Source organism: Pelobates fuscus, chromosome 6, assembly GCF_036172605.1.
Source record: "Pelobates fuscus isolate aPelFus1 chromosome 6, aPelFus1.pri, whole genome shotgun sequence".
Lineage (NCBI taxonomy): Eukaryota > Metazoa > Chordata > Amphibia > Anura > Pelobatidae > Pelobates > Pelobates fuscus.
In genome coordinates, this window is record NC_086322.1 from 286,913,030 (window position 1) to 286,985,118 (window position 72,089).

At 42.7% G+C, this 72,089-nt stretch overlaps 2 protein-coding genes across 3 annotated transcripts in view; one reads left to right on the plus strand and one right to left on the minus strand.

The window, feature by feature from the left end:
- PSMC5 (proteasome 26S subunit, ATPase 5) overlaps positions 1 to 5,360 on the plus strand; it is a 14,734-nt gene extending 9,374 nt beyond the window's left edge. Inside the window, exons 6-12 of the mRNA XM_063459377.1 lie at positions 1 to 194; positions 985 to 1,111; positions 1,820 to 2,010; positions 2,116 to 2,214; positions 3,328 to 3,438; positions 4,090 to 4,176; positions 4,784 to 5,360. The exon at positions 1 to 194 is cut by the window's left edge and continues 37 nt beyond it. Of these exons, the coding sequence (XP_063315447.1) occupies positions 1 to 194; positions 985 to 1,111; positions 1,820 to 2,010; positions 2,116 to 2,214; positions 3,328 to 3,438; positions 4,090 to 4,176; positions 4,784 to 4,837 (863 nt within the window). The 3' untranslated portion in view covers positions 4,838 to 5,360. The remainder of the gene's footprint in view (positions 195 to 984; positions 1,112 to 1,819; positions 2,011 to 2,115; positions 2,215 to 3,327; positions 3,439 to 4,089; positions 4,177 to 4,783) is intronic.
- Positions 5,361 to 8,610: 3,250 nt separating this feature from the next.
- Positions 8,611 to 41,295, minus strand: SMARCD2 (SWI/SNF related, matrix associated, actin dependent regulator of chromatin, subfamily d, member 2). Of its 2 annotated transcripts, none has more exons than XM_063459378.1 (14): positions 41,189 to 41,295; positions 38,360 to 38,506; positions 19,526 to 19,710; positions 18,391 to 18,433; positions 17,236 to 17,358; positions 13,111 to 13,230; positions 12,685 to 12,780; positions 12,370 to 12,471; positions 11,719 to 11,880; positions 11,408 to 11,505; positions 11,124 to 11,259; positions 10,453 to 10,575; positions 9,792 to 9,893; positions 8,611 to 9,087 (listed from the first exon to the last, which is right to left on the minus strand). In XM_063459378.1, exons 2-14 carry the CDS (start codon positions 38,459 to 38,461, stop codon positions 9,034 to 9,036), a joined length of 1,446 nt encoding a protein of 481 aa, XP_063315448.1. In that variant the 5' UTR covers positions 38,462 to 38,506; positions 41,189 to 41,295; the 3' UTR covers positions 8,611 to 9,033. The 2 variants fall into 2 exon arrangements, with proteins under 2 accessions (XP_063315448.1, XP_063315449.1); XM_063459379.1 differs by lacking the exon at positions 41,189 to 41,295 and adding an exon at positions 40,949 to 40,966.
- Positions 41,296 to 72,089: the final 30,794 nt, after the last annotated feature.

The following is a 72,089-nucleotide window of genomic DNA, read 5'->3' on the forward strand; positions in this document are numbered from 1 at the left end:
GTTACACACTGCACAAGATCCTGCCCAACAAGGTGGATCCACTGGTATCACTGATGATGGTAGAAAAAGTTCCAGATTCCACATATGAGATGATTGGAGGATTAGACAAGCAGATAAAAGAGATAAAGGAGGTCATCGAGCTGCCTGTCAAGCACCCCGAATTGTTTGAGGCTTTGGGAATTGCACAGCCCAAGGTACGGCGAGGAAATGAACAAGGCTCTGGTCTCCCTTATGCACTTGCCAATTGGAATGAATGTGCCAGTAATTTGTATTAAAATGAACCTGTTGTCAAAATATATATATATCACAAAGACACATGGCGCATTCATTCTAAAATATAGAGAATTATTCACCTTTCCTCTGTTCCAGTGCAGCTTTGTGAGTGTTACTCTTCATGTAAGATCCACCCTCAGGCTGTCCACCGCTCTGCCTCTGGTCTTCAGTGATTTGCCCTGCTGGGAAACACTTCCCATAAGCAGGGCAAACCTTAGTGACTCTGGCTTCATTGTCAGCGTGCCGGCGCCTTAACGGAGTAACCTCCCATAACCCTGTTCCTAGACGCCGTAGCTGACGCTAGAAGTGGTTGCTATGCTTAGGAGAGCTGTGGGAGGTCTCTTTTGCTCTCCCTTGTCAGTGACTGCCTCGGCACGCCAAGCCATTGACTAACAGCTGAAATGCCTATTTTTAGATAGTATATATTTTTTCCCTAATCTTTACATTTGCTAGTACAATGTGTAGATAGAATTTTATGCTCAATCTAATGAGCATAAGTTGTTTGGGATGTGACAGATCCCCTTTCATATTTAAATTTAATTTAACAGATTTTTTTTTTATGTCTGAATCTCACATTACAGTTAGCGAAATGTGGTCTCCCTGTAATGTTAGAGATTATCTCACTGAAAGGACCAATTTAGGCTCTTTGTTCTAAAAGTATCATGCTGCCATGTCTTCATACAAAGATACAGCTCTCATTAATTTCCTTAGGGAGTGCTGCTGTACGGACCTCCTGGCACTGGGAAGACTCTCTTGGCCCGTGCTGTCGCTCATCATACAGATTGCACGTTTATAAGGGTGTCTGGCTCTGAACTTGTACAGAAATTCATCGGGGAAGGTAGGTGTGAAATATAGTTTTGTGTTATGTCTATGAATACATTATGCACGTGTCACTGGTGATGGTAGAAAATGAGAGATATACATATATACATACAAGCACAGGCCTGAAATCATTATGCTTTGAATTATTAGGAAGATGAAAATTACCAGCCATCCAGTATCATACATCGGGGTTTATTAACTAAATGTCGAAATGACAACAGATGTATTTATGGGGATAGAATGTCGTGATTTCAATATATCTGTCTGGTTGTTATCTGCCATCCTGCATGATAGTGGCGTAGCTGCATAGAACTGTAGTCAAACCAGACATGTCTAAACCAGCGACTATTTCCTCAGATCTATTGATAGCATGGAATGGGCAGGAGCCCAACACCCAACCCTTAGTTTTGCCCTGGCATGAAGATTTTTAATTTAGCGTATAACATTTACAAAGACGAACATCCAATTCGATTTATTTCTAACTGGATCCCATAGTGAAACACCATTATTTTTTAAAATCTTCTTACCCATTATTTATGTCCTACGCCAATGGTGTTTATAATCTATAAAATGAATGTGATTCAAGTTACAGTGACTTTTATATCAGCACTGTGCTACACACACATTTGTAACTCTAGTTTTCTTCGTTATTATTGTGTTTTTAGTTTGGTTTACTATGAATGCTTCTTCTTATGGATATGTAATTCACAATGATCTCCTCTAGGGGCCCGAATGGTGCGGGAACTCTTTGTAATGGCTCGTGAACATGCTCCTTCCATTATCTTCATGGATGAGATTGATTCCATTGGATCCTCCAGGCTGGAGGGAGGTTCAGGAGGGGACAGTGAGGTCCAGCGGACAATGCTTGAGTTGCTGAACCAGCTTGATGGATTCGAAGCCACTAAGAATATCAAGGTATGAGCAAAATCGTAAATCTATATGGATTGTGTATCATTAGACAATATTATTTTAACTACACACTGTTTCTTGGTATTAAAACTGTTGTATCTGATTTTTCAGGTCATTATGGCAACTAACAGAATTGATATTTTGGACTCTGCCCTACTTCGCCCTGGCCGTATCGACAGGAAGATTGAGTTCCCTCCTCCTAATGAAGAGGTAATGTGGGACAGGGACTGAATTCTATTTTCTTAAATGCTGCTAATTAAAGGGACACTTCAAACAACTAAATTACTTTAGCTTTTTAAAGTGTTTTATGTATGAAGAGTGCCCCTCTCCCCCCTCACATTTTATACAAAGTGCTGCTTTTTGCTGATTTTTTTTTTTGTGAATATTTCTTTTATTATGGCACATGCGATATGGGGTACAGAAGAGAGAGAGGAGGCATTGTGAGGTAACACGAGTTGATGATAACAATATAGTGAACAATACACCTCTAAGAAAGACTGCCATATTTTTTGTTTTTAGAAACGTCATGCAAACAGATTGATACAAGCTTGGTTAATAAAATAAAAATTAAGTATGCTAAACAACGCTTACGTTATGGTTACTGAAGTTAATATCAAGGGTAGGTTACATGTTAGGCAGGGAACAACTGTGAATATCCTGGTCAAATCTGATTGGGAACACGCTAAATATCACACAGTAGGCCCCTCAGCTGATTTTTTTTTTAAAATATAAATTACCACTTTTATAATTAAACCCTGATACACATTCTTGGCCATGGGGTATTCTTTGTAGGTTAGCTTGTGTTGCTTAACGCAAGAAACAGGCTCTTGCGCAGAGTGAGACTTTTCGGTGAGCTGCAGTATTACTGACTGAGAAGCTTGTGATTGTACAACCGCAGTCCACAAGGGACATTTCTCAGCCCAGACGAGAACGTCTGTACCGGGGAAGAAGAGGAGGGCTTGCAGTAGCTGCAGATACTAGTTCTGCAGACATTGCAAACTAAGATTTCATATACTTCACTGAAAACATGCAAAAAGAATTACATTCATGTGCTCTTTGGGAGTATATGTAATCGTTTTGTTTAATTTTATAGTGTTCCTTCAATTTCTCTTCTTAAACTTTTTTTCCCCCTTGTATCTTTTCTTACTTTAGAGCTTATTCTATAAACTCACATTAGTATTGCATTTAAATCCTCATGGCAAAATGTAAACTTAGCCTAGCAGTAACTCTAAAGACTTCCATTGCTCATTGTTCTTTTTCACTCACGTGTTTGAGCACGTCAGCCGTATTTCAAGCCTTTTCTCTCTTCCTTTCCCTTCACAGGCACGTCTAGACATTCTGAAGATTCACTCCCGAAAGATGAACTTGACTCGTGGTATCAACCTCCGTAAAATTGCAGAACTGATGCCTGGAGCATCAGGGGCCGAGGTGAAGGTGAGCCTATTTGGAGCTGAGTAATAGTGGTTTCCCCCTTAAGATTCCATTGTTACATCTGGTTGCAGAAACAAAATATGTAATGTCCTGTTCTGAGCCCAGGCCCAGATCTTGCAAATTGTTCCTTAATAGGCAGTAGATGGATGCTTCTGTAGAGTATGATCCTTTGGAAACACATGTGGAAAGTGCTACAATTCAAGTGAGCACACCCGGAATCCAATTTGTTCTCGTATTCAGAATTGTCTCCCATTCCTATGTTTGGACTCCATTCCCCAACATTCCTATGCAGATAATTCTTAGACTTTGTCAATTTAACTCCATGCTTCTGTACCATCTTTTTAGTCTAAACTAGGCCGTTCTTCATGCCACTAATTTTTGTATTTCCCAGTAGAAATTCATTCTTGAAATTAATTTGAAATCTCCTTTGTTTTTTAAATTATATGTTCACCTAATGATATCCCCATGATACAAAGATAAATCTATTTTATTACTGTGACTACGAAGACCATAAACATTGTATTATCTGCCATTCTTAAGACTTTGTTTGACCTCAACCCACTATTAGTACTTGGTCTTGCTGGTTCTTGTACTTATCAACTGCTGACAGATGACTTCTATGCATTCACAGTGTCCCTTTTTTTGTTGTTGTAGGGAGTGTGCACAGAAGCTGGGATGTACGCTTTACGTGAAAGAAGGGTACATGTGACACAGGAAGATTTTGAGATGGCTGTAGCCAAGGTGAGTCTGATGAAAGTTTGCATTTTTAAGGTTTTGGTTATTTTCAGATAACTAACATTGCCTAGTACCACAACCTCACACATAGTTACTGAAACGGTTCCTGCTTATATTGTGCATTTTGTAGTACAGACATTTTAATGAAAACACGCATGTCAAGTAAGATGTCTTTCAAGACCTCCTGAAGATGAAAAAAAAAAAAATGAATCCAAATTTTAACAAGTTTCCATGCGTTATCTCTACTCTGGTTTTAGGATAGTTTATTTTAGACACTGCTGATTTTTATGGACTTGGGAAAATCCCAATACGGGGAACACTACAGTTCCAGGTTTACTGGCGTAAATGAGGCGTTGGGAAACTTATGGGTTCACAATTTTTGTCCTTGAGTTGATGTAGTTTAGTAAATACCCCAGATGCGATCTGTAATGCTCCAGTATATCTTTATATTTTGTGAAAGGTACAGGGACTTTGCTAGTGGATAAATGTCAAACTTTAATTATGTACCAGGAAAGTAAATAAAATAATGCATTCTTTAATTCAAGTGCAATTGTTCTGTTTAACGAAGCTGCTCCTGACCTGTTTCCTTGTATTCTTTCTTCACGTACCCCAGGTGATGCAGAAAGACAGTGAGAAGAACATGTCTATAAAGAAGCTTTGGAAATAAAAGGGCCGGGAAGTACCGGATACTGTCATCTCGCAAAATATATCTTCAGTTTGACGGTGTCTGCTCAGCTGATGCCAACTTGTCCAATCAATGTTAGGAACTCGGTTCTGAGTATCAGGCCCCTTATTTTGACTTTGCTACAAGTGTTGCCAACCCCCTGCGAACTCAGAGAGATCTGTAATCCACAGCAAAGCATTGCAGGTGCTTTTTCTTTTTTAACTGGGGGAGGTAGCACAAAGAGAATTCTACTCTGATCTCACACATCGTTCAGCATGTGTCCTTAAATATATATATCAAATTAATCTAGAAGCCAGAAACCCATATACTTAGTCTCAGGCTGGGTAGAGAATCAATTAAACTCCCCACGAGCCAAAATCAGGTTTTTGTGCAACAGTGAGCAGTTTGGGTATTGCGGATTTTGTTTTACAGTTTCTAGAAAATTATGCCAGGGGTTTGTGTTTGTAATACTGATGAAAACAATTCCATGAGGTCTGTTTAATAAACAAGAGAAACCATTTAAAAATTGAGACTGTTTTATTTATTCAACAAGAAACAATTAGCCAAAAGAATATTATTAAATGAAATAATTCAAGCCCAGCTCCCAAAGCACGTTACTTGTAAACAGCACACCCCTTAAATTGCATTTTAAGTTATACTACGGGCTAAGCGGCTTTGCGCATTTTCCCTCAGTGGACATGTCGCCTTTATTTACTAGAGCTCACTGAAGGATCAGTTGTGTTTAATTTTCATTGAAGTGAATTGCTCAGTAATATTTAATAACAAGGCTGTGAAGAGTTGCAGAGAAAAGATCTTGGTACCTCTTCTGCATTTAATTTTGTGAGATTCCTCCTCCCCCCCCCCCCCCCCGTCAATTGTGGATGTTTACCTAAGTTAGTTAAAAAAGAAACAAAAACCCTCCACAAAGATGTCTGACAAGTGCTTTGTAAGTGAGCTCTGCTGAATAACTACATGTGTACATTACAGACCCACATCATAGATCCAGCTTCTGAGGCTAGATTCCAATTCTAACCAGACTATATTCTGTTCAGAGTCCTAGAATGGAAACCGGAAGCCCTGTTACCAATAGAATTTATAGTAAAAGTGTCACCTATAGATGCATTTAAAAAAAATCTAACTTAAGTGTAACACCAAAGACCTAAGTGGTTTTCTTTTATAAAACCAAATCCTTTGATTAATATTCATGTATTTTTTTATGAGGAATCTCATGTGCACAGAGGTTGTATATAGTTAGTATAACAGCTAAAAAAAATGTGATACAACTCACTTTTCGTAATCGTGGAGAGTGCTGGGATTAGCATTTAATTATGCCCCTTTTACAAACCTGTTTAACTTCCTAGGGGAAACGTGCGTAGCCAAATGCCACAACACAGTGATGGCAAAACATTAGGTGTATGGTAACTGCATGTTCCTCCCTGTGCATCATGGGAAACTGCACCCAGCCAGCCTGTGCAGTGATCATACACACGTTTCCTCAGAATGAATGTAACATGACTTATAAAGATAATCATCAATGGTAAAACATGACTAAAGAGTTCAGGTGACAAATTTACTATAAATGTGCATTGTTCTGCTTGCTAACACACATTTCCTGCATTATTATAAAAACAAACATCTCACACTCAAAACATATAAACCTCTGAAGAAACTTTTGTTAGGAACACAACTGGGGTTATTTATAAAACAACAACAATTTGTATAAAAGCCCCTTTACTTTCTACAACTTTACCCCCGGATTATTTTATTATCAGTATAAATATCACTCGTGTCTTAACTTCTGAATAAAAATACAATCATGCACAAATTCTTAAAACATGAGCATTTGGTCCCAAATATTGTATCTGCATAGATAAAATGTTAACCCCCTGAGAATAATCAACATGGCTCGAAGTTGCAGTGGTGCTTTTTTTTTTTTTGCATGTAGCGAAGAAAGTTCACAGCGTTTTCTCCTATGTTCGGGTATCACTGGAGGAGGTGAGAGAGATTGGTACAGTGGAAAGATGACAAGTAGAACCAGCAAAGAGAGTTTGTTCTCTGTACCCAAATGCTGGAGACTTGCCGGAACACTAGTGCAAAGTCCTTGGTGTGTGATAGATATCTGTTATACAAACATATCATATGATTCACATGCAGGGACGTCCTATTACCCAACGCGAAGAATCCCACCCCAGCAGAAAAACTAAATAATGCATCCCCACACCTCAGAATATTTAGTGCAAATATAATAAATGACTGGAAAAAAATACAAAAAACACTTATGATTAGTACTTGCATCAGAGTTTGATATATGTTATGAGACTGGGCTCATCCACAGACTATTTTATTGCATTACCCAGGACTAGGTGCTGTAAAGCAGCACTCACGTTTTCAGCCTGTCAGATACAAAGGAAGTGCCTCCTCATACAGCGATGAAAGGGTCTATGAGATTAGTATGATAGAAGTTGTATGACAGCTGGAGGTGCAAGTTTGAGGACAGAATTGCTGCAGAGAGTTTCCTGAGCTACAAGCAAATATAATAAAGATGTGGAAAGATTTAGTAATCAGTGCAAACATGTGTTACATAAAACACTCCCTGCCCACACTGACCTTTTAAATGCATTATTGCAGTTGAATGTCTTTGAAGCTATGACAAGCAATTTGATCCAGGAACGGGCTAAAAAAAAAAAACAGCCAATCCCTGGTCCTTTTATGTAATCCTACAGTCATTTAATGGGTGGCTTTGAGCAGACATTAAAGGAACAGTATAGCATTAGGAATACAAACCTGTATTCAGAACCCTATAGTGGCCTGGTGTTTAGTGGTCTCTGTCCCCTTTCAAATTTTTAATTTTTACCTTTTCTCTCGGTGCTGCTCACCTCTGTCTCCCACAACGTCAGAGGAGCATTTGGGACTTGATGCGCATGCACAGCCCCAGAGGAACGCATTGAATTCAACAATTTCCTGTGGGCTTCTGTGCCACCTGACAGTTTTACTGTGTCAGTACTGCAAAAGCACCTCTAGACTCTGTAAGGAAGGCAGTCACAAGCGGTGGATTTAACGCTGCAGGATTAAAAGGACAGCATCAATGCACCCAGATCACTTCATTAAGACTATGCCTATTTGCCCCACTGACAACCCCAATGTGTCACAAATGCCACATCACACCCTAGAACCACATCACAATATACATGCTGGCCCCAAATATTGCAGTCTTCTGCGGAATATCACAGAGGGCCAGACCAGGACTGGAGGGCAGTGAAATTTCAGGCCTCCAACCAAAGCACAAATCACACAGTGCTGGGTTAGTAAAGCCCTGCACTCTTCCTGCTACATACGTTATATTTCAGTTCTGAAATACGTTGCAGACATCCCAATTAACATCCTACTTTTAATGAGTAGAAGAATGGTGCTGAATGTCTGCCCCCACATCCTCCTAATGCTAAGAGACGCAGACAGTCCGTCAGCCATCCCCATATCATTTAATATAAATTTATGAACAAAGAAGAGTTTAAATCATTTGTCAGTAGAAAAGCCTACCGTCTCCTATCAGGTATATTTATTAAATTGAGAACAAAATGAATTTCAAATTTAAGGCCCAAGTAGCCAAAATAAAAAGCTCTCACTCGCAAGAATTTTTCCAGTTCAGCTTTTTTTGGTCTAAAATTTGAAAGTCACATTGAATTTACTGTTCGTTAACGACAATTCTCACTTTGGTGAAAAACCTTGTAGGTAAATGGACTCCAATGTGAATTATTATTTCAGTGCTGATAAATATATTATTAACAAACAGTGAGCTATGGTGCATTAAAACCTCCAATTCTTATTTTATAACTAAACTTTGCGAGTCTTCAGTGAATTCACCTCTAAAGAACTGTTGCCAGAATAAACGTGTTTGAGTTTTGATAGTACTGCATTCTCCATCGCTAGGTATCTGCTTTGTTCTACACCGAGTCTCAAGATCATGTTTTCGGTTTGCAATAGTGAATTGGTGGAAATATTAACTTCTATATAATAGGAGTGAGATATTTACCATCTCAACACATATCTCAAACTAGTGATGCATCAGGGCAGTGGTTAATTAAACGTAAGAAATAGTTTGGACATCGTACCAATCACTGAGACAGCTGTTTCCATAACATCTATAAAAATACAGAGAATAAGAGCTTTGGGGATTAACAGCTGGTGGTTCAGGACTGTAATTAGGTGAGTCGGATCCCTAAAACTTGCTCTAACTCTTGTCTTCGTTGCTGCACCTAAAACACAAGAAACAAGCATTCAATATGTAAAATTATACATTTTCACACTTCTCTATCCATACGAGATAATCAATTCTCATTACGATTTTAGAACCATGTAATGCACATGACCAATCAGGTGAACAGCTGTTGACTTATGTACGACAACAACCAGAAAGCATTGCTGTGCTTCTTTTAGAACTCTTTATGAGACACTGCTGGTTAGAAGGGAAGGACCAAAAAGGATGCGTATACAGGTACAGGAAAGGACCCAGAATAAAGGAAGTGGGTCAGAGGAGGCAGAGCTTACTTTAAATATACTGCAAAAAAATATATTTAATTTTGCAAAAACTATACAAAATCGGTCATACACAATTACAGCTAATTATTTAGGACAAACGCTTTAAAATGTCTAAGTTGTGTTGGATATAAAGTGTTGATTTGATTAGCACTGGCATGCCATACTTTGAACTAGGAACAATCTAAATACATTTCCAGGTTAATGTCAATTTTACACCGGTCTTCTTAGCGTTTAGATCACTTATAACTAATATAAAGCCACTGTATTTAAAAAGAAACAAAAATGCAAAAACCTTGGAAATATAAAGATCATAATTGACTTTGTATATCCAAATTATATATAAACAAACTTTTGTAGTAAAGTGTGATGATTCAAACGGATCACTATAAACCAGAAATGAAATCACTAGGAAAAGCCCTACCTTAAAGAAGATGTGTCTCCCCACTGCCTCCTGAGCCCACGGCTGTTCATAAAATTCAGAGCGTCTTTCTTCCTCTGGGTTTCCCATCATATCGGTCATGATCTGAAAAAACACAGATTATTTATACCATACTGTAATCTACCCGTGTGCCACCAGAATTCACAAGCACCGGCTTCAGAGTGTCCAGGCTAGGCTTAGTAAGCTGTCACTCTACAAACTGTCCACAAGGAGGCAGTAGAAGAAGAAACACAAGCAGTGGACAGGATCTCCTGAATACTGTGCAATGCAGCATTGTAATGCAGTGTAGGCATTTCAAAGGGTCAGCACGTGACAGAGAAGATATCAGAAAACAAGTCGTTTTCATTGCTGTGGAATTACAAATATCAATTAAATAGCTGAAGACATGGGGTGTCCAATAACAGCACTTTGGTCTAAAAAAAAAAAATCCCCAAATTCACTATCAGGCCTGAAAGAGACTATGGGACTTGTAGTTTATCAATAGTTGGAGGCCGAGTTTGGACAGCCTCGTCCCGATGGGTGGCTGAAGCCATTAGCGGATAACAATGATGCAAAAATCTATGTTGAAACACTTGGATCAGATCTTTCCATCCCGTGTCTGTAATATATGACAATCGTGATAACATATCAAAACACAGCTCACCTTTAGGTCCCTACTCTGAGATTTCATCCAGTCTTGGATGAACTCCTGGGGGCCGTTACTAAAGCTCAGCATGAAATCCCTCTGTGTTTTTAGCTGGTTGATCGATTCGATGGTCTCGTGGATCTAAAAAGGCAGTGCAGCGAGTTAAATCACATTTCATTGACGCAGATGATACCAAGACAATAACCTTGGATAATGCAATGCTATAATGTAACAAGAGGTAGACACACAATCCAGTGATTTTACAACTTGCCCCTCGATAATCTTTGTACTTCATTCTACTAGCATAGATTCAGTTGAAGTGAAGGTTATGGAGAATGCAGAGTAATGCAGCGGTAGGACAGTCTGAAAATGTTTTTTTTACAGTGAACTGCATGCTTTTTACTGTTACTGTGCAAGACTGAAACTTCTATATGTCATACTAAAACACTGCCTTTTTTTTTATCATCAAAATGGAGTGTTGTCAAAGCTGCTACACGAAGAACTCTCCGAAAAACCGCTCACTCTTTAAAATAAGGCAAATGTGCTTTGAAAGTATGAAACCAAGCTGAATTGTATGCAAGTCGAATTTCAGTGTCCCTCATTGCTGGTTAATTAAACATAGATGATCAGAAGGTTTAAGGGTCTGATTCCTAAATTTTGGGTTGCTGGGAGCAAAAGCTAGCTCTAACCTTGGAATCCAGGTTGGCGATTTCCTGTTGGTTGGTCGTAGATGCAAGAAAGCTGCTCATCTGTGCTTTCAAGGGGTCGTCAACTTCAACATCAATGTCATAACAAGCTGTCTTCTTCTGGTCATTGGGATCCACGCTAAGAGAAGATAAAAAGGAACCTATAGTGATGGATTCAAGCAGTTTACGTGACTCAGTTATACTGTCCTTAGTATAACAAGCATTAATCTAAGCCTTGAGCACAAGAGTGGGAAAATAAAATAAAATTCTGCCTAGATCAGACTCACCTGATGGTGTGATTGATTATTATGGGATCTGGATGTTGCAAGAGGCTTGCTAGCTTCATAGGAATGTCTGAAAATCTCATGCGGACGCAGTTAAAGATCTGTGAAAGGAAGCATTGAGGAGGTTAATGGGGAGAATATTTATACACAAGTGAAGGAGAAATATACTAGAAAGAGTCACCTCTAAAAGAGATCTGTGTGCGACAGGGCATGTGTTAGTGGACTGTAGGAGTCACTGGAGGTTTAGCATTGTAGAAAGTAGTACAACAGATAATGAGAGGTTGATGGGAAAAAGGGCCTGTCTGAGATCCTACCTGTCTGAAGTAGCGGTTGCAGTTGATGTGTTCCTTCTCATGGCTGTCCTGCAGTTTGTTGGTCTTGATATACAGCCACAGAGCCTGCATTATGTTGGCACGAGTCTGAGTGGTGATACCGAGAAGACGTGCTAGACGGGGGTCCAACTTATACTGGGAAGGCTAAGAAATAATAAAAAAATAATAATAATATAGGTTTGTAAAGAAAGAATAAAAAATAAAAATCCTCCATTACACCTAGTATTTCACACAACAGTGGAGTGTTTGTGCAACCTCTTTACTCAGACATAGATACCCAACAGATGAACCCTAACTACTTGCCTGAGCAGACTATCACAATGGTCTGTCCTTTTCTAGTGAGCTTTGTATAAACCACAACTTAACCTGCATCCAGCTTAGAACTGCAGAATAATTACTACTTAAATAATTTTTGGTTTTCAGAATTCAGCAGCCTAGTTAAATAATGCTTTCCTCCATAAAGCTATCCCCTTTAGAGATAGAGGTACTCAGGACAATATCTGTGTTTTGTCATGCCTACAGAGCCACATTAAGAGTATATGCCTAGCCGCATCCTTCAACCAATTTGTAAACATAACTCTGGCAAAGTACACCAAAGATTCTGGTTTGTCGCCACTACACTTCTCCACTTACCTGGTGATCCAGCATTAGCAGTAGGGTACACTTCACATTCACATCTCCAGGTCGCTTCACTTGAAAACCATCTGTTTCCTGAGTGGTGGCCATTCTATGCCACTAAAAAAAAAAAAAAAAAAAAATACAGGTTAATCCTTACTTGGTCTCATAGACATGAACTGCTTGTCATCATAATATGGTTCTACCAAGTTGGAATTTTTAGATTTTATTAAAGGGACATTCTAGGAACCATGACCACATCTTTGGCGCTTATGGTGCCTAGAGTGTCCTTTTAAGTTTGTTAGATTTCGAATAAAGATTATTTTGTCTCACCTCCACCAGATGGTTGTCCGGTCCATACAACTCTTTGTCCAGTTCGATAACAAGGCTTTTAAAGAAGGATGAGAACTTTCTCTTCAGTTTGCCAGGCTAAGAAATTTAAAAAAAATATTGTATAAGACTCTAGAGCCATTCAGTGCAGCCAAAAGCCAAGAGGATTTCAACCAAACGCGAAAAACCAAACCATCATAAGTAGCTTAGCTGGACAGCAAAGTGTCCATCACAACCAACCCCCCTCACAACAATGACTATATACCGTCAACTTTGTCACATTAGGGCCAATATTTCACCTCCCACCATCCAAATGAAGATCACCCAACAGGTAACCAGTCCTCACAGCAAGACCCTGAAGCTATATTGAGCAGAACCAGCCATGAGTTTCTTATTTGTTGTAACCATTACCGTTGGTTGTTCACTCACATCTTCCAGTAGCTTCCCTTCAACCCGCAGCTCCCACGCGCTCACTCTCTCTCCCTCGTCCCCATCAGGTTTTCCAGGCGTGAACGTGTTTGAGATATAAATTCTCAGTTTGCGTTTTTGCTGTGAAGACACGGTCACATTAGAACACCATTAGCAATTCTGAATCACAGACGGAGTGGGTTCTGTCTGTCTCATTAGTAAAAATGGATTTAATTCAGCAGTAGCCCAGGGAATAAACAAATGAACTCCTCAGGAACACACACACGGTCACGGACAAGAAACGATCAGATGAGAAAGTTGCACATAGCTAAATGAATGAGATGTGGTGTGAAGTGTGCCCTGACAGCTGTAGGTATGACTAAAAGGAAAATACCTAGATTAAAATAAAGTAAAAGGAGGAAAATAGACAGGGTGACGATGGAGAAATTAAAACCTAGAAGATTAGAGGTCATCCCTATTGAGACAAGAGGCAATGGACAGGGGTGATTGTATGTAAAGCCCCCCCATCCCCCCCCCCCCCCCCGAGCCACTTACTCAAACTCAGGCCAACTTCCCTTTCCCTCAGGAGATAAAGCAGTCTCTTTGCAAAGTATGCATACACCAATTTGGACTCTAATCTTTGGTTTCTGTCCATCTAGTTCTAATTCCCCATTAACCACGTTCACTAGGATGCTACCTTCTTATAGGCCCTTAAAGGTCTGTGCAATTCCCTTGTTGCCACTCCGAGACCATTCTCCCTTTGTCAGTCGCAGACAATGTCTCCTTTAGCTTATTCATGTTAACCAGGCTAATGTATTGTCTCTTCACAGCATCTGTCTCCATCTGCCACTGATGGTATTTGTCATTATCCCTTTCAAGTTTATTACTGTGAACTGTATTGCGTGTGTTTGTATTATTTAATATTATTCTTGTCTAGCTAGTTTTAGGGAGAATAATTCAATGTCACGGGTTATAGTTACAAAGTAATAAATGCTGAAAGAAAATAAAAAAATAAAAAAAACACAAAAACAAAAAAAACCCCACAAGTCTATTCTTTAACAAAAAAGTGTTGGCACATTTGCAGAATTCTGGAGCAGAGGTTGTTTTCTAAATCTAGGATACACGTATAATCTATACATTATATATAAAATACTTAAAATAGGGAGGAGTAGTAATATGTTTGGCATCTAATCTGCCTGGTTCCTGTGATAGGTCATTTCGTGGTCTATCATCATCTTTACTCAGAGCTCAGTCTCACTCTGGAAGGACCTCATTATACCCCCCAATAACTTTAGCTCACAGTAGACTTTAGCTTTGCACTAGTACACTGCTAGTATAGTGGTAAAATAAATATAATAAAATACATGCACCAAAAACAGTGCACTCTCCTTACAACACAAATGTCATTGTAAGGTTTCCAAGAATAATATCCACCCACCCCTCCCCCAGAAATCATATTCTAGTACCCGATAGAGGTCTTCTTCTGTCCCTCTCAAACTCAGATGCTACATTTTCTGGTCACTCCCTGTCTATTCCTGTTAGTGTCCAATCAGGGCCGGCGCTACCCTAAGGCGGCCCAGGTGGCCGCCTTAGGGCGCACGGGTCCAGGGGGCGCGCTCTCCGGTGACCAGAAGGAGGAGAGCGCCATTCGCATTGCTCCCCTCCTGTCTGTCACTGCGTGGTGCGTGGCTGAGCGGGCGGAACGCTACTTACCCGGTCTGACAGGAAATGCAACAAACTGCTTCCTGTCAGACCAGAACAGGAAACCGGATCATTCGCCGCGGACCTCCAGCTCAGACACATGGATGGAGGTGCGGAGGGGTCAGTGAAAGGTACGAGGGGATAGGTACAGTTGGGAGGGGAGGGGGGCAATAAAAGATAAAGAAGGGAGAACAATAGTAAAAGGTACAAGAGGGGAGGGGTACAATAAAAGTTACAGGACAGGAGGGAGGAGGCAATAAAAGGTACAGGAGGGGAGAGGAAGGAGGCAATAAAAGGTACAGGAAGGTGGGGGCAATAAGAGACATGAGAGGAGGGGGGACAATAAAAGGTACAGGAAGGGGGGGCTATGAAAGGTTCAAGAGGGGAGACAATAAAAGGTACAGGAGGGGGAACAATAATACAAGGTAGAATAGGGGAGTGGGGGACAATAAAAGATACTGGGGACAACAATAAAAGGTACAAGAGGGGAGGGTGACAATAAAAAATACAGGACAGAAGGGGGGAAAGGGTATAGGAGGGTAGGGGTACAATAAAAGGTACAGGATGAGGGGACAAGAAAAGGGACAGGTAGGGAGGGAGGACTATGAAGGGTTCAGGAGGGGAGACAGTAAAAGGAACATTAGGGGGATTATGAAAGATACAGGAGGGGGGCAATGAAAGGTACAGAAGAGGAAGGGGAGACAATAAATGGGATGGGAGGGGGACTTTAAAAGGTACGGGGGGCATTGAAAGACACAGGAGGGAAAGGTCAACTATGAAAGCTTCAGGAGGAGAGGAGGTGAGGCAATAAAAGGTACAGGGGGACAATAAAAGGTACAGGAGGGGAGGGGGGGCAATAAAAGGTACGGGAGAATATTAAAAGACACAGGGGGGCTGGGGGGCACAAATAAACATACAGGGTGGACAAACACAAAGGGGCTGGGGGGGAGAGAGAGTCGCACAGAAGGGAGAGGGGTGGGGGGAAAGATGCACAGAGGGGCTGTGGGGGAGAACGACGCACAAAGGGGCTAGGGGGAGAAAGAGATGCACAAAGGTACTGGGGTAAAAAGACGCACAAATATGTTGGGGAGAAAGAGCCACATAAAAGGGTAGGGGGATGAAAGACACACAAAAGGGCTGGGGGGGAAGAAAGAGAAAGGCAAAGGGGCTATGGGAAGTAAAAAATACACAAGGAGGGTTGTAAGAGACACAAGAGAGATAAAATACAGAAACGGAGACACACAAAGGATAAAAGGGGGGGCAGGACATAAAAAAGGGATATAAAACACTAAAGGGGGTAAGTTAGTCAAAAGGGGGGTAAAAGACACACAGGTGAAGATACATTTTTTTTCGACGGGGAGGGGGCTGGCAAAATGCATCTTCGCCTGTGTAGTCAAAAATCCTTGCACCGGCCCTGTGTCCAATACATATAAAAGCATCAAGTTCTACACAAATTCTGTCATTTTTATAATGTCATGTCTGAACACATCAAGGAGCAGTCATAGATATCACGGTCATGTAGACATGCATCCAACAGTTTTGGATTCATATTCTGCAGTCTCAGGATTAGTCAAGGCTTGAACATGGTTTTAAATAATCATGGGGTTATGTAGGAGGCCTATTAATTAAATCACCATCTTAAGATATGAAACAGAGTCTTTGGCTAAAGAGACATTCTAATGTTAAGAATAAAATTTTCGGTTTTAGATTCTTCCCCTTAACAGAAAAGCATTGGGGACCTAATGTGCATGCACCACCAATACAATGCTTCTCCTAGGGCGGGTGACCCTGCAGGCTGGGAGCAGAGAGTGCAACAAGGACTTCTATAAAAAGCTTTGGTTTCTTTTGAAATCAGCACTTTCATAAAATAAGAGAAAGGGTACCAGCAGTTATTTTCAGGTAGACTAGCATTTCTTTACATCACATAAACAATGAAACACGTGATTTTTTATTTTTTTTTTCCTCCTAATTTTTTGGCTACTATTTTAACTATGCGGGCAAAGTGGAGCAGTTCTGAACATTGCTTTTGATTATTTATGGCATTCTAGTTTGGGTGTTTAATTAAAGGGACACTCCGGGCACCAATACTACTTTATTGCATTTGATAGGTTTTGGCCTCACGGTTTATGCTGTATTTATTTGCATGCTCAAATCTTTTTAGTGTCTGCATAAAGATAAATAAATGTTTTGCGGAACGCTGCACCACAAGCCTGCCCTTTTTAGCCACGCCTCCTAAACCCAGAAAAAAGACTTCCTCATCAAAGGTAGGTTTATGGTGCAGCATTATGCAAAACATTTGTTTATTTTGTGCAAAGACTATAAAGATTTGAGCATGCAAATACAAATGCAGCATATTAATGAGGCCAAAATCTATCAAATGCATTAAAGTGGTGTCCCTTTAAGCTGTAATTTGTTCATCCTCTCATTCAATGTCATCATTCTTACTGTGAGTGGCTTCTTGATAGCATCCTGAATTTCCATCCTCTTTCTTGCGATCGTCTGATCTAATTTTCGTTCGAATGCCAAGAGGTCCATGTAGGCCTGAGACTCCGGAACCAGCTCCCTGATCTGGAGAATGAAAAAAATAAAAAAATAAATTCACACATTAAATAGTGTTTAACCCCTTAAGGACACATGACGTGTGTGACACGTCATGATTCCATTTTATTCCAGAAGTTTGGTCCTTAAGGGGTTAATGCCTTGGACGGACAGTGCGTGATAAACATAAATATCAGACCCCCCTTACGGACAAAACCATAATTATAATAGACTTACTCTCACAATTGATAGTTCCCATTTAAAATCGGGGCAGCACACAGATCCCCTTCCTGGAACTACAACTCCCATGATGCTTTGTAGTACAGCAACTAAGACAGCCTGTATCATCAAGCATCATCGGGGATGTACTAAAAACAGTGGGAGGGGTATCTGTTGGCTACCACGGTCTAGGTAAATGTTTAATTTGACAATGTAGAACCTTTCTTACCCATCAGCTCACAGTGGTACTTCCTACGGGAGCTGGTCTATTTTTGTCAGGTCAGTTTTGTGACAATGGAAAGATTTCTAACTGATAAAGAACTGCAGCTCCTAAAATCCTCCTTTAGTCTAACATACATACTCTCCATTAGATTGTAAGTTCATGGGCTATCTAACTAGGCACTTTATATAAAAAGCTTCAATGGCCAGATCTTAGCTCACAGACAGGGACCTATTTACCTTTTGTATCCTTGTGTGTTTATTGTATGTTCCCCCTCCCCTCAATTGTATGTGGCTGCAAAATAGGTTTGTGCTGAATAAATGGCAGTAATAAAAGAAATAAAATGACAGGAAACTCAGGCAGTTGATTCATGCTCAGCACAATTAGTATGAGCGTGCCCAAAGAGGGAGATCAAAATGAAAGAGCAAGAAAGGTTGGCTATCCATATGGAGAGCAAAGGGAATTATAAATAACCCCATGTGTGCCTTTGTCTTCCAGCCTCCCCTCTTCCTAGGACATAGGACTGATATGGGTTGAGAGGATTGAGACCTAAAAGACACTGGTAATTACACAGAGTTCAAAGCTGCCGTGTGATGTAAGAAATGCAGTGGCAGGTAACCTACCCTTTGTGGCAGAATTTTATCAGCCATCTTTCTTCTCTTCACTCTGCAAGACCAGAACAGGACACAAATTAAAAACCATACACTCACTACAGGGGTGTTAGAAATATTTATTCCCCCCCACACCTCTCCATATTAAGATATCTGTCAGTACGTACTGAAGCATCGTTATCGCTCCATTCATCTGTGTATTAGGATAAGTGTCAGTACTTTTCTGCATCAGATATAATTTTGCTATTTTGGCTCAAAAATCTTGAAATTCAGTTCTAGCAAATAACTATTTACAGGTTGGGCAGGAGTGGCACAAACTTACAGAGTACAACTTAAAGCTGTTGTATACAGCAAACACAGACTCAAAGGAATCCATGTTTAAAATGGAATGAGGCAAAAAATGTGAATCTTTGTTAAACTAATTTGCATATGCCCACCCAGAATCCTTTGCGGTAGTAACATCACTGCAAATTTGTGATTTCTGTGGGAAAAGCAAGGTTTATGGGTTGACTGGTGTGTAGATTTTTGTTTAACATTATAATACACACACACACGAATCTTTCAAGGTAAATTTCATCTGTTGCTTTATTGAGCAATTACAAATTCACACGACGTTTCAGTCTGTAACATACTTTTTTTCAAGACAATCGTGTATGTGAGATGGATACTTTATATACAAAAAAATGCAGTGGTCCTATTTGGAGGTGAACAGGTGAAATGTAACAACGGATGAGAGTGATGTCATTAATGATGTAAACATGTTTGAATTACGTAATAAATTGAAGTTAACCCTATGTGTAACACTCTGATCTGTTGTTACATTATCCAGCTCACATACACAATTGTCTTGAAAAAAGTATTTTACCGACTGGAACGTTGTGTGAATTTGTAATTGCTCAATAAAGCAACAGATAAAAATTTACCTTGAAAGACTCCTGAGTGCTCTCTACTGGTATTGTATACAATTTGGTTGGAGACAGCACCGGAGACTTAAAAGACCGGGAGCATTGCGTGCTGGGACCTGGGAGACAGACAGACAGACACACACGCGTAACCTTCAGTAAAATGGCATTGCTGGCCCCCTTTCTAATAACATCCCACTTTCACATTGTTTTTTGCCTCTTTATGTGTTGGTAGTGACACCTACCCCCTCCTCTGTCCGGCTCCAGGCGGATGTCCGTGTGGGCCAAGAAGTCTCTTCCTGAAAGGCTCCATCAACATGGGGTTCATCCCAGGCCTGAGGGGAGACCCTGGACCATATGTATTTAGCATGGGGGATCCCACTGGCATTCCTGGCATTGGCATTCTACCTCCTGGGAGCATCCCTGGACGCTGGACAAAAAATAAAGAAGAAAATTGGGACAATATAACAAATTCTCCAGCGTGGCTATTGTGGGCTAAAAATGCAATTAGTTTGATAACCTGCCATACATAATTCCTGGTTTGGTAAATAAAATAAAAACATTGTATTAAACGCACAGATGTAAATGCAGTTTCATAACTCATTTAATGCATGTCATACGATCGACATGTAACAGTCTAACGTCTAACCTGCAAAGATACTTCCGATGTGACATCATTAATGTGCCTCTCCACCTTTTCATGAATATACTTTCATGGAAGAACAAGTCACAGACATCCATACAGTGAATGTAGAAGATTCCATTAAGAATCAGTTTAAAATTAGACCATTATCTGGGCTATTCACTAATGTGAGAATTGTTGTGAATTTCAAAAGTAAGACCAATGTAAATCGTACTGGAACTCTTCCAATTTCTCAGCTACTTTGTATTTCAAATGTTTAGCCTTAAAGGAACACTATAGTATTACCCTAACTATTTCGGCGTCTGCAACCCCAAAGCCCCCCCATGGTAAAGGTTGAGTTTCCTTTTCTCATTAGCAACGCATGTCTCGCCTTGGTCACCCCGTCTCATTGGCAGAGATCATCACGATGAATGATCTTTATGTTACCCAATCTAAAGCTTCCCAACAGGAAGGCATCCAGAAGCGGATATACATACACAGCAATCAAATAAATCTCTCTGAGCAGCATTTGACGGAATAACCGATTTTACTGGGTTATTCAGCAGAAGCGCCTCTAGTGGCCGTCTTGACAACTGCAACCAGAGGTGTGTTTAACCTTGCAATCATTAACATTTACATATTGCCAACGTTTTAGAATGCAGGGATAAAACCAAGGTCCACTGCACCCAGACACTTTATTGAGAGGAAGTGAACTGGGTGACTTTAGTGGTCCATTAATATTTACTCTGAATGCACTTTGTATTGCCCAAAATTCTAACTTCGATGAATAAATAATGGTTTCTTCACAACATACTCGCTGTACATACAGTTACAATATATTATAGGTTTATTTTAGGAGTCATATTTATATTGTGCGAATCATTGAATCAGATCCAAATGGGCTTAAAGGGACACTATAGTCACCTGAACAACTTTAGCTTAATGAAGCAGTTTTGGTGTATAGAACATGCCCCTGCAGCCTCACTGCTCAATCCTCTGCCATTTAGGAGTTAAATCCCCTTGTTTATGAACCCTAGTCACACCTCCCTGCATGTGACTTGCACAGCCTTCCATAAACACTTCCTGTAAAGAGAGCCCTATTTAGGCTTTTATTGCAAGTTCTGTTTAATTAAGATTTTCTTATCCCCTGCTATGTTAATAGCTTGCTAGACCCTGCAAGAGCCTCCTGTATGTGATTAAAGTTCAATTTAGAGATTGAGATCCAATTATTTAAGGTAAATTACATCTGTTTGAAAGTGAAACCAGTTTTTTCCCCCCATGTAGGCTCTGTCAATCATAGCCAGGGGAGGTGTGGCTAGGGCTGCATAAACAGAAACAAAGTGATTTAACTCCTAAATGACAGTGAATTGAGCAGTGAAATTGCAGGGGAATGATCTATACACTAAAACTGCTTTATTTAGCTAAAGTAATGCTTTCCTCAAAATGATAAGTTATGGGCAGAGGTCTAAGAAAAGCCATTACTACTGGACAAGAACGAATCATAAAACACAAAATGAAACATTTGAAAGTTGGACACAAGTTGTATGCAGACAATGCTAAGGAAAGATTGTGTCCTTCTGCCTATTCATTGCTTATGAAGGACCTTGAAAAGTTGCTGAAAACAGAATCTTAAGGTTTGCAAATAAAAAAAAGTGATGCACAGTAATACAGCAGTGCAGAATGCAACATTACTACAAAGGAATTTGGAAAAAGACTAAGGAAAACATGAGACAGCCACACATACAAAGGACACTAAAAGCACCATATCCCCTACAGTTCACTGTGGTGGTTATGGTGCAATTAGAATATGGGTACAGTCCTCTGGTTTTCTGCTACAGAGCAATTTGATGTAAACCGGGGCTCCCCCTTATCACCGATAGACTGCCCCCTCTGCTGTTGTGCTTATAGTGTTTCTCCTGCAGATTGAGCTAGCTATAAATGCTAGCACATATATATAGGCTACATTTTCTTGTAAAAGAGGTTTGCTTATAGCTCTGTGCAATTAAAGAATAGATGCAAACTATCACTATACTGCTGTTATGGGTTGGCTGGTCACCTACACGTTTTATAAAGTTTACATCGCTTATTGAGAAGAAAAAAAAAAAACACACACACACAAAAAAAACTTTGCACGCATTATGAAAGTTGTAAACTTGCAAGATTAACCATATCGGAGATCGTTCAGTGGCAAAGCAGACACTCAGATGGTGTGTGTTCAATTTGTACATAGTTGCCTAGCCTGAAAAGAGACAGGCATCCATCAAATTCAGCCTTTCTCCCATCTGTTTTTGCAGTTGATCCAAAAGAAAGCAAAAAAAAATAAAAAAATAGTCTTGAAGCGCTTCCAATTTTGCAACAAACTAGGGGAAACCAATTCCTTCTTGACTCCAGAATGGCAGTCAGATCTGAAGCGATAATCCCACGAATGAAAAAAAAGTTTTCCTGGAATATTGTGATTTTTGCAAGTATCCAATTGTTGTTTAAACATTTGTATAAACTCTGATAAAAACCACCTCTTTGGGAAAATACCTGGCCATCAAAATGGGGTAGTTAGACTTCATTAAATGTTACTTGGGAGCGGATAGATGGGAGCTGTAGATAAAACTAAAGAATCATGAATATGGATAGAATTTGAAAGATACGTTGTAAGCAACAACAGTAGATAAACAGAATACCAGAGCAAACAAACTACGTGATCTCTTTTTAGTCTAACTCCTCACACATCGGGTGAAGGGCCAGCCAATAGCAGAGCTCCAATCATTTAAAGGGTCTGCAAGGGGACACTGCTTGCATTGCGAGAGTGCTGGGACCAAAACATTTTTTTGTTGTTAACCTCTCGGCTTCCATACACGGGCTGAGTGACCAAGATGGAATTGGTCCATTAAATCCTTCCTGGTCATTTTATGGAATCTTTAGGGACACCCTTCCTGGTTAATTATTTGAAACCTTATTTTGACAGAAAAGTGTGTGGATTAAATCCTGAGCCCAAATTCAGATTGTTGGTAATTCTGTTCATTTTGTCTTCAAATTAGATGTTAGTATGAGAAAATAACAGCTTGCTTGTTTCTTTTATTTTCATGCCAATTAGAGTACTTATTTAATGCGTGTATTTTCTTCCCTATTTCAACCAAGATTTGACTTGGCCCAAAATGTGATATATTAATCGGTCAGCCCTACTATATATTTTGACTGAATAAGCATAAAAATAATACAAAAAGGACAGGCAGCTCTCTCTGAACTGTATTTAGGTTACAAAAAGTCTGCTGTCCAAAGCCAGACAAATAGTCGCAAACATTAAGTCTTTATAGTAAATCTCCTTAAAAACTCCAGAGCCAATCCCTGCCTCCACTCTTACCCACGACATCTCCTCACTTACGTCTCCCCTCGTCTCACCTCCCCTTTTCTTTTTACTTTCCACACCCCTACCCCCCACCCCTCCTCCACAGGTGCACTGTTTACCTGCCTCACCTAGCTGGAACGACCGGATTCCTCCTGTAGGCGTCAGATTATTGCATGCTGGGAGATGTCTGTTATGCTAAACTGAAACAGCACTTACATGAGTCACGTAACATCCAACTTGGCAGACAAGCATGCATTATTTTATTATCCCCATGTGGTATCCCAAAAAGAAACTTCTAACCCTCCAGCTATTTCAAATCCCAATATTTCCAGGCAGCGCAATCAGAGTCCACAGCAGTACGATTACCTCTCTTCTCTGTCTTGGTCCCTAAAGGCAATTTCTGTGTCATGAGATAGTCATAGGAGGTTGTCTAAGTAGATAAGACATCAAAAGGGATATCTGCTAAACAGTGACAGGGCTATTTACTAAACTCCATGTTGGAGTGATTTTCAATAAATAAAATAAAAATGATAAATACGCTGTTTTAACGTGAAATGTTCAATTTGGTTTTCAACTGACTACAATTGAGAGGTTAGTGAATGCACACGCTTAATATGTTCAAAAATTAAGGCCAAAAAAAAAATAAAAAATGTAATTAAAATGAAAGAAAACAAGTTTTGGAAAAAATTAGGGATCGACCGATTATCGGTTTTACCGATATAATCGGCCGATATTCGGTATTTTCGGCAATATCGGTATCGGCCAATAGGGATACCGATATTGCCGATAATACCTCCCAGGACCGCCAGGCTCATTACAAGCCCGGCGGTCCTGGGGGGGCGGGCAGCAAGCGTTTACTCACCTCCCAGCAGCTCCTCCAGCTCCCCAGTGTAAATCTCGCGAGACCCGCGGCCAGCTCTGACGGCCGCGGGTCTCGCGAGATTCACACTGGGGAGCTGGAGGAGCTGCTGGGAGGTGAGTAAACGCTTGCTGCCCGCCCCACTTCCCTCCCCTCCCCCAGCTAAGCCAATGCCACTGGACCACCAGGGATTAACATATCCCCCCTCCCTGGCAAGGCAACAAGCAGGGAGGGGGGGACAACAAAAAAATAAATGATAATTAAATATATATAAAAAAAAATTTAATATAAAAATTAAAAAAAAAACATTTTAATAAAAAATGCCCCCTCACACACACACACTATTATTATACGCATACACTACTAAAAAATGCCCCCTCACACACACATTATTATTATACGCATACACTGTATATAATTCAGTGTGTTTGTATATATAATGCAGTGTGTTTGTATAGTGTGTGTATATATAATGCACACTACACAAACACACTGCATTATATATACACACTGCATTTTATATACACACACACTGCATTATACACACACTGCATTATACACACACTGCATTATACACACACACTATACAAACACACACTGCATTATATACGCACACACTATACAAACACACACTGCATTATATACACACACACTATACAAACACACACTGCATTTTATACACACACACTATACAAACACACACTGCATTTTATACACACACACTATACAAACACACACTGCATTTTATACACACACACTATACAAACACACACTGCATTTTATACACACACACTATACAAACACACACTGCATTTTATACACACACACTATACAAACACACACTGCATTATATACGCACACACTATACAAACACACACTGCATTATATACACACACACTATACAAACACACACTGCATTTTATACACACACACTATACAAACACACACTGCATTTTATACACACACACTATACAAACACACACTGCATTTTATACACACACACTATACAAACACACACTGCATTTTATACACACACACTATACAAACACACACTGCATTATATACACACACACACTATACAAACACACACTGCATTATATACACACACTATACAAACACACACTGCATTTTATACACACACACTATACAAACACACACTATACAAACACTGCATCCACTACACACACACTGCACAAACACTGCATCCACTACACACACATACACAGCTCCCCTGTCTAAACACACTGCATCCACTACACGTGGCATGTATATTTTGTGCATTTACCTTTAGAAATTTTTTTTAATTATTTTCCAAAATGGTAAATGTACAGAATATCGGCAAATTATATCGGCTATCGGCCTGAAAGTTCACAGAATATCGGTATCGGCTCTAAAAAATCAATATCGGTCGATCCCTAGAAAAAATACAACAAAAGAACAATATCTCCAACTCAGCTAAGCTAGCTTTTTTGTCCAAATGTTGTATTTTTGCATTTCGGTTTGCAAGTTATTTTTTTCCACTAAAGAGCGAGTTATGGTGGGGTGAGAAAGCTTCAAAGCTGCGGGGAGGGGTGGAGAAAGGCAGTACAAAGTGAACACACATATTCTGTATTCAGAATATAAAACAGCTAATAAACTTTGGCTTGGTTTGCTATAGCGTGCAGCGGACACTTTAAAATGACGGTTGCAGGCAAAGCTTCAAAATGTGGTTTGGCAACGTTAATGATAAACAGACAAAAAAAAAAAAAAAAACGAAGGAGAAAACCCAGTGAGAACGGAAAAGAGACGGAATGAAAAAGAAATAAAGATAAGAAGGTTTAACCTTCTCGGTGTCAGATAGCAATGCGCATGTATTACAATACCCTGCACAACTTCAATCAATAAAGGGGGGGGGGTCAATAAGAATGGGGCCCCAACATGACAGGAAGCAATTAATGTCAGATGTTCGACTTGGAAGGTTCAGTAGCAGATTAAGGAGGTTAGAGTATGTCGAGAATACTTAGTTATTAAATTATATATATATATTTATCAAAAGATATTTCAGATAGCACTCTCAGGACTCTATATCTCTATCAGCTGTGACTGAACTACAACTATCATTCTCAGTCTATACTCCAAGCCAGATGGACTGCCTGTCTAAAAGGCCGAGAGGATAAATAGTTGTAGGCCCATCTCCGTTGCCCAGCTCTTGAATAGAAGGAAGAGACAGGAAACATCAAAACTCAAATTCACTTCCTCTTCATTTGCCAACTTGACTAGAGTGAGCTTGATATCGCAGGCCTTCCGGACACCCAGCTATCTCACCAACATCACTCCATTGATTTATTTTGTATTCATTTTTACCAATCTAGTAGATATAATGCATATATTTATTTCTGCATTTTTCCAAATGCTGATTACCTGCCCCCCTTGTCTGTGCCTGGGGATACACCAGAGGCTTCCCATCGAGAAGCCTCTGCAATGGGGCTGCACTCCATTAGCAGTACAGCAAATTGAGAAGGGGGGGGAGGAAGGCAAGCGGGCTCTAGCAAGTGCTTTGTGTGCCTTAAGTGTTCCTTTAAGCATAGTATTTACTGGTATCTCATTCCATCAAAATACGTGAACAACTCTACTCCCTCTGCCTTTCTCAAGACCTAAGAAATTTCATTTCTTTTATCAGATCATATTCTCCCTGCTCCACTTCTGTAGAAACAATTTCATGGTTAAATCGCTCATGGGTAAACTGTTGTGCCTTCAAAAGAAATGACTAAATTTAGGGCAAAAAAAAAAAAAAAAAAATTCAGTACGCCTAAAAATTAAGATTCACTTGGAATTAACGGAACATACCAAGCACAATAATCACTACAACTCCCTGCAGTGGTTATGGTGCCACAGGTGCCCTGGCATGTCCCCCGGCCCACTGAAAGTAATTTAGAATTTATTTTTTGACGGTTTGACTTCTGACCTTGGGTCTGCTGGTCAATGCTCCCCAACATGACTACGAATGTCAGAGAGCCAGAAGTTCCTAATCAGGAACTTATGTTAGCTCATGTCACTCCAGGCTTTATTTCAAGAGCTCCAATAGACGATCCTGCTTAGGAACTTCCAGCTCTTCGGCATTGGGAGTGCCTTGTAATCACATCCTCCCAAACCTAGTGCAGCTTCGCAAGGAAGCAATCATGGGCAAGCTGTTTTGTTCGGTTTAGGAACTGTTAAATGCAGTCTGATCTCTATCTGCCCAATCAGGCCCCATAGCATTACTTGACCCAAAAATTGGCCCCAGAGCTTGACCAGACACCTAAATCGAGCACGAGTTTTAGTAATTCTGAGCCTGCTTCCCCAACCCTTTAGATTGTTAATGCAAGGCTCTCAAAAACTACTCTTTAAATTGGATCTGTCCTGAATATATCTGGCGATGTAAATAGACTAAGAACGAGGAGGATTGGAGAACAATTTATGTATATAGTGAGAAAAGCAAATAAATAATGATGAGAGAGAAAATACATTGGATGAAGACAACAGCTTGAGTCATTGCCACTAGAGAGTAATAGAAAAAAGATTGCCAGAATAAGTTGCCTGTTGTAGACATATCTTCTACAAAAGACGTATGTCAGCCAGAGCTGGGTTGGCAAACTATCAAATGTCCTAGCTACGATCACCTGATCCACAATGCCTTTCCGGATGTAAAATTAATTCTTTAGGTTTGAGGGCAGCTTATAAAAAGTAGCAGGAGGGAATTGATTCTTTAATCAAATCCCTTCCCTTAGGTGCCGTTCTTCATTCATCGATTTGCATTCCTACGCATTATGCAAAAAAAAAAAAAAAAAAGCACTAACATAGAACGTATGTGTGTGTCCAGGAATATATAGTGGGTCTGCAAACCCTAATTCAAACCCATCACATAACAGGAAGTTCACAAATGGCATCCTTAATAAATATACTACGCACAGGTTGCTTAAACACCATAACAACTTTGCATCACTACATTGGTTACAGAATAGAGAGTACTCTGCCCCCCGCCTCCTTGTCCAGGTTAGCTAATAGCTACAGCAGTTTGGTTTGACAGATTACACCACGCAGCCCAGTTTACAAAACAGTATGTTTGCTATTAGCTTACTGAACCAAAGTCACCCCATGTCCCAAGAAGAACTGTGTCGGAGAGTCAAAACTACAAACCTCACCAGCCCACGACAGACCATTACAGTTTTACATAAATAAACCATGGCAAATATGTAAAAATAATAATAAACAAAAAATAAACTTGCCTTGGAACTCATAAAAAAACAAGGGGATGGGGACGTTTTCTGCGGATGCTCCCCCTTAAATGTCTAAGTAACATCGCACATGCCCAAACATAGGGGGAGATTTATTAGAAATGCAAAAGTGAATTTAAAATTTAAAACGGAGATCACATGGAACTCTGGAGAAGGGTGGAGGTTTGAAGAATACTTTTTTTTTTTTGTCGAAAGGATATGTAGATAGATATAGTCCTATCTATATGCTACACCTGTCATTAAGGAAATCAGTGAAATAGATAAAATGATATAGCACATTTTTATTTTTGTATTTAGGTTTTGTCATTTTCCGCGCTGTTTGTTTGTAACTAAATGGACATGGGGTTTCCATCTGTATACTGTTCACAGAAAAGGTAGCAAATGGGAAGCTATGTGAAATGTGATATATATTTTTTTTTTTTAAACATATGCTTGTGAAACTAATTCTTTGAATTAAATGTTTTATTTTTGTTACCTACAGTACAAGTGTATGAAGAATTTGTTGATGTGCCTTTTATTTCTCATCTTGTTAGAACCTTATCTACAATATGTCTCTAGTTAAACACTACACCAGAGAGGTAGGCAACCTTCAGCACTCCAGAAGTTACAGACTGCATCTCCAAAAATTTTATCAATGAACAAGGGAGATGTAGTCAAGAACATTGTACCAAACATTGCCTATCCCTGTACTACATATTAAACCAGGATCCTGTTTAAATATTTTATCTTCTATTTCCTTTTTGTTAAGAGACCCGGAGAAGCCAAACATAAGGGAAGGTTGTGGTTTTGAGCGTTGTCCACAATTGGGGGGGGGGGAGGGAGGGGCGGGGGGGACTTAACAGGTATTTTTGAGTTTATAAAACATCTGTCCTGGAGTATTTTTTTATTTTTTTTATCTTTGAACCCCAAAAATTTTAATCTGCTTAGAATCTACACAATTCACATTTTAGTGATTAACAATGTCGAGTTAAAGAGACAAAATCATCTACACCCAATATTTTCGGGTAGTCTGCATTTTAAATCACACACAAATAAGATGATGAACAAAACAGATGATCTGTGTATTTCTGGGTTTGCCTGGACCACATGGTTTTCCTGTACACATATCATGTCATGTTGTATGCAGCGTTCATATGCTGTTGCAGCAAGGAACATTTGACAATTGTAACTGTAGCAAACAAGCAAGGTTCCTTTAAGACAGAGAAAGAAAGATAAAAAAAAAAAGAGACATTTTAAAAACTCTGATTCAATTTCCTGTGTGGTAAACCCTCTCGATCAACTGAGGTTCAAACAAGTCCAGACATAGCAGTAAAATGATGAGGATGAATGACTCTGTTTAACGGATTTCCATTGAAATTAATCCTGTCGCTACTGCCACTTGGCATTCTGGGTAACAGTCACAGCAATTACACATTCTCGACCAACATGGTTCAAATGCACACACACACACACACACACACACACAAACACAAAAAAAAAAAAAGTAAAAAAACAGACAACAATACAAAACCCACAATGAAACTTACCTAAAACTCGGGGCAGTTGCTCTGCCTCTTCTGAGATTATCAATCCGGATAATCTCGGGTTCAAGCAAATGTTTCATAGAGAAGCACTGGGGGCCCTGAAAGTAAATACCTTTGGTTTTCAAAGGTTTTCTTGAGAAATTGCCTCTAGTGGCAGCCAGCCTGAGAGCCACTAGAGCCATCGTTTCAGACAAATCTAAAATAAACGTTGCCTTTTCCCACAAATGGCAATATTATGCATTAGAAAAAAAAGGAAAATTATATTCCAAATCAACTTCAGCGAGATGATATGGTTTTGGTGCTTAGAATGTTCCTTTACGAGACAGGATAGGATCTCAGAAAAATGTATAGATGTAATGTACATCCTGCCTAAATGTTACCCTATTGCTCAAATTACCTTGCAATCTAGGAGAAAAACATTCAGATTTGCCGCAGCAGATATTTTAGACAAATAATAAAGCAATTTAAAATAAATATTTTAAAGGAACTCTCCAGTGCCAGGAAAACAAACCAGTGTTTTAAGAACCCGAAAGTCCCTCTAGTGTCTGTCTGATAGACAGCCACTAGAGGAGGACTTAACACTGCAAGGTAATTATTGCAGTTTATAAAAACTGCAATATTTACACTTGCATGGTTAAGGGTGATGGGACCCAGACCATTCCAATGGGCAGAAGTGGTCTAGGTGCCTGGAGTGTCCCTTTAACCCCTTAAGGACACATGACGTGTGACATGTCATGATTCCTTTTTATTCCAGAAGTTTGGTCCTTAAGGGGTTAATGCTAATCTCTGGTAAGGCACAGAGCTTTGGGTGTGTAAATGTGGGTTGAAACTGATGATTGGGGGAAAAAAATAAAATTTAAAATAGTTTACTGAATAAGCCCCAAAGAGTCCTAGTACTATACAGATCACATTAAACTGTAGTTGTAATGGTGCCTGGAGCATCGCTTTAAAAAGGTCCTTGAATCTGCCTTTGGTTAGAGGCTAGAGCAATTAAAATGCCTTTGAGAAGGGTCAATAAGCATCAATTATAATGAATATTAAGCAATTCTACAGTTAATCAGCAATTAAGAATCCCAATTAACAGGCAATGATGGAAATAAAGGTTTTGAATCAGTAACAGTTTAAACGAAGGATGGAATGTACAAGTAGGTAATTAAACGTAATAACACGGGCCCAATACGAATGTTTAAAAAATAAATTAAATTTAAAAAAAATAATAATAATAATGTTTGGCCATAAATGGAGAGCAATGAATTGCTTAACATTGTGTAAGAACTAGAAAAATCAATGTTTTAATCAACATTTTGTGATCAGTAGCTGTATACACGAGGCAGCTGATAAATTGGAGTCTGCAACTTAGAGACGAGAAAAAAAATGTGACAATAATTAAAGAAATTCTGTAGGCACCTACGGTTGAAGAATACATCTGGTAGCATCATGCCAAAACGTCTACAAATAAACATTGGGCTAACTTTCCGATAGAAAGTGATATAAAACTATGGTATGTATATATATAAAAAAAAAATAAGACTGCAATCATGAAAGGAGAAATACAAGTTGTCCATTATCACCTATTCTTTGATAGCTTTAGATCCAATTATAGGGTTTATCTATCCCTCCGGGGATATAAAAAGGAATACAATTGCGACCCCACACCATTAAATCCACAGGCTTTGTGGACGATCTTGTACTTTATCTCTCAAATCCTGGAAAATCCCTATTGAATACGATTGCCCTTTTTGAAAGGTATGGTCCGATAACAGGCTAATAAATCAATTGGTATAAAATTGACAGCCAAGAGACTGGACCCAGGCCCACCAATAATTACTGGCACCAACTCCCCAAACACGCACAACCTCACATTTTAAATCCCCCCTCAAATGTCCATTATATACAAAATCAATATGACACCCCTTTTGACAAAAAGTTAAACACCTTACCAATACTACTCTCACGACCAGATGAGAAAACTTGCAATCAAATCTTTTTCACATTTCTTTGGAAGCAAAATGTCCAAGACTAGCAATGGACAAACTCTCTCAAACCAGATTTAATCTGGGTTTAAATATCCCAAACGTAAAATTGCACACTACCGCCACACCCTAGACTGGATAAAAAGGATCAGGACAATTTACAGTAGTACAACTCGCAACTACCACACATCCCGTATGTCTCCCTCCAAGAGGAAGCACGGGAAAACCCTTGATTGGCATTCACTATTAAAACATGGAAATTGGGGAGACAGCTCCCGGGGTTTCCATGGCAACACACAAGATTTATCCCCTTTCTACGTAACCGGTGTTTTCAAAATGGGGAAGCCCAAGACCCTTACCACTCCTGGGAAACTGCAGGCCATACCAAAATATAGAATTTTCTAGACAAAAGCATATTTACAGACACATCCTAATAGGTACGATTCTTTCACATCTCAGCTCGGAAGACTGGAACCATTCTAAAGATTATCCACTTACACAATCAACCACTTCACCCTACTCAATTAGCCCACTTTACTCCTAAAAATCATACCTAACCTAGACTACATGACCATACAAACCGGGTTCATCAAAGTGAGATAACACACTTTCCAATATTAACGCATGAAGTACTCATTACAACGACCATCAAGCTGCTTAAACTACTCCCAACAGCTTCCTACCAGGAAATTCATCTGAAGATCGCACACCACGCATATAACTTTTTTTTTAAATCATAAAATCGGTCAACTGTTTAAAATGTGGGATAGACGAAGCAAACATCAACTAATGCTTTTGGGGATTGAAAAATTCTGGAAGCAAGTTATATAACATAATTAATATGCACTTCTTTTAAAAATCTCTGTGGTGGCACTCTGGTAGGGACACGAGTCTCGCCACCAAGAATGTCCTTTACCCTTCCCAGGATCTCAGTCAGTGCCATCTTCAGTGATTTTAGCAGGATATAACCGAGACTTAATGCTGGGAATAGACTTGTTTATTCAGGGCAAGGCACTCAATTTATACACAGACCCCCGGCATGGGGTCTCCATGCAAAGAAATACAAACCCCTCCCAGGCGTCCCTGTGTCTGGGAGATAATTGAGTCAAAGACCGGTGACTCATTATCTCTCAGTTACAGGGAACCCCAGAGAAAAATACCCCCAAACCACACTCCATATCCACAGGAACCCCACATGTCTCATATCCCCGAATAACCCATATCCCATATCCAAATAGTACCCAAATCTGTTTGGATGAACGGAATCGCCATCAGGTAAAGTTTTTTTTTTAATTCTTTATTTTTATTGTGCATGAGGTAACAGGCTTGTAGAGCCACAACAGCTGCTACAGGCTTTTTCATAACATTTTAGTATTTTAAAGTGTGGCAGATTAAACAGCACATTTTACTTTTAGGAAAACATGAGAGTAACTAACTACATAACATCGTTAGACATGCTAAGCTAGACAAGTTTATGAGGAGTTAGGTCACGTTTACAATTATGTTAACTACATGACTTTGCGTTCCTGAGGGGGTCAAACAGGTATACTTATGCCTTTTTTACAACTGCTTGGGTGCTCGCTTTAGTTAAGGATCTAGAGGAGCCTGACAGGAAAGGGGGGCCCAAGGGATAGACACAGAGTGGAAGGGGTGTCATAGTATCGGATTATCAACGTTATGGTTCAAACATAGCTGTAGGTTATACAGTACAGTGAATTCTCAGGTGATTTGCTTCAGGGATGTAAATTACTGACTATGATGGTCTAATAAGTGTTCCAGTTTGCAGGTGACCGCAAGGCTGGCATAAACATAGAAAGTAAAACTAAAATGGGCGGTAAGAAAGTAAACAAAGAGAGTCCCCAGGGTCCTAAGTAGTGCTGCCGTCAGCCGATGCCTTGCGGGGCAACAATGACGTCCCGGTATGGTGCTCTGTGTCTTGCTTTCGGTGATCCGAGAGAGCAGGCAGCTTTGTCTTCCGTGGGGTGGTGTGGTTCGTCCATTGGGCAAGTCATAGTCCCGGTCGTAGGTCGTACTTTTGGCTGTAGTTGTGAGCCGCTGCAAGTGCTCTGGGGTTGCTGCTTTTTCCGGCTTTACCGGTCGGCCATATTGTGCTGTGATTCTCCAGGGTTGTGGTATCGCCATTGTTTGTAGGCGGTATGGCCTGTTTGCAAGCTTGCGTTGCCTTCTTTCGGGTTGTTGTTCCCGTACCACGTTTGCCCTTAGTGTGTCTCCGAGCAGCAGCCTTTAATTCAGCCTCTCTCCGTTGCCTGGACGCCTTGGTAGGGGAGTTCGGGAGAACTTCCATGTCCCTCTCCCTGGCCTTCTGTGCCCGACCCCTTGGTGTGCCGTCGGGTGTTGTTGCCGGTTCCGGGGGTCTCTGAAGTGCCTCCAGCTTGGCCTAGAATGCTTCAAAAATTTTGTTGAGTCTGAGCTCGGTTTCGCTGGCGGCGGTGCAGGAAATGTTGGTAAGCGAAGCGTCCGCAATATTTTGGGCCTTAGGTGTGCCGCCTAGACCTTGTGGTCGTTCTGTGTGTGGTCGGGTTGTCCGAGGGCTCTTGTGAGGGTGGCCCGGGATAACCCCCGCCGGGCCATGGGGGGGGGGGGGAGGAACGAGGGCTCCTGGCCATGTTTCCAGCCGCTTTTGGTGGCAGGAGAGCGGCCGCCTCTCCCGCGCTTGCCATGCTTGGAGGCAGTTTCATGGTATTAGGTGTAAGTCTCATGGAATGTCGCTTGACAGGTATCTGTGTATTCCTCTCGTTGTGCCCCTACACCGGATAACCTTTAGTTTTAGTCGCTTATTTTCCTTTTTATTTCGTTTAATGTGGTCCCCTGTGCCGGAGCTCTGGAGGCACGCGTCCTCTCTGCTCCATGGTCAGGCCCCGCCCCCCTCGGGTAAAAGTTTTTAAACTTTCGGGAGTTCCTGTGCGCATAAAACCAAATGCTCCCCCCTGGCTCTAGGGAGCGAATGCTCCTCTTGTTTGTGTGAGCAGTTTTCTCGAGAAGCGCTCTACTGACTTATTTGGGAGGGAAGCAGGTGGTGGTACAAATTCATTGGTGTTCGCGAGGTAGCGTGTCCGGTTTCAATTCCAAGCATTCAACGTCCAAGTACCACTGCCTGCATTTGTGAGACAAATTGGCCACCCAGAAGACCACTTAAGTTAATGGGTTCTTTGAAGTTAATGAGCCAGGGGGTAGTCTGGGTTTGGGAGTTATAAAAAGGGGGAAACAGATCTTCGTTCGATAACTGAACAACCATGGTTATAACTGAAATGAAAAGTTTAATAAGTGACTGGGTATTCTGTCACACTCTCCATTGTTGGCAACATCAGACAGAACAATGGAGAGGACCAAGTCACCTCTAAAAACTAGCACAGGTGATCCTTGCTACAGTACGTAAAAATATATTATGCCACAGGATCTGCCCCTCCCCCTTACTATCACTACTACATACGAAAATCTCCTTCCTACAGATTGGGTAGAAACCTCGTTAAATAAAAAAAAAAAAAAAGTGCAGGAACGTAAAAATTCTTCCTCACTTGGCCACCCTATTTTAATTTCCTAGACAGAGCAACTCAATCTAAAAATCAAATCAACCTTTACATTTACAGACTGGTACTTGACCAGGAGTTGTGGCGGGATGGCACCCCATACCATATCCAAACACAGGACAAGTCAAGCTTAAAGCCTCCAATATTGAGATAAGAAGTTTGAAACTAAAAGCAGTCTTAAAATATATATATATATATATATATATATATATATATATATATATATATATAATATTATATTATATTATATTATATATCAAAAACCTGAAATTACACATTCACACAAAACTGTCACGCATGTGTGAATTTTTACACATAACCCCAAATATATCAAGAATAGTACATCAGTATGATCCTCCCTCCAATACAACCGTGTATCTTATTTTATTTGTTGAATGATGCATTAAATTTATAAAATAACATTCACAGTGAAGTGTCCCTTTAAAATCGGACACTACCCGGTTTATTCACTAAACCAGACATTGTCCTGAATCATCCAGGGTGAGTTGCAAATTTTAGGTAATAATTGAAACAGGACATTTCTTAAGCTCAGCTATTTTATTTTTTCGAACTGGCACATTTGGTTTAGAAGTTACACTTAGACTAAAAGTCCCCAGACCTAGTCCATTCAAAGGAGAAATTTGTCACAAATTAACTGCTTTAACTCACGTTACAGAGACAATCCGAGCACCAAAACCACCGCTGCTACAGGTATGGGGCTATGTCCCTTTGATTTCTTGTTATACCATATTTAAGTGGTTTGATGAAAAACGAAAAAAAAACAAAAAAAAAAAAACACAGACACCGAACACATATCCTCATCTGCTGCCAACGTAATAATAGACCCCTTTTGCCCATATAAGCAGCTGTGTTGCTAGATTTCAAAACACCTGGGGGCTTGCGCCCAAAGGAAAACTCATTGCACCCTCCCACTAACGTAGGTGACATCTCTCAACCTTTTTAGGTTATGTCCCAGCCGCTCTACCCATAATTGCATGCTGCTGATACCTTTTTGGGAGGAAAGAACCAGATATAAACACACGCTATAGTCTGAACCCTGCTTCAGTGTGATACCTAACCAATGGAGGGGTGTGCAGCAAAGTTGTGATATGCAGCTTCCCCTCCCGATAGACATCTTCACTGCCCCCCTCCTATAAGTAGTCTAACAGCATTATACAATAGAGAATACAACTTCTAATTGAGAAACAGATGCTTGATGGGGAAACAAAAAACACACTACAGTAATATTCTCCTGCTCGCTCCACTAACTGTAAAGATCAAAGGCTAAAAAGTCTCACATCCCACATCCACATCACATCCGGCTACATATTAGCATAAAATTAGAATTTGGTCGCTTGCATTTGCAGAAATGAGACAGGATCCTGGTAATGCAACATTCCTCAATGTGTGATTTACTACTCAAATCCAGGTCATGTGAAATCAGATCTTGTGCTGTCTGAACTAACGGTACATCAAATCAGATCCTGTGATATTCTAACTGTCCTCTTGCTCTATTTTAATGCAAATGTATGTTACTGTCCTGTGCTGCCTGAACTGACCTCATACTGTATCTCTTCCAATCCCATGCTGCCTAAACTGACCTGAGACGGCATCACTTCCAATCCCATGCTATTGGAACTGACCTCAGACTGTATCACTTCCAATCCCGTCCTACCTGAACTGACCTCAAACTGCATCACTTCCAATCCCATGCTGCCTGAACTGACCTCATACTGTATACCTTTACCATATCATCTGTATAATGGACCTACATTGATTAAAAAGTGAGAATAGTCTGCAATCCAAAACATGGGGGTTGGGGTTGCTAAACTTCTACGAGCAACATTCAGACTTCTTGGTTTATCTCAGTTCAATTTCCACAAAGCAGTTCCATTTCAAGAATGAGAACATTTTACCCTTAAAATTTTCCCTGCAAGACATTTTACAACTTTAAAACCAGCAATAACAGTCCAAATGTTTCCAAAATATTCAGGCAAATGTGAGTACTATTTAGACTGGTCTTCGTGTGGAACATTTTGAAGGCAGTCATCAATCACTCACATAAAACATGAAAGTATATCAGCACAAAATATCCTTGGGTGCATACATTTCAAACAATTTATTAAGATTATGACATATTTATAACCTTCATAAATTGTTTTAATTGATTCACGCCATGAGGTTTCATGCTAGTGCGTACAAATGCTAATGGAAAGGATTTATGATTCCATCTTGGTTTGTATCTAGTCTAATCATGATAGGAAAAGAAGAAAAATAAAAATTGTCAATATGACCTGACAATTAGTAACAAACTATTAACGATAATTGGATGATAAATATGAGTTGGCAATGAAAATCAGCAATAATCAACAGGAACAATTACTCAGTTTTTATTGATTTTAAATCAGCCAGTTATTGATCCATTAAAGAACTGTATTCAATAACCAATAAATAATAAGAGTTTGTTATGGATAGATGCAGTTAAGATACTTTATTTTTATAATGATTGAAGTAATTTGTTAATCAGTTGAGGAATTAAATTAACACTAAGTGAACCGATTTTTCAGCCTGCAAACTGCTTCACCTTATAATTAGCTGAAGGTAAAAAAAAAATAGGCCATGTCGCACCTACTGCTGCATCAGGACCAGTGAGATAGACAGCTATATGATCAGTCTGCCCATCTTGAAGGGTTATTATAGCATTAGACGATGCTCCGATTAGTCGCAAGGCAATGGTGATATTGTTACACTAATTAAAACCATAACACTGTGCATGTACATTGGATATTGGGAGGGGGGGAACAAAACATAACATGGCAGGTTGTAAGCCATATTCGAGTCCATGGTTTAGAAAAAGTAGAGACTGTAGATACGAATGGTGGAAATTGTGAGATGAATAAAGATGGCGTAGCAGTTGACTGGTTATAATATGTAATATTACAATATATATATTATAAATACCTGATAGGGCCCTGGGGGGACTCTGTAAACTCCTGGGCTTTGACCCCGCATCATGTTCATTAAACTCCCAGGACCTAGGGGTACACCACCCCTGGAGGACATCAATTTTCTGATTCCCTGAGTATCGCCCTTATCTGCTTATTACACCTATAAACAAAGAAGTCTTGATTATGATTATAAAGCTTCCTTTTGTGAATTCTATGTATGTATACAGACAATGTACTATAACATATATGTATATTCTGTACAGTGAACAGTGTTTATTGTATCACAGCTTTCCCCAATCTGTATCCCCTCTATGTACTATTATCCGCAGTCTGCCCCTTGGTGTGTACATAGAATATGTTATATAATATGTACACACTGGGGTTTGTGCACCATCTTGTGAGCGATACTATTACACCTCCCCATGTTTCTCACTGTGTGCAGTTCCTCCCTAGTGTGTGTCCTGCATCCAACTGTGATTAACTGTAATGTATCTCCCTCAGCATGACATGCAACAACCCTGTGCATGTTACACTGAACAGCCTTATTGTGTGCAACCCTGCACAGCCTCCCTCCCCAGTGTGCAACCTTAAACAGCCTCCCCCCTCACTGTGTGTAACCCAGCACAGCCTCCCCCTCACTGTGTGTAGCACAGCCTCCCCCCTCACTGTGTGTAGCACAGCCTCCCCCCTCACTGTGTGTAGCACAGCCTCCCCCTCACTGTGTGTAACCCTGCACAGCCTCCCCTCCCTCTCTGTGTGTAACCCACCACAGCCCCCCTACACTGTGTGTAACCCACCACAGCCCCCCCCACACTGTGTGTAACCCACCACAGCCCCCCCCACACTGTGTGTAACCCTGCACAGCCCCCCCCACACTGTGTGTAACCCTGCACAGCCCCCCCACACTGTGTGTAACCCTGCACAGCCCCCCCACACTGTGTGTAACCCTGCACAGCCCCCCCTCACTGTGTGTAACCCTGCACAGCCCCCCCCTCACTGTGTGTGTAACCCACCACAGCCCCCCCCTCACTGTGTGTGTAACCCACCACAGCCCCCCCCTCACTGTGTGTGTAACCCACCACAGCCCCCCTCACTGTGTGTGTAACCCACCACAGCCCCCCTCACTGTGTGTAACCCACCACAGCCCCCCCACACTGTGTGTAACCCACCACAGCCCCCCCTCGCTGTGTGTAACCCTGCACAGCCCCCCCTCGCTGTGTGTAACACAGCACAGCCCCCCCTCGCTGTGTGTAACACAGCACAGCCCAGCCCCCCCCTCACTGTGTGTAACACAGCACAGCCCAGCCCCCCCTCACTGTGTGTAACACAGCACAGCCCCCCCTCACTGTGTGTAACACAGCACAGCCCCCCTCACTATGTGTAACACAGCACAGCCCCCCCTCACTGTGTGTAACCCAGCACAGCCCCCCCTCACTGTGTGTAACCCAGCACAGCCCCCCCTCACTGTGTGTAACCCTGCACAGCCCCCCTCACTGTGTGTAACCCTGCACAGCCCCCCTCACTGTGTGTAACCCTGCACAGCCCCCCTCACTGTGTGTAACCCTGCACAGCCCCCCCCTCACTGTGTGTAACCCTGCACAGCCCCCCCCTCACTGTGTGTAACCCTGCACAGCCCCCCCCCTCACTGTGGGTATCCCTGCACAGCCCCCCCTCACTGTGTGTATCCCTGCACAGCCCCCCCTCACTGTGTGTATCCCTGCACAGCCCCCCCTCACTGTGTGTATCCCTGCACAGCCCCCCCCCTCACTGTGTGTATCCCTGCACAGCCCCCCCCCTCACTGTGTGTATCCCTGCACAGCCCCCCCCCTCACTGTGGGTATCCCTGCACAGCCCCCCCCCCCTCACTGTGGGTAACCCTGCACAGCCTCCCCCCCCTCACTGTGGGTATCCCTGCACAGCCCCCCCCCCCCTCACTGTGGGTAACCCTGCACAGCCCCCCCCTCACCTTGTGTAACCCAGCACAGCCCCCCCCCCCCCTCACCTTGTGTAACCCAGCACAGCCCCCCCTCCCCTGTATTTATGACCTCCTCACCCCATGTTTCTCCCTTGCCTTCCTCTTATTAATATTCATACATGTCTCACCCTGGTCACTATTTTACTGTCCTGCCGCCCCGGTGTGTGTGAGCCTGAGGTAACTTTCTGCTTCCCTCACAGGATGGAACTCCCTTCTATATATATTTATTAATAATATCCCCTTACCATGTATATTATATATTATAACCCTGTGTCCCCCTTGCCATATATTATATAGCGCCAACAAATTCCACAGCGCTGTACAATGGATCTATAATAACCTAGCGCTGACCCCCTCTTTCCATGTGCAAAAGAAAAAATAATTCTGTGCTGTCCCTCTTCCCACGTATATAACCTTGTGCCCCCCCTTCCCATGTGACTAACCCTATGTCTATAATAACCGTGTGCTATTTCTCTTACCATGTTATTAACCCCGTGTCCCCTTACCATGTTATTAACCCTGTGTATACCCCTTCCTATGTATATAATAACCGTGTGCTATTTCTCTTACCATGTTATTAACCCTGTGTCCCCCTTACCATGTTATTAACCCTGTGTCCCCCCTTACCATGTGATTAACCCTGTGTCCCCCTTACCATGTTATTAACCCTGTGTGTCCCACTCACCATGTGATTAACCCTGTGTATACCCCTTCCTATGTATATAATAACCGTGTGCTATTTCTCTTACCATGTGATTAACCCTGTGTCCCACTTACCATGTGATTAACCCTGTGTGTTCCACTTACCATGTGATTAACCCTGTGTGTCCCACTCACCATGTGATTAACCCTGTGTGTCCCACTCACCATGTGATTAACCCTGTGCAGTAACTCCTGTGTTGTCCTCCTCTCATAGGAAGTTATTGGAAGGTTTTCTGTTGGTGTCATCACTTCCAGAGAAGCTGTTTTGCAACAAACCTTCCCCATCTCCTGTCTCCCCTCCCTCTCTCTGCCCACTTCTTATCTCTTCCCTCCCTCTCACCGCCTCCTTCTGCTCTTTGTCATCTGTCTCCTGCATTAATAAGTCTTTTCATCTCCCCCCCCTTCACTCTCCCTAATGACTCTATCTGAATCTCCCTCCCACATGTCATATCTCCCCTCCCTCTCATTTAAGTGCCTTACCTCTGCTTTTAGCATTCTCTCCACCCTTTCCCTGAATCCTCACCCCTCCCCTGTCCCATGTGCTATGTAGACTTTGATCTTGTATTCCTCAGTTGCTTTGAGCTGCCTACCAGATCTACTGGTTCCCTTTGCTGTCTATATTTTCATGTCACCTCCTGTCTCAGCTGCATACATTGAGAACTCACTGCACCTGGACCCCTCTAAGTGCTTCATGTCTTCACTGTATCAATTTCCCTCATTCTGCTTTCTGCCTGGAACCTAGTCTTTTCTGTCATTAGTTTGTCTGCAAAACAAAAAAAAACATACTCTTTGTCATTGTGCTAACTGAACATGGCACCCCCTATACTTATTTTTCTGCACCCCCTATAGTGGTTGTGTGAAATATCTTGAGTGACTGCATACATTAATTCCTCTTTGATCTTCTTTCATCTGTGAGTCTTTTTAGCCCTGACACCACTTACAGGTGTTTAATGTGGTGCTGCCTCCAGGCAAGTTAATCCTTCCCTGCAGCCCACCAGGCTATTCAGAATTCTAAAGAAAAGACCTTGTTTGTTTTGTGTTTGTTTTTCCCCAAGCACTGAATACAATCTACCACTCTCTGGGTTCTTTTTCCTACTAAGCTTATTTTAGAAGTGTGCCATTGAATGTATTAAAAACTACTCTTTAAAAAAAATAAAAAAAAATAATAAATAAATAAGGAATTGAATAGAATAATATATTTTGAGATAAACATCTTAATTGTGAATAACTGGATTGAGCGGGGCTTCTTTCTGGCTCTATAGGCACTCCCTGAGATTTGTCCAAAAATTCAGGATTTACAGTTTTATTCAGTGAGAATTGAAGGTGATTTTAAATTAATTTTTAATTCACCCTAAATTCTCACTTTTTGCAAATAACCCTGCTATTGGGTCTTAATGTAGGTCTGGCGTGTGTGTTGCTGTGTCAGTCACTTCCTCATTGACAAACAAATCTCTATTTACAACTATTTAACATGTATTTTAAGTTTTGTGGTAGGGGGAATTTCAGTTTTGGTAGCCTCTACACGTGACACCATCTTATCTTGATTTTTGTTTTCTATGTAGTCCCTTAGATTGTAAACTCACAGGCTAACTAGCAAGTACTTTGTATTAAATCGTTTCAATGGCTTGATCCAGGGCCCTTTTACCTTTTGTTTTGGTCTGTGTTTATTGTTCTTTCTTTTTCCTAAATTGTACAACGCTACAGAATATGTCAGCACTTTATACATGTTGGTAATAGTAACAATTCTGGGGACAGAAATAGTGGTAGGTTATCTAAGTACTCACCTAAGAAACTTGGAACACGAATGCAGTGTGGGTGCATGTGTTTTAAAATTTTAATTAAAGGACCACTCTAGTGCCAGGAAAACATACTCGTTTTCCTGGCACTAGAGTGCCTTGAGGGTGCCCCCACCCTCAGGGACCCCCTCCCGCCCGGCTCTGGAAAGGGGTAAAAACTTACCTTTTTCCAGCGGTGGGTGGAGAGCTCTCCTCCTCCGATCCTCCTCTTCTCCTCCCCGTCGGCTGAATGCGCACGCGCAGCAAGAGCTGCGCGCGCATTCAGCCGGTCACATAGGAAAGCATTCATAATGCTTTCCTATGGACGCTTGCGTGCTCTCACTGTGATTTTCACAGTGAGAATCACGCAAGCGCCACTAGAGGATTAGGGGGAAGGCTTAACCCATTCACAAACATAGCAGTTTCTCTGAAACTGCTATGTTTATGAAAAAATGGGTTAACCCTAGAAGGACCTGGCACCCAGACCACTTCATTAAGCTGAAGTGGTCTGGGTGCCTAGAGTGGTCCTTTAATTGGGCAGGAACAAAAATTAATGGGAGATGGTAAGGAGGCAAGACAGGTTAGAGAGGTGAGCAGGACACAATCTGGTTATTGTCTAAAATGTGTATTGTCAGGAATTCAAAGTGCTAGACAAATTTTTAAAATAATGTAAATAGTTTGAAAAGTGAACCCTGGTCGATGGGACTCCAGCACAGTTTTTTAAATAAGGTGCTGACCTTTGCAGACCCAGATATGCGGTCAAAGAGGGAAGTTGTGACTAAAAGACTTTTCAGTAATAGAAAAAGACCATGTTTCATTATTTACACAGACTAATTTTAAACTCTGAGATAGAGAATATGGAGACATTAATTTATGTGAAGCAGTTATACACACCAAAAAAATGTGGGGCCTCCTAGCTAAACAGGGACCTTAGCCGAGAAAATAGGGACAGTGGGATTTGGGCCCAAAATAGGAAATGTCTTTCTTAATGCTGCCTACATTGCAGTTTTTTTTTTGTGTGTGTGTGTGTGTGTTTTTTTATCATTATATTGGGAGAAAGTAGAGTGAACAGAGATTTTTTTTTTTGTACAAATAGAATAAGACTGTCTGTAATGAAAGTGTTAAAAAAGGCTTGGGTGTGCTCAACCGCCCCCCTCTAACAGTTTTACCCGTTCGCAGCAGTTAAAAAAAACAGGAAGTAAGCAAAACAGAAACTGTTTGTCAATCTGCACATTAACCATGGCTAAAAATAAGTCGGTTTCGTTAAGAAAAAAAAAAAAAACAAGACAAGACATTGGGACCCAGTGACGCGTTGAATACTGAAAGATGGCGCCTTTGTGACATCACTTGTAATGACAGCAGATAACCCTTCCGCTACTGCGGCAGACAGGTTTCAGCGTACTCGAAGGACAACTTCTCACTAACGAACCTGCAATTAGTTGAATGCTGGAACATCTGTCATCTGCTAATTACACACTGGGTTCAGGGAGAGCAGATGTTGCCCTATAAAAGAGACTGAACAAAAGGGAGAATTAGAGACATGTCATTGATAAGTGTGTGCAGCTCCTAAGATCAATCAGAATCTATTCGGTGGAAATTATCGGCAGTGTTAAAGTACTTTTTAGCCAGACTGGTTCTAAATGAGAGACCGTCCCACCCTAAAATAATCTTCTAGATGTTGTCCTGTACTCGGTGGGGAGGGTGGGGGATCCTTCTTTTCCAATTATTGTAGTGTCTGTGAGCGGTTTCTTGTGAAATATAAAGTCCAAAAGCAATGAGCGAAACTGCGTTCCAAGAATTTTGTGTTGCAGAATACAGAATCCAATGTTCCTTCAATACATGTAAATAAATACAGTGGGACCTCGGTTTACGAATTTAATGCGTTCTCCGGGACGTTTCGTATTGCGAAAAATTCGTAAACCGAAACACGGTTTCCCATAGGAATGCATTGAAAACCAATTAATGCGTTCCGGAGGTGAGAAAAAAGTCAAAGTATTTTATCTGTTCAAAACTCTTTATAAAGTGCAATTTAAAGGCATAAATACTGTACAGAGACATGGTTAATCAAGAAATAACATTTCAAACATCCAACTTTATGTTTTAAAACATCACACATCAACTTTTAAAACATGGCAGACTGTTGGTAACATGGTACAGTACACTTTAACTGTACATAAATCACACGTCAACAGGGAAAACATGGAAAATTGCAAAACAATTTCAACACTGTTTGGAAGATGAGGAGGATGAGGGCAATTGGGCAGCACTAACACAAGCAGGTTCTTCTTCATGTCTAGGCTGTTTTTGTAGGAACCTTTCCATTGTCTGCTGCCTCTGGCGCCTTTTAAGCATCCCTCGGAAAGGGGACATGATGTCTGTGTCAAAACTGCTCACAAGTCTGTGGGCTAGAGCCTTATCTGGGTGGTGCTGCTGTACAAAAGTCTGTAGGTTTACCCACATTTGGCATGCCTCCTTGAGTTCCGTGGAAGAAAGCTGTTCCTCACTCATTTCCTCCTCCTCCTCAAATGCGATCTGCTCCTCCATCGACTCCTTCTGCAATTCCACCAGCTCCTCGGTGGTTAGGTCACGGTTGTGTTCCTCCACCAGCTCGTAGACATCCTCCTCAGTCACCTCCAGGCCCATGGTCCTCCCCAAGGAAACTATTTCCTCCAACACTGTTGACTCTGGTGCAGAAGCACTGGAGGCAGGTTTTACAACACAGTCTGGCCAAAGGTTGCGCCAAGCAGAATTTAGGTTTGTCTGGCTGACCCCGGCCCAGGCAATGGTGATAATCTGCAGACAGCTCACAATGTCAAAATGCTCTCTCCAAAATTCATGGAGGGTGAGGCTTGAGCGATCTGTCATCCCAAAGCATTGCCGGAAAAGCTCCCTTGTGTAGAGTTTTTTAAAATTGGAGATGACCTGCTGGTCCATTGGCTGGAGTAGTGGGGTGGTGTTAGGCGGAAGGAACATGACCTTGATGAAATTAAAGTCCTCCAGCAAGTCTTCCTCGAGGCCTGGAGGATGGGCAGGAGCATTGTCCATGAGCAGCATGGCCTTGAGTGGCAGGTTATTGTCCAGAAGGTACTTCTTCACAGCAGGACCAAAAACCGCATTGACCCACTTCACAAACAAGAGGCGTGTGACCCAAGCCTTTGCGTTAGACTGCCACAAAATGCTCAACTGCTCCTTGTTCACCTTGTGTTTCTTGAAGGGCCGTGGGTTCTCTGAATGGTAGACAAGCAGAGGCTTGATCTTAAGGTCCCCACTGGCGTTGGCGCAGACCAGGAGGGTAAGACGGTCCTTCATCGGCTTGTGGCCAGGCAATGAGGTCTCCTCTTCTGTGATGAAGGTACGCTTTGGCATCCTCTTCCAGAAGAGTCCAGTCTCGTCGCAGTTGAAGACCTGCTGAGGAAGGTAGCCCTCTGAAACTATGACCTCCAGGAACTCCGTAGCAAATTCTTCAGCTGCAGCAACATCGGAACTTGCAGCCTCTCCATGCCTGACCACACTGTGGATGCCAGATCTGTTCTTGAACCTTTCGAACCACCCCCTGCTGGCCTTGAAGCCTTCTGCATCTGCTGACGTTCCTGGCTGTTGTTTGAGGAGGTCAGCGTGCAAGGCCTTGGCTTTTTCGCAGATGATCGCCTTGGTCACTGTAGCGAAAGCCACTTCGCCACTGTGGTTTGGAGGGGGCTGCTTGCCCGCCTCTTACCCTGTGACTACGGTCCCTGGGCGATTTGGCCCTTTATGCACGGTATTTGGGCATACTGTGGGTTATTGGGCTGCCCCAGGATTATGGGCCCTCTCATCAGCCCATACGAAACTTAAACCCCATGGCGTTTGAACTGTGTTTGTGGCATCTAAACGCTGTTTGGATATGTTGAGCGCTCAGATCCAAGCCATCTGGGGATGGGTTGAATGTGGGGGTTCTGTTTAGTATAACAGGAGTTATGTATTTTTATGTCTTTTGGTGGTTGCTGGTAACATGTGCTTAATGGAGGCTGTGTTTGTCCCTGGATATAATTAAATCAGCTTCTCCATTGTCTCCAGGATAGAGGATTCTGGGGAACTAGTTTGAGCTTCTAAAAACCATGCTTCCAGAAGGTCAAATGCACATTTGTACTAACTTTTGAACCCCTGGTCCAATTCGTATGATTTTTGAGTATGTTGTTCCCCCGAATGGATTGATTGTGTATATGTATTTTTATGCGAATGTGATGTATATTTTGGGAGTTATGAATGTTGTGTAAAAACTGTATTTTCCCTACCTAGGATAATTGTATTTTCCTGTGTGTACAGATAATTAGTTTACAGGTAGAGGGGAGGGCTATGTGTGGGATGTAACTATTGTGTGATTGGTTAATGTACGTTACTGTGTGTGTCCCTCCCCTTCATGGGAGCACCTAATAAAAAGGGCTGCAAGCTAGCAGCCAGAGAGTTCTATTTTTACCCTCAACTTGAGTCCTGTCTCTTATTGGGGGAATCTGCTACAAGGGATTGCTATGCTAGGCATATTCCCTTGCTATAATCACTGAGCTCTTGTAAGAGCTTGTTCCTGCTTCGTTCTGAAGGGAGATAGCTGCAGCCTGCAGTGCTTATGGTGTCTGGTGGAGTGCTTGGAGTCCTCTGGAAGCGCTAGGAGCATCTTTCAACGGAGGTACCCAGTCGGGGTGCCAGTGGATCCGTTACATTGGTGGCAAGCGGTGGGATGGCGTCCTAGTGCGAGGAGAAGCAGCTCAGAGACACCGGTAACGTGTGGAGTTGTGCAGCGTCCCTATCTTCAGCAACATAATGGAACCAGCAGTGGCTACAGCAAGCATGGCGTATAGCTACTCCGTACTAGAGTTTGGCACGATGGTAGGGTTGCGCCTGAAGTTTTACGGACCCAATCCAGAGGAGAAATACGTGCGGTTCGTGTGGGACATGGTGACCCGGAACCTACAACACAGGGCGTTGAGGGAAGGCCAGTGGGCACGTTGGGAGAAACTCCAGCCACAGGTAGAGTGGGACGAGGAAGAAACCGAGGTGGCCGGTGGAGATGGGACCGAGGTCTCTCTACCGGCCCTACAGGGATGCTGGGCACCCGGCCCAGATCCCCAGCGGCAGTATGTTTTACAGGGAGGGGAGACAGTCGGTCTCACTCCCCAGCGGCAGAATGTGTTATTGGAGGAAGAGACAACCGGTCTCCCTCCCCAACAGCAACCAGAGGTACCCGAGGTAGAGGACCTCATAGACTGGTCCTGGGAGGACCCCCTGCAGGCAGGTGGAGATGGGACCGAGATCTCTCCACTGGCCCTACAGGGATGCTGGGCAACCGGCCCAGATCCCCAACTAGAGCTGGAGTTACAGAAAGTGGAGAGCATCGACCTCCCCCCCCAGCAGCAGCCGGAGTACCAGGGGGAGGTAAGTGATATTTCTCCTCCCCAGTCAACTCCTTTGTTCCCTGACCCCCCAGCAGAAGAGCTGGCAACTGGGCAGAGCGCCGCTGGCCTCTGTCCTCCCTTGTTTCCTTCCCCTGAGCCTGACTTTCTACAGGCTGCCTCAGCGAAAGAGCTGGCAACTGGGCAGAGCGCCGCTGGCCTCTGTCCTTCCTTTTTTCCTTACCCTGAGACTACCCCAGCTCTGACCCCGGAGCAGAGCACATCGGGCATCTGGCCCCCAAGTACTCACAACCATTTGCCCAGCAAGGCCGAGGGTGCCACAGTTTCACCCCACAACTTGGGACCTACAGGCCAGTATGACTTATTGTTGGGGGGCTATTCTGTGAATTCTTTATTGTGGGGGGGCTACACTGCTAAATTTGTTTTGTGGGTTAGACCCTCTGTGAACTATGTACCGTGGGTGGGCCATTCTGTGAATTCTTTATTGTGGGGGGGCTACACTGCTAAATTTGTTTTGTGGGTGGGCTACTCTGCTAATTTTGTTTTATGGGTGGGCTGCCCGACTAATCTAGGTACTGACCGGCAGAAGGTCAGGTACCTGGTTAGTCTACCCCCGAATGGGAAGATATGTAGCGAAAGCCACTTCGCCACTGTGGTTTGGAGGGGGCTGCTTGCCCGCCTCTTACCCTGTGACTACGGTCCCTGGGCGATTTGGCCCTTTATGCACGGTATTTGGGCATACTGTGGGTTATTGGGCTGCCCCAGGATTATGGGCCCTCTCATCAGCCCATACGAAACTTAAACCCCATGGCGTTTGAACTGTGTTTGTGGCATCTAAACGCTGTTTGGATATGTTGAGCGCTCAGATCCAAGCCATCTGGGGATGGGTTGAATGTGGGGGTTCTGTTTAGTATAACAGGAGTTATGTATTTTTATGTCTTTTGGTGGTTGCTGGTAACATGTGCTTAATGGAGGCTGTGTTTGTCCCTGGATATAATTAAATCAGCTTCTCCATTGTCTCCAGGATAGAGGATTCTGGGGAACTAGTTTGAGCTTCTAAAAACCATGCTTCCAGAAGGTCAAATGCACATTTGTACTAACTTTTGAACCCCTGGTCCAATTCGTATGATTTTTGAGTATGTTGTTCCCCCGAATGGATTGATTGTGTATATGTATTTTTATGCGAATGTGATGTATATTTTGGGAGTTATGAATGTTGTGTAAAAACTGTATTTTCCCTACCTAGGATAATTGTATTTTCCTGTGTGTACAGATAATTAGTTTACAGGTAGAGGGGAGGGCTATGTGTGGGATGTAACTATTGTATGATTGGTTAATGTACGTTACTGTGTGTGTCCCTCCCCTTCATGGGAGCACCTAATAAAAAGGGCTGCAAGCTAGCAGCCAGAGAGTTCTATTTTTACCCTCAACTTGAGTCCTGTCTCTTATTGGGGGAATCTGCTACAAGGGATTGCTATGCTAGGCATATTCCCTTGCTATAATCACTGAGCTCTTGTAAGAGCTTGTTCCTGCTTCGTTCTGAAGGGAGATAGCTGCAGCCTGCAGTGCTTATGGTGTCTGGTGGAGTGCTTGGAGTCCTCTGGAAGCGCTAGGAGCATCTTTCAACGGAGGTACCCAGTCGGGGTGCCAGTGGATCCGTTACAGTCACTGAGTCCCCTGCACGCTGCTTCTGTTCAATCCAGAGCAGGAGCAACTTCTCGACCTCGTCCAGAACAGGTGGGCGTTGTTTGGAGACCCTGGTGACTCCCTTGGCTGCATCTCTCCCAGTAATCTTCTCTTTCATTTTTAGGATTGTACCGATTGTGGATGCACTCCTTCCATACTCTTTGGCAAGGTCGGTCAATCGCATTCCTCCTTCATGCTTCCTGATGATTTCCTTCTTGTCCTCAAGCAGAATCATCACCTTCTTCCTCTTCCCAGCTTCCGCTGCTTTCTTGGGTGCCATGACACCACCGTCCCTAAGTATCCAAAAAAAAATTAAAGATGCTTTACACCCACATGAGCTGGCATGGAAAACAACCCCACAATGCAAAACACACAGTAAAAGGCATGCACAGCACATGAGCTGGCATGGAAACCACAGTAAAAGCCATGCACAGCAGATGAGCTGTAACAGGCATGCACAGCACATGAGATGGCATGGAAAACAACCCCACATTGCAAAACACACAGTACAGTACTGTAACAGGCATGCACTGCACATGAGATAGCATGGAAAACAACCCCACATTGCAAAACACACAGTACAGTACTGTAACAGGCATGCACTGCACATGAGCTGGCATGGAAATCACCCCCAGAATGCAGAACACACAGTAAAAGGCATGCAAACAACCAAGCTCAGCTCCCTACCTTTCCACTTCTTGAGATGCACCAAAAAGGCTCCAAACCCTGCTGCAAAAGGCTCCGAAAGGCTCCACAACTTGCTGCAAATGGCTCCAAAAGGCTCCACAACTTGCTGCAAATGGCTCCAAAAGGCTCAACAACTTGCTGCAAATGGCTCCAAAACCTCTCCAACACCTCCACACTACACACTCACGTGCTACCCACACTTCAGTATGCAGGGGGCGGAGCTATAAACCAGGACACTTGTTTCGTATTGCGAAAAAAAATCGTAAACCGAGGCATTTTTTTTTACGAATTTTCATTCGTAAACCGAATTTTTCGTTTACCGAGGTGTTCGTTAACCGAGGTTCCACTGTATACAGATTTTGTAACAGAAAAAAAAAGTAGTTTTTGTTGTCCCCCGCTAACAAAGTTTTTTCGCTAAAGTATGAATTGTTCCGAATTCAAATTTAATTCAAAATTTGAAAATCTTTCTAGACCAAAACAATAGGTGAAAATAGCGCTAACGTTGAGAATTTTCCCACTTAAGCTATTTCAGCTAGAATGTGAAATTGACTTTGAATCCACGGCATTTCACAGATTAGCTAATATCCCTGTCCCGTAGGAATTGTGTAGAATTGATAAGGGAATTCAAATAATAAGTCAAAATAACAGATGGAAAAACGCTCAAATGAATCTATTTTTACAGCTCGGCTATTTTAGTCTAACACTAAACTTTTGCTGTGAATTAATCACTTCATTACGCCACCATCACTCTGGTAGACAAAGTGCAGCCAGAGTCATGGTGGTGAAATAATGTGACTTGTTCAGAGCAACATACCTCGCAATATTGGGAAGGCCTCACACCAGAGAACTAACTAAGTCAGAACAGCGGGATAGAACTGCGAAATCGTGTGTGGGGTCAGGCAAGGTTGAGGGTAGTTACATCCATAAACAAAAAGTATGCTTTAAACCAGGGGTCCTCAAACTACGGCCCCCCAGATGTTGCTGAACTACATCTCCCATGATTCTCTGGCTATCTATGTAATTCAAAGAATCATGGGAGTTGTAGTTCAGCAACATCTGGGGGGCCGGAGTTTGACGACCCCTGCTTTAAACTGATTTTAAAATGAGCAAATTTGGGAAGTTAATCACTTTTTCCCAACAATTACAATCAAGGTTTCTATATTTAAAGTGTGATCGCCACTTCTGTTAATCACTACAAGTGATTTGAGCATACATCTAAAAGGAACACTGTGTAGCAGGAACTGAGTCCCATTTTTAACGTATTATATAGTTATTGAAAATAAATTAAAAAAACAGAAAAATTAAATACAAATTTTGACAGAATGACTTCCAGAGGGGGGCGGAGCCTGACAGGCAAGCGAGCAAGACGTGCTCTGCTGGAGCTCCCACCGATCGGTACACTTACGGCCCAAAATCTGAGGGTGATACGCAACAGGACCCGCACACTGCATTTCAGCAACCTGGGGAAACCAGCACGTACCTGCAGATACCCGATATGCCTCTCACAATGCCGGAGAACCGAGATGGCGACTTGGGGCCTACGAGATTAGGCGGGCTGGGAAGGCGGCCACTCCCAGCTCCCAACTTCGGACCACAGACAAGCACCAAACCCTCCCCCCCCCCCTACGGACCGGGGGGGGACATCCCGGTCCCCGCCACATGGAGCTGGCCCTGCTGCACGCCTGCAGTCAGAGCCGACAGCCGGAACCAGCAGGCCGGGGGTGAGGGCCTCCAAAATGGCGGACACTAGCGACAGTCGAACTCGAGGCAATCAGCAGCAGCCTGCAAAACCCATTCCCACCTCTAACGCAAACAAGATGAAGGTGAAACAAAGCGGGGCAGCAAATTCACATACCCTGTCAACAATGGCCACACAGCCTAAGCCTGAAATGCAGAGCACCAGCCACAGGACACACAGGTCTTCATTGGAAATCTTTGATTGGCTCTGCACAGGCCTCAGGGAGGCTTTACACAACCGGGGAGTGACTCACCGCCAAGCTACATCAATAGTGGCCTCATGGATACGTCCTGCAGCGAGGCGCAGCCACTATGTGCAGATACCCCGTGCCTCCAAGATGGCCGACCGGCACCACAGACTCCGCCAGGCCTTGAGGCGGGAAGTGGCACCAAACCCTCCGTGCGCACGAACCCAACAGCACACACGGCACAAGGGGGCACCGAACCAAATGACGCCCACACATGCCCAACCGGTCCGAAACGCCGGCGACAAGCGCAACACGACAAGCATCTCCCTATACCAGACAACATCGCAAGCGAACGCACGACCGTACCACATGGGGGACACCGCCGAAACAGGACCCCGAAGCGGAGACATCAGGCCCTGTGGAAGCAAATATGAGCCCAGCGGACACAGAGCACAGGACTTACCATCAATGGGTATAGGCTGAAAGGCCTATAACACTGCCCCACAGGGGTAACCATAGTCTGAACTGCTTTGAACTCTCATCCCATCGAAGTACCCAGACGCAGAAATGTAAAGCAGGCCACAAGTGGGCAATACCCCTTTGATAATGCAGGACTCACTGCACAATGCTCTTGATGGTTTATTTATCTTTGATTTATTTTTTATCTTTTATTTATTTATTTTTTTTCTCACCCAGTTAATTAATGGCAAAGCAAAGTTTCAAGCATTATGTTTTACGTTTAGTCACTCATGATTAGGACAGCTGGTATAAAAATTCTGACTAGCTAAACGACTCCACGTACTGCCACTCTGCACCTATGCAGATATAGCTAAATGATATGCATTTACGTTACTTGAATTGTTTATAGCGTGATTAGAGCACCGTTCTAACATACTTATAATTCCAATCTGTGTTTAAAGCCAAATGTTTCAGCCTGATTTAAAACTAAAATATGTGTCACACACACACACTAAAGCGAGAGATAACCTGTCACACACACACTAAAGCAAGAGATAACCTGTCACACACTAAAGCGAGGAATAACCTGTCACACACACACTAAAGCGAGGAATAACCTGTCACACACACACTAAAGCGAGATATAACCTGTCACACACACACTAAAGCGAGAGATAACCTGTCACACACACACTAAAGCGAGAGATAACCTGTCACACACACACTAAAGCGAGAGATAACCTGTCACACACACACTAAAGCGAGAGATAACCTGTCACACACACACTAAAGCGAGAGATAACCTGTCACACACACACTAAAGCGAGAGATAACCTGTCACACACACTAAAGCGAGAGATGACGGTATCAAGGCGAGTGCTAACAATATTAATGCGAATCTATCTAGTATAACCTTGAACGTAGATTGTATGCTCAAACCTTGTTCTTCTCCTATGTCTCTCCTCTACCAACTTTTCCATGATATGTACGTTTTAATAAGCAAAACTTTTAATAATTCGCTCGTTGTTAACGTTGATTGCACGTACTAGTACGCATACCTACTCACAAAAAAAATGTGCAGATTAAACCTGTCATGACGATGTTAACGTTGATATACCTGTGACTGCGGTCGTGGCATAACTAATAATTAAGAGGAGGCTGCACCAATCAGGGAGAGGCGCTAATAATTAAAAAGAGGCTCCACCAATCAAGAGCCTTACATTCTAGTCTATATTTTTTTTCCTCATATTCCAACCGGTATGAGTCAAAGGTAGAGCCTCAGCTTCAAAATTGCATTGACAGGCTTAGGATAGGGATATAATTGTTGGTCACCATTAGTGATGTTGCGAACATAAAATTTTCAGTTCGCGAACCGCGAACGCGAATTTCCGCAAATGTTCGCGAACCGCCATAGACTTCAACAGGCAGGCGAATTTTAAAACACACAGGGACTCTTTCTGGCCACAATAGTGATTGAAGGGGGGGGGGGAGACCTACTCTCCTTCCCCCCCTGGCCCCCACCCCTGGGCGGCGGGTGGGGGCCATAAAGATAATGAGGGGGGGGGACCTACTGTCCTCCCCCAAGGCCCCCACCCCTGTGCGGCGGGTGGGGGCCATAAAGATAATGGGGGGGGGGACCTACTGTCTTCCCCCAGGTCCCCACCCCTGTGCGGCGGGTGGGGGCCATAATGATAATGAGGGGGGGTCCTACTGTCCTTCCCCCCGGCCCCCACCCCTGAACGGCGGGTGGGGGCCATAATGATTATGAGGGGGGGGACCTACTGTCCTCCCCCCTCTTGCCCCCACGCTGTGTAAAATGACAAAGAGCACTGTGATTGGCTTAAACCAGAGTGTTCTTAGCCTAATTGCAGGGCGTGGCAAGGCTTTATAAGCCTTCCCCCGCCCTGCAGAGCTCAGTCTTCGCGGAGCCCTCCATGGGTGAAGATGGATTCTTTTTTTTTGCGCTCGTTTTTTTTTTTTTTTTTTTTTTTTATTGCGGCGGTTATTATGGTTTTTTATTTGGCCTTTTTTGGGGCTGAAAAAATAAGATTTTAGAAGAAAGAAAACATCAAATGGTAAGTTGTTTTTTTCTAATTTTTTTTACAGGTTCTTAGTTAAAGGCCCCCCCCCTCATTATTTTTAGGGTGAGGGGGGTAGGTAGGGGGATAATTTTTTTTTGGGGGGGGGGGGGGGGGACGGGGTGACTAGGGTCCCCCCCATTTTTATTTAGGGCCCCCACCCGCTGCTTAGGGGTGGGGGCCAAGAGGGAGGACATTAGGTTCCCCCCCCACCGATCAGGGGTGGGGGACAGGGGGGACAGTAGGTCCCCCCCTTATTGTTTTTTTTTAGGGCCCCCACCCACCGCTCAGGGGAGGGGGCCGGGGGGGGACAGTAGGTCCCCCCATTGTGATTTATGGCCCCCACCCACCGCGCAGGGGTGGGGGCCGGGGGGGAGGACAGTAGGTCCCCCCCTCATTATTTTATGACCCCCACCCAATGCTCACGGGTGGGGGCGGGGGGAGGACAGTAGGTCCCCCCCCATTGTGATTTATGGCCCCCACCCACCACACAGGGGTAGGGGCCAGGGGGAGGACAGTAGGTCCCCCCTTATTGTTTTTTTTAGGGCCCCCACCCACCGCTCAGGGGGGGTGACAGTAGGTGTCCCCCCTCATTATTTTTATTCCCCTATATAACAATGTTTGGTATTTAGTGAATATTCCCCTGTATAACAATGTTTTGCATTTAGTGAATATTCCCCTGTATAACAATGTTTTGCATTTAGTGAATATAGGGGAATATTCACTAAATGCAAAACATTGTTATATAGGGGAATATTCACTAAATGCAAAACATTGTTATATAGGGGAATATTCACTAAATGCCAAACATTGTTATACAGGGGAATATTCACTAAATACCAAACATTGTTATATAGGGGAATATTCACTAAATGCCAAACATTGTTATATAGGGGAATATTCACTAAATACCAAACATTGTTATATTCCCCTATATAACAATGTTTGGCATTTAGTAAATATTCCCCTATATAACAATGTTTGGCATTTAGTGAATATTCCCCTATGTAACAATGTTTGGCATTTAGCGAATATTCCCCTATATACCAATGTTTGGCATTTAGTGAATATTCCCCTATATACCAATGTTTGGCATTTAGTGAATATTCCCCTATATAACAATGTTTTGCATTTAGTGAATATTCCCCTATATTCACTAAATGCAAAACATTGTTATATAGGGGAATATTACCTGTCCCTAGCAACACCATAATTATTACTTCCACCTTACTCCACTCCCCTCTCTATTCATCCCATGCACTCTACACATACCTTTCCAGCCTATCTCCACCAACTCCTCCCAAATCCTCTACATACATACCCTCCTACAAATCTTTCAAATCCTACTCCCACCTTCACTTCCTTTCTATCCTTCTGCTCCTAGCTGCTGGTGATGTCTCTCCTAACCCCGGCCCCCTCACAACAAACTCAGCACATACTAACCCAAGGATCCACACTAATCTCATACCCATCTCATGTTCCTCTAAATCCTCCTTCAATACTGCCCTCTGGAACGCACGCTCTGTTTGCAATATAACTAAATCCACTGCTGTCCATGACTTCTTCATCTCTCATTCTATAGATTTACTAGCCATAACAGAAACCTGGCTCTCCCCCTCTGACACTGCCACCCCTGCATCTTTGTCCTTCGGTGGTCTCCAACTTACCCACAACCCAAGAAACTCTGAATGTAAAGGTGGTGGTGTTGGGTTTCTCCTCTCCCCTCACTGCTCTTTTAAACCTCTTCCCACCCCCCCTTCTCTCTCTTTCCCATCATTTGAAATACACTCAATTCGCCTTTTCAAACCCTTCTCTGCTAACATTGCTGTTATTTACCGCCCCCCTGGTTCCCCTCTTCTCTTCCTTGACCACTTTGCTGCCTGGCTACCCTATTTCCTCTCTTCTAACATTCCATCCCTAATTCTCGGGGACTTCAATATTCCTATAAACCCACCTTTGACCTCTGCAGCCACCAAACTACTTTCCATGACTTCCTCCCTCGGGCTATCGCAGTGGGCAGATTCTCCCACCCATGTAGCCGGCAATACCCTTGACCTAATCTTCACTTATGCATGTACAGTATCTAATATCTGCAACACTCCATATCCACTCTCTGATCACCACCTCTTATCATTTGCTCTCACATACCCCCTCACCCAAAAACCTCAGCCTAACCCCCCTCAACTCAGGAGGGACCTTAATTCTCTTGATCTCCAACAGTTGTCAGCTGACATTGATTCACAACTGCTGTCCATCCCTTCCCTCTCCTGTCCTTCACAGGCCATCTCCATATATAACTCTACTCTTACATCTGCCTTGAACACTGCAGCGCCACTCCAAACAAGCACCTCGAGGAGGACCCGCCCCCAACCATGGCATACTAAATCAACGCGCTACTTGCAAAGATGCTCCCGTTGTGCTGAACGCTCCTGGAGGATGTCTCGTACACAATCAGACTTTCTCCATTATAGATTTATATTGTGTTCATACAGTGCAGCCCTTGCCCTTGCCAAACAGTCCTATTTTTCCTCTCTCATTAGTTCATGTTCCCGCAACCCCAGGCGTCTCTTTCACACCTTTAATTCTCTTCTTCGCCCTGCTGTGGCCACCCCCAAAACTAACCTTACTGCTGATAACTTCGCATGTTACTTCACTGACAAGATTGAACAGCTAAGGAAATAATTCTCCCCTCCTTGCCTTTCTGTTTCTCAATCACACATAGATCATGCCTTTCCTACCCTTCAGACATTCTCCCCAGCTACTGACCAAGAGGTGGCTGCTCTTCTTTGCTCCTCTCGCCCCACCACTTGCCCGCTCGATCCTGTCCCATCTCACCTTATTAGATCTCTCTCCACTTGTCTCGTGCCTTCTCTAACACACATCTTCAACTGCTCGCTCTCCTCTGGCATCGTCCCTGCTGACCTTAAACATGCCACTGTAGTACCTATACTAAAAAAAACATCCCTCGACCCATCCACCCCCTCTAACTACCGTCCCATATCCCTGCTCCCTTTTTCCTCAAAGCTTCTGGAAAGACTTGTCTTTACCCGTGTGTCTCATTTCCTCAATTCCAACTCTCTCCTTGACCCTCTTCAATCTGGCTTCCGCCCTCTCCACTCTACAGAGACTGCCCTTATCAAAGTTACTAACGACCTAATCGCAGCTAAATCCAAAGGCCACTACTCCATACTAATTCTTCTTGACCTCTCAGCGGCCTTTGACACCGTTGATCATGCTCTCCTTCTTCAAACTCTTCAATCGCTTGGTCTCTGTGACTCTGTCCTCTCATGGTTTTCCTCTTATCTCGCCCAACGCTCATTCAGTGTCTCCTTTTCTAATGATACCTCCTCCCCTTGCCCTGTCTCGGTTGGAGTTCCCCAAGGCTCCGTCCTTGGTCCCCTTCTATTTTCTCTTTATACTGCCTCTCTTGGCAAACTTATTACCTCTTTTGGATTTCACTACCACCTGTACGCTGATGACACCCAGCTATATCTCTCCTCCCCGGACCTCTCCCCTGCCGTCCTGCAACGTGTCACTGCTTGCCTTTCTTCCATCTCTGACTGGATGTCCTCCCGCTTTCTGAAACTCAATCTCTCAAAAACTGAGCTCCTTGTCTTTCCTCCTCCTAATACTGATCCTCCTCTCTCGCTCTCCCTCCAAGTTTGTGGTACCAACATCAGTCCATCCTTGCAAGCGCGCTGTCTTGGCGTCATACTTGACTCTGGTCTCACCTTTGAGCCTCACATCCAGCATGTTGCCAAATCCTGTAGATTCCATCTTAAAAACATAGCCCGCATCCGCCCCTTTCTTGCACCAGATACTACCAAGGAGCTTGTCCATGCTCTAGTAATTTCCCGCATGGATTATTGTAACCCTCTCCTGATTGGTCTCCCCAATAGCCGTACTGCACCCTTACAGTCCGTAATGAATGCTGCTGCTAGATTGATTTTCCTCTCTAGTCGTTTCTCTCACACCTCACCCCTCTGCCAGTCCTTACATTGGCTTCCTGTATGCTATAGGAGTCAATTCAAGGTACTAACTCACACCTATAAAGCACTGAACAACTCTAGCCCCTCTTATATCTCCTCACAGATCCATAGGTATGTCCCTTCTCGGTCTCTCCGTTCTGCCCGTGACCACCTCCTGTCCGTTGTCCGCACTCGTACGGCCAACTCGCGCTTGCAGGACTTCTCGCGGGCGGCTCCCTTCCTATGGAATAGCCTGCCTACCGCCATCAGACTCTCCCCTAGTCTTGCATCTTTTAAGAAGTGCCTTAAAACCCATCTCTTTAGGAAAGCTTATGGCCTCCAAGACTAACCCTTACCTCACATACCTGTCTCTTGCCCTCTCCTAAAGGGCAGCCCACCTTATTTGATTGTAAATTCCTGTCCTAATGTGTTTTACACCCCACCTCCTATAGAATGTAAGCTCGTTTGAGCAGGGTCCTCTTCAACCTATTGTTCCTGTAAGTTTATTTGTAATTGTCCTATTTATAGTTAAATCCCCCTCTCATAATATTGTAAAGCGCTACGGAATCTGTTGGCGCTATATAAATGGCAATAATAATAATAATAATATTCACTAAATGCAAAACATTGTTATACAGGGGAATATTCACTAAATACCAAACATTGTTATATAGGGGAATAAAAATAATGAGGGGGGACACCTACTGTCACCCCCCCTGAGCGGTGGGTGGGGGCCCTAAAAAATAAATAAGGGGGGACCTTCTGTCCTCCCCCTGGCCCCTACCCCTACCCCTATATAACAATGTTTGGCATTTAGTGAATATTCCCCTATATAACAATGTTTGGCATTTAGTGAATATTCCCCTATGTAACAATGTTTGGCATTTAGTGAATATTCCCCTATATACCAATGTTTGGCATTTAGTGAATATTCCCCTATATACCAATGTTTTGCATTTAGAATAAAAAAAAAAAAAATATTGCAGCTTAAGAATGAACCTAAATTGTATGCTGTCCAGTAGGTGGGAGGGTCTGCTAGGGAGGGTCTGCTGCTGATTGGCTGTAATGTGTCTGCTGACTGTGAGGTACAGGGTCAAAGTTTACTCAAGGATGACGAATAGGGGGCGGGCTGAACATCACATGTGTTCGCCTGCGGAGGCGAACGCGAACATGCTATGTTCGCCAGGAACTATTCGCCAGCGAATAGTTCGGGACATCACTAGTCACCATTACTATTGTGTGACATTTTTAATAGGTTTGTTTAATGAAGTCTGTTAAAAACAACAAACCTTGGATCTAGGGCTATGGTGGAGTGCTGGAAATGTAAGGAGTGTAAGGAGCAATTCATGCTTAGATAAAGTGGTATATTCACTAAAGAAACTACTGAAAACCAGATTGCGACATTTAAGGCAAAATAGTTTTGTAAAATTCTTCGCTTTTAGCCTGACTTTTCCAATTTAGTTTTTAAATCACTGTAACGGAGCTCCGTGTACTCCGACCGAGTACCCTCCGTTGACGGATGCTCCTAGCGCTTCCTGAGGACTCCCAGCACTGCAGACGACACCACAACCACCGCAGACTCCACAACCGCCGTTGCTTAACTGGAGCCGCGCCGTCTTCCTTCCACCCTGAATGAACCTCCAGCATTCAGGACCGTGTGGGAAAGACCTCTCCTCCAGGAGAGCGTATCCGGAACCAGCTCTTAAAAGAGCTAAGTGATTAAAGCTCAGGGGAATATGCAGAGCATAGCAATCCCCAGTGTGATACAGCAATTTCCTCCAATAACAAGACGAGGCTACGTTTTGAAGGGTCAAGAAGAACTGAGGTCTGGAATACCCAGCCTGCTTTTTATTACAGTCAGGTACAAATAGAACACACCCAGGGGGAGGTTGAAAATAACCAATTACCAACCAATAACCAATAACCAATTACATACAAGGTACAACCCACACATCCCCTCCCATAGGGGATAAACAGTTAACATAATTATACTGTACACAATTTTTACCCAAGTTCTGGATGTACCCCCAAAACAGGGGGTACACTTTTAAATCCAACACCGTTTGATAGCTCTTATTCGGGGGAACAACATATCCAAAAATCAGTTCATTCGTATAAACGGTTCGGGAGTTATAGGGTTCCAAAGATTTGACCGACCGCACAGACCAACTAGCCGAAAATAGTTCCATAAGTTTTGGCCTTGCGGTCGGTCCCCGTTCTTACGGTGAAAGGATATGAAATTCGTGCCATCCAGTCGAATCTCGGTGGTCGCTAGAATCCCCATAGTCTATTAAGTCTTTCTACCAAACGGTGGAATGTTCGGTAGTTACCGTACGAATTTACGGAGGTCTGGAGGACTCAGCAGTGTTCGCCTGTTTGCATATCCGTTTTTAGTTCCACGCGAGTAATGGCAAAACACCGCTGTTCGTGCGCAAGATGGCCGCGAACACGTGTAAAGTCCCGAAATGGCGGCCACCCAGACACTGAGACAAAGGGAATGTTAAAAAGACACGAACGGTTTTAATACCGAATCCCAGCAAAGCAGTTACAAATTTTCCAGGTGTCCATAGTATCTGTACAGCCCAGTTAAAGAGCCAGAGACAGCATAATAAAAATCCATTCAGCCCAAATATAGTTTTTAAAGTGCAATATGTCCCGGGGCCATAGTCGCAGGGCAGGCGGTTAGCGATAAGCCCTCTCCAATGTCCAGTGGCAAAAGGCAGTTTGTCACAATCACCATAACTCATCATTAAGTGAAAAAACTCAAAGAATAATGAGATAATACAGGAAGGATGCCCAGCCCTATTATTATTTTTAGCATTTTAGCATTTATGTTGCGGGTCGAAGTGATAATTGAAGTTCAAAATTCTGAAATTTACACATGCAAATTCTTGCTTCTCTGCACAAATCTGAGATTCAGTGATTGAATCCAAAAATCCTTTAAATGAGTATACATTGCACATCTTCCATGAGATCATCTTGTACTGTTTTCCGTACAAAACAAACAGGTGTTTGAGTGGATTGAATACCAGGGTAAGCACTAGCAGATTATGTACCCTTTAAGAAGTGCTGGCTACCTAGAAACAGTTACTTTACAATCGTCATATATGCAAATAGATTCCCGGACCTCAATATCAATAAGTAAAAAGAAAAATATCATTATTCTTCCATTGTAAATAGTACAATATTGTGGATATCAAGGGAAAGAGGAGCAAAGGTAATGATTGCCCAACACGTTTTGTGGCTAGGATCAATTCATTAAAGAGTAGTTACTGCTTATACACACGTTATTGAAAGATTGAGAGGGTGTGGGATCCAGTGCAATATAGCTAATAATTGTCATTTTAAAATATTAACTACCTTATTCCAAACAAATGTATGGCATTTAAGTATCAGTAGCAATAAGTGTAAATTCATATATGTAGGCATCACTGTCGGAGTAATTATTATTGGCATTTCTTTAATTCCGACATATTGCACAGCACTATAATAGTCTTGTGTTTTTATAACTGTACATGAGAGAAAAAATATTGCAAATGTTAACAGGAAACAAGAGGTTTTAAAGACCCCAGAGCTTTTGGTTGGACAGTCCCAATTTCGGCATCCTGTCCTGCCGATCTGATATAATTCCATAGTGTCCTGTATCCGGGGATACCAGGGGACTGTCCGAGGTAAGTGCATTAGAGGCACATGCGCTGTGCGGTGGACACTAGCATAATACAGAAAGGGTTTTAGCAGCACTCTCTGCATGATCCTGCAAGTAGGGGTCAAGCCGTGTGGCTGTACGTCAGCCTTGTATGCTTGTCATCTGGCTATCACGCCCCCATCAGTGGATGCGCATGCCTACTTTCTGGTTTGTTTTTTTTCAGACTATACCCGCCTCTTTGTGAATTCAGATATATCGTCATATATGGCCAGGTATATTAGTCATCATGAACATTTGCTGGCTCGTCTCTACCTACTTAGTCCTCTAATACTTTAAAAAAAATTAACTATATGAACCCCATTGAAAATTTCCCCTTTCTCTTTCATCTCCTCTCTCCTTCCCTACTTTCTGAATGGGCCCATCCATTGTGGATTTTGCCAGTGACAGAAGTTACGTCACAAAAAAGTGGGCCCACACAATTTTGAGAGGTAAGGGACCCTGCTCGCTCACATGAGCTTACTATCTAGAAGAGGTGAGGACGTATAACAGTATCAGAGGTAACAAACATATATATTTGAGAGGTCCTGTCTCGCTGTCCTAGGTTGTTTTCCTGGTGTCACATCCATGGACGTGGAGAATGGTTCCCATAAAGTGTAATGTGAGTGCTCTACTTACTATAAGCACTCACACTATGCTGAATGTTGTGACGGCACTGGGGCCATGCAGAAAACACTTCTTCAGTACGGTGTGCATTCATGCCAGGCTGACATAACCCTTCTTTGGGTGGCTCTGCTCCGATTACAGGCCACTTTGGCTATTACTAGTCATGGAATACATTTTGCTTCCTTCTTTGTAGTCCAAGGTCTGCCTGAATGGCGCAGTGTGCGCTCACTTGTCGCAACAACTTGGACAGAAACCTCTGTCCTTCTCTCTCTGTCTCTGGATAAAAATAAGCGGCAGTCATTTTGCTTACTGAGCAGTTGCACTCATCCTGTTTAACGAGAGAAACTGCAACTAAGACTAAAAAAAAAACATATTACACAATCTGTGAACAAGAGGTTATGGGATAAAAAACAAAACAAATTAAGAGGCTCTCTGGCTGGCTGTACATCTTTGCGTCCTTCACTCTGTCCAACGTATGCAATAATTCTTTGATGACTGCTATATGAATCAAAACAGAACTGTGGTGAAAAAAGAAGTGGTGTATAAAATATGCAAAAACAAAAGGGTATTAACAAAGAAAATAATTTTAAAATATAAATCTGATATTTTTCAATCTGCGACATACAAAAATTGTAATAAAATCACATTATGACACATAAAGAAAGGAGCACATCACCATCATTGCAAAACAACGAGAGACAGTTTTGTACGTGTGCACACTTTAAAATTGCCATACATATTCATTGCTAAACTATTAAACCATTTCACAGTGATCTGCTCTGAATTTATGGCAGAGATACGCCCCCCTGTGGTTAAAAACTTCACTGATGTCTAGGGGCACAGGACATGGCTGCAGTAATTCCTGTTGACCCTCGGTGTGTCAGATTAAATAAATTATACAGCTTTTGCGCAGTAGAATCATTCTGCGCTCTGCATGTCGCGGGTATAAATCACTCCGCACAGTATAGACTAGCAATAAGCCTTACAATAATTTCACACAGTGCTATTTATGATTTATGAGACGCAGTTTGGGAATTAATGCCATGCACATGAAAATGCAGAAATCTTGGCATTGTGACTTAAAGAGACAAATTTCAGCATACAATTCTTTTATTTAAAGCGGTACTGTCATTTCTGGGTTTTTATGAAGATAGACTCTTTATGGAAAACTCTTTTAGAATGTTGTGGAATTTAAAAATGTGTATATAAATATGTATTGCAATGTTTCGGACTTAATAACTGAATGGAAAAATTCTACACTCCTGAGTTACAAATTCTCTTTTCTTGGATAATTCAACTCTATAGGGGTTACCCCCAACCAGAAGATAAACTCATACTGTAAGCATATAAATAGTTTTAGGGAAAATTCTACAACTCAACATTTTTCCAGTTTTGATATTTTGGTCTAAAATCTGCTATTCCCTGGTCAGGTCATGACAAATTCCCGTTTGTCAAAGAACTTTTCAATTTTCTTACCGTTTGGGACCAGGGCTGTTTTTACATCACTGCGGTGTTTGCGTTAAGTTGTAATTTTCCTCTTACTCATTTACTGTGCCCACACATATTATATACTGTTTTCTTACCATTAAATTGTCTTTTTAAAAATACCATTATTTTCATCATGTCATATAATTTACTATAAAGTAATTATAAAATGATAAAAAAATGCAAAAAAACTTTTTCCAACTTTGACCCCCCAAATCTGTTACGTATCTACAACCGTCAAAAACACCCACGCTAAATAGTTTCTAAATTTTGTCCTGAGTTTAGAAATACCCAATGTTAACATGCTCTTAGCTTTTTTTTTTTGCAAGTTATAGGGCTATAAGTACAAGTAGGACATTGCTGTTTCAAAATATATATTATTAAAATGTATCAATAGTGACATTGTAACATTGTTATCTGTCATACATCTCTGAATCACACCCCACATGTACATATTTTTTTTAAAGTAGACAACCAAGGGTATTCAATATGTGGTATGTCCAGTCTTTTATTTTTTATAATTCTTTTTGTAGTGCATGTAATTTTGTACAAGCGTAAATTAACATTTTAGCAAGAATACACTTTTTTTTTTTTTAAACAAGTTTTGTTACAAGAGCTGATGTCAGTGCCAGCGCATACGGCTTTGCTTATTTGCTCGTGATGGTTTAGACCAGGAGTATGCAACCTTCGGCCCCCAAGATGTTGTGGACTACATCCCCCATAATGCTCTTACACCTATAACGCCGGCAAAGCATCATGGGAGGTGTAGTCCAAAACATCTGGAGTGCCGAAAGGTTTTCTATGCCTGGTTTAGACTATTCTGCCAGTGTCCATGCATTCACAGTATTTTAAAATGGAGTGGGGTATAGGCAGAGAAATAAAGAGATAATAACAAGCGGCATGCCTATTGAGACGTTATTGCTGTAACTGCTGGACCACCTAAGGGGTTTACATAGTCCCAGAGAGCCGAGACCTCGGTTGGTGCGTGGCGGGATTAAGTGGGACATTATAGGTTGATACGTACGCCCCTGAGCTATGTGATCGCCGTAGGCTGGTGCACTATGGAACTTTAAATATAAACGTGTCAGGGCCTTGCAAGTAAACACAGGACGAGGTGGTCAGGTAAGAATTCACCTGCCCTGCGAGTCGGTACACGGGGGCTGTGCAGGATAATTCTCTTAGTCGAAGTACAGGAACGGAAAAAGCAGGAGAATCATCGTGGGTAAGCCAGACAGTGCCATAAATCAGGATTAACGAGAAGAAAGCCGAGGTCAGAGGATGCCAGAAGTCAGGATATACGGAGAAACAAGCCAAGGTCAGGAATCAACAGGAGCACACTGGAACACAAACAGCAATACGGAACCAGAGTTAAGGAACTGACACTGCCTTCTGGGAGAGGCAGTATTATATACCTGGCTAACGAGACATCAACTTCAGGTGTAACATGAGTGGCAGGAGTCAGGGGCGTACCTAGAGCATTTGGCACCCGGGGCGGGTCCTATTTTTGGCACCCCCCTGCCCCCCCCCCCCCCCAAATTTAAATATAAAAACAACCATTTTTTTTATGTATTTAGCACTAAGCAGTGTTTGTGTGTTTGAATGTATGCATGTTTTTGTATGGAGTATATGTGAGTGAATGTAGCGGTGTGTTTGTATGTAGTGTTGGCGTTTGAATGCAAGCATGCATTTGTGTGTTGTGTGGTATTTGAATGCAGTGGTATGGTTATATATAATGGTGGGGTGTGTATGTAGTGTTGACGTTGAAATTCATGAGTGTATTTGTGTGTAGTGTTGGCGAGATTGTTAGATGTCTGCACATATACACATACACGGACATACACACATGCAGATACATATACACAAAACACAGTCACACACAGATACACATTGACACACATGCAGACATCGTGGCGACTCTAGGAACAATATATATGGGGGGGGGGCACATAAGATACCACAGTCAAAACAGGAGGGGGAGGGGGAGCAGTAAAACTTCTCACTAGGGGATGGGGTAATATGCTGCCATTGGCTGTCTGATGCCAGCATGCTGTGTTCTGCATGCTGGCATCTGACTACACATTTGCATATTATTCACATTAGCCACCCAGATTTCTTGTTGTGGGCTGGCTGACACCTCTTAATTGCAATCTTTGTTTAGCAGATAACTCCTCTATTTGCTATCCTTTGTGGGATTGCCATATTTAAGGACACCAAATAAGGTGCTATCAGCTAAACAGCACCCTCATTTGGTATCTTTAAATATGGAAATCTCACATACGGGCACCAATTCAGGGAATGATCTACTAAACAGATAAAGGATAAAAAAATGCCCTTTTCTTATTTTCAGTTGTTTAGCAGATAAATCCCTTATTTGTTATCCTTATGTGGGATTGCAATATTTAAGGACAGGAAATAAGGGAGCTATCTACTAAACACATACGCAGAGATACACACAATCACACATAATCACAGATTTACACAAACACAATCACTGACCCACAATCACATACACACACACAAATATTACATACATACACACATTTAATCATTAAGAGGTCCACCCTGCCTCCCTACCTTGCTCTAGAAGGGCTGGAGTGGATCCTCAGTCCCTGGTGGTCAGTGGTTGCTGCTGGGATCTCTGTGCTCTTTCTGCACAGGTCCATCGCACGCCCTGTAATGATGCCGAGGCCGCGATGACATCATATCCTGGCTGCCGGCTCACTGCAGGGCGAAGACCGTCAGACACAGTCACTCACACACAGTTACAGGCACAGTCAAACACGCAGGCAATCACACAGGCAGACAGTCACACATACACACACAGATTCACAGACAGTCACACCTACAATCACAGGCAGACAGTCACACATACACACAACACAGTCACAGGCAGTCACTCACACACACACACACACAGTCACAGACAGTCACTCACACACACACGCACACACACACACAGTCACAGACAGTCACACACGCACGCACGCACGCACGCACACACACACACAATCACAGGCAGACAGTCACACACAGTCACACAGACAATCACAGTCAGACAGTCACACACACAGTGGCACACACACACACACAGTCACAGACAGTCACACACACAATCAGAGGCAGACAGTCACACATACACACAACATAATCACAGACAGTCACACACACACAATCAAAGACGGTCACAATTAGGGATCGACCAATATTGATTTTTTAGAGCCGATACCGATACCGATAAGCTGTGAACTTTCATGCCGATAGCCGATAACTTGCCGATATTCTGTACATTTACCATTTTGAAAAAATAAACTCTTTCTAACGGTAAATGCACAAAATATACATGCCACATGTAGTGGATGAAGTGTATTTAGACAGGGGAGCTGTGTGTGTAGTGGATGCAGTGTGTATTTGTGTAGTGTGTATATATAGTGTATGCAGAGTGTATAGTGAATGCAGTGAGTGTTTGTGTAGTGTGTGTATATATATATATATATATATATATATATAGTGAATGCAGAGTGTGTATAGTGAATGCAGAGTGTGTGTTTGTGTAGTGTGTGTATAGTGAATGCAGAGTGTGTGTTTGTGTAGTGTGTGTATAGTGAATGCAGAGTGTGTGTTTGTGTAGTGTGTATGTATGTAATGCAGTGTGTGTGTATGTATGTAATGCAGTTTGTGTGTGTGTGTAGTTTGTGTATGTAATGCAGTGTGTGTGTGTAGTTTGTGTATGTAATGCAGTGTGTGTGTGTAGTTTGTGTATGTAATGCAGTGTGTGTGTTTGTGTAGTGTGTATGTATGTAATGCAGTGTGTGTGTTTGTGTAGTGTGTATGTATGTAATGCAGTGTGTGTGTGTTTGTGTAGTGTGTATGTATGTTATGCAGTGTGTGTGTGTTTGTGTAGTGTGTATGTATGTAATGCAGTGTGTGTGTGTGTGTTTGTGTAGTGTGTATGTATGTCATGCAGTGAGTGTGTGTGTGTGTGTGTGTTTGTGTAGTGATGTAATTTGTGTAAAATGGAGGGGGGGATTTTTTATGTTTATTATAATTTTTTTTATATTTAAATTGTATTGTTTTTGTTTCTTTTAGTCCCCCCCCCTCCCCCACCTGCTTCTTACCAGGGAGGGGGGGATATAGTATTCCCTGGTGGTCCGGTGGCTTGTTAAGTACTGTGGGGCGGCTGGCAGCAAGCGCTAACTTACCCTCCCAGCAGCTCCTCCAGCTCCCCAGTGTAAATCTCGCGTCCCTTAGTGCCGCGCGGAGCGTTGCCATGGTAACCTGTGGCAACGCTCTGCAGCCGCGGGTCTCGCGAGATTTAGACATGGAGCTGCAGGAGCTGCTGGGAGGGTAAGTCAGCGCTTGCTGCCGGCCCCCCCAGGATCGCCGGGCTTGTAATGAGCCTGGCGGTCCTAGGAGGTATTATCGGCAATATCGGTAGCTATATTGGCCAATACCGATATTTCCGAAAATAACGAATATCGGCCGATTATATCGGTAAAACCGATAATCGGTCGATCCCTAGTCACAATCACAGTTACACACTCACACACAGTCAAAGACAGTCACAATCACAATTACACACTCACACACCGTCAAAGACAGTCACAATCACAGTTACACACAGCACACACAGTCAAAGACAGTCACAATCACAGTTACACACTCACACAGTCAAAGACAGTCACAATCACAGTTACACACTCACACACAGTCTAAGACAGTCATAATCACAGTTACACACAGCACACACAGTCAAAGACAGTCACAATCACAGTTACACACAGCACACACAGTCAAAGACAGTCACAATCACAGTTACACACTCACACACAGTCAAAGACAGTCACAATCACAATTACACACTCACACACAGTCAAAGACAGTCACAATCACAGTTACACACAGCACACACAGTCAGACAGTCACAATCACAGTTACACACAGTCAAAGACAGCCACAATCACAGTTACACACAGCACACACTCTCTCACTTACTGTAAGCTTGGGCTGGAGTAGGAGTGGATCCAGTCCCTCCTGTGCTGTAGTTGGGGAAGCAGGGACTCCTTCCTGCTTCCCCTCTCTCTGTGTGCAGCAGTATGAGGCTGCATTTAGCTCCGCCCCCGCATCCGGCTTGGCTCCGCCCCCACGGCCGGTTTAGCTCCGCCCCCAAATCTCCGTGCAGGTTTCCTGCTTCCAGCCCCTGCGTGTGAGCTGTGTCGGCTGCCCGGCGCCCTGCTGCTACGGCACCCGGTGCAGCCACACAGCTCACAGAATAGCAAGCCTGGCCAGCCCTGGTGGCACCCCCCTGCCTGATGGCACCCGGGGCGGACTGCCCCCCCCTTAGTACGCCACTGGCAGGAGTAGTTCCACTAAATGTCCAGCCCCCAGTGCTAGATACTAGACAGGGCTAGATACAGGCAATAGTAAAGCTGAGAGGTGGCTCAGAGGTAACATAGCACCAGAACTGCCAGGTTCCCAGCTTCGAACCCTGACAGTACCCCCTCCTCAAAGCCGCCTTTAGGCGAAAAAAAGAAAAGCAAGTACGTCCCAGGAGGTCACTTTTTAGACTTCTTGTTTCTGGTGTTGCCAGCAGGAGCGGAGGACATAGCTTGGGCGGTCTTGATGGCTTGCAGTGCCCTTTCAAAGTCATGCAAGTTTTCCGAAACCACTAGAGTCCCATCAGATGCACAAGTGTAGCCAGCAGGAGGATCTTATTTCACATAACAATTCATAGTTTCAGGTACTACGGGAGAGAGATTAAGGTTGGCAATGGATTTGGTGCCAGCGGCAAGTACCTTGGTCCCCGGAGTCTTAATCTCTGAACCTTTTTCCTTAGGCACATTACCAGAAACAGAGTTTGTGGCTTTCAAAGCTTTTTCGAACATCACCAAATCCGTTTTGTGAACCATGGTACCATTAGAAGCATGGGTACAGTCCGTGGGTAACTCCTCTTTGGGTTGACAGGAAGTGATGATGATACCAGCTTTAACATGAGTGCCTTCCGGCGGAGTTTCAGACTTCACCATAGTCTGAGTTCCCTTCTATGTCACAGAACGGGGACATGGCTGGCAGCAACCTTGGCAGCTTCTAGACGGTGATTCTGAGATGACTGGATAAGTCCGTAGGGAACCCAATAGAAGAGGTCTTTGCCTGGGTGGACGAATTGGGCAGAGAGAGATGAAATGTCCTCTTTCTCCACAGTATAGCCACAAGCCATGGGCTCTCCTATGGTCTTTTTCCTTTAGAGGCAACCTAGTCCTGGTAAATCCGATCTCCATAGGTTCCTCGCTGTCCAAAGAGGTGCTATTGCTAGCTGGAGTACACTCAGGGTAACAGGACAGGTTCCTGGAAGTGGGTTCACGCTGGAACGAAACGGGAACTTGATAAGTTTGTACATGGTCTTCTTTAGGTAACCGAGCTCTGCGGGTACTTTGAGCAGGTTTGGGAGTTTCCTTCTTAGAAGCCAAGCACTGTGAGTCCATTGCGGACATAAACAACTCCCAAGTGTCCAAGACAGTACTATTCTCTTGCAGCTTCTGAAATGCCCACGCCTTAATACGTCCAGAAAGTACATTGATAGCAGAACGGACCTTGATAAAGTCGGTGACGTAGGTTATGGGTATTCCACACTCAGACTCCCTTCAACACAGAAAAATTCAGCCAACACACACAGGTATAGTCAGCGTCCCCGCAAATACAACTCTCAGCTACCTTCACACACAACACTACACACTCTGACACACAACACTTTCCCCCCCTGCACACGCAACACTTAGCCACCACATATGACACTAAGCTTCGCCCATTAATGGAACAGTGCCCAGTGTTCTAGTAGGAGGTACCAATCTAACACCCTGCCTAGGGCCCTGGTTCTGATCTGGTAACCTGGAGTTATTGCCTTACGATTTTATGCTTCATCTTCAGATATTATTTTGTTATCAGAGTTGTATGATATTTCAATAACCAAACAATTAAATTAAACTTTGTATCTACCCTTGACTCTATTAAAACCTACAAAATAAATCCAATAATATGATCTACAAAAAAAGATGTGCAAATTTAATTTTGAATTCCATTCAAATCAGACAAATTTGTCAGGTCATGAGTGTATTTGTGTGTAGTGTTGGCGAGATTGTTAGATGTCTGCACATATACACATACACGGACATACACACATGCAGATACATATACACAAAACACAGTCACACACAGATACACATTGACACACATGCAGACATCGTGGCGACTCTAGGAACAATATATATGGGGGGGGGGGCACATAAGATACCACAGTCAAAACAGGAGGGGGAGGG

Excerpts from the sequence above, each read along its gene's own strand:
- SMARCD2 (XM_063459378.1), bottom strand. The coding sequence starts at position 38,461 with ATGTCCTCCAGGGGTGGTGTACCCCTAGGTCCTGGGAGTTTAATGAAC. Across the intron at positions 11,506-11,718 it reads GCAACCGCTACTTCAGACAG|ATCTTTAACTGCGTCCGCAT; the intron begins GTAGGATCTCAG and ends TTCCTTTCACAG. Across the intron at positions 9,088-9,791 it reads GGAGACACATCTTCTTTAAG|GTGCAGCAACGAAGACAAGA; the intron begins GTAGGGCTTTTC and ends CTTGTGTTTTAG.